Raw genomic sequence first — 72,089 nt, 5'->3', positions numbered from 1 at the left:
ATAAACTGCAATTTGTGTACCTGAATCTTTCAGCTCAGATTTCTTATTCTATAGAAAGCTTGAGTGCAATTCAAGGTTATAGCGGTGATGTACATCACCCCAGCTTCATTTTGATGTATGGATCGTGCCTTTTGGTTACCTCTTTTTGCTCGACAATTTTTGAACATGGTCGGAGTTTGGCCAGAGAAGACGGTGGCGCTGGCCACCGTTTGGTCTCCAAATTCAATCTGGATCATTCATCCAATTTCCTAGATGCAATCACGTGCATCCATTGTTATGACTTTTCATTTGGCACGGTGTAATGAGTTTGACCCACGTGTATGGTGAACACGCGCTTCCTACTCGTGTGATGATTCACGTCAATTAATGAATCATCATCAGACGGCTCACGCTTTTTCTATTTTCTTAATTTCTGATTTTATTTCTTTTATTTCCATTATTTTCAAAAATTCATATCTTCTTCATTTTAAATCCAAAAAATATGGGACCAATTGCATTCTTCTCCAAATAATTTCTAGTTTCTAATTTTGATTTTTAATATTTTTTATTTTGTCATTTGATATTTTTTGTGAATTTTCTCTTTTCTGGTTATTTTTAATTCATTTTAAATAGTTTTTGATATTCAAAAAATACAAAAATATTTTCCTAACCTATTGAATGATGATGGATCTATGAAAAATATTATCATCAATTTTTTAATTGATTTGAGATTTATTTGAGATTTTAGTTCAATTAGGTCAGTTTTATTCATTTTTAATTGATTAAAAATAGTTTCAAACATTTAAAAATCCTAAAAAAAATTGTCAAACTTTGTTTGACCTTGTTGAACTTGGGATAAATCACTTGGACCTTTCAAGGTTGATTTGAAGTGATTTTGAAGTTTGACCTTTCTTTTATTCTTAATTCAAGTTTATTTTAACATTAAAAATGCCAAAAATACTTTGCTTATTGTTTGACCTCCAATCTTCATCTCATTTCTGGTTTCTCATTATTTGACTTTGACTCTCAATGTCATTTGGGTCAACACACATGGATTGGTACATTTTACTTCACCTTATGCACTTTATTCTTTCCATTTCCTTTTCCATTATTCATCTTCTTCTCCTTCTTCTTCTTCTTCTTTTTTTATCAATGAGTTGAAGGTTGATAAGTTAGCAATTAGGGAGACTTAATCTTCCTTGATTCAAATCTAATTCATCTTGATCAATTGATCAAGTGAATGGCTTTGCATTAAGGATAGGTTGTTTCCTAAATCATGCAAAGGACTTAAACCAATACAAGATCAATTCTCTTTTTCTTTTGGCATGGCAAGTTGTTGGAACTTGGTTCACTAATCAAGACTTCTAACTTGTGTTGTTTCCTACATTATTATTGATCGACCTCAGATAGTTGTGACTTCTACATAAGTCCAATTACGATTGCTTAACATAGCGCTAAATTTGCCTTATGGAACACTAACTACTAACACTAACTATTAACCATTAACATTTACCTTTGCTCTTTACTTTTATGCAATTTACTATCCTTGCACATATTATCCATTTATTTTTTCCTTTGCTCACTTGAGCACATGTTTATGTTAATGCAATTTGCCTTTTGCTCACTTGAGCACATACTTGTGTATATACTAATGTGTTTGTGTTTTGTATGATTGTTGTGGACCAAAAATGCAAAAAATGGACAAAAGGACTTAGACTTTAGGACCTTCCCTATGCAACATGGAGTCAAAGAGCAACTAGGCCTCATGCCTTTAGAGTACTATAAATGTCAAAGAGCAACTAGGCCTCATGCCTTTAGAATGCTTAAAGCTTGAAGATGAACATTGAAAGGACCATATTCTAAACTCCCTCTTATCCATTCTTTGATTGTTAATAGAACCTTTTGATGTGTGTGTTTCTTGGTGCTAGGGATTTCCACTTGAGCCAAATTGAGGAACCATTACCATGAGCTCCTGAGAGAGAGAGATTCAAGATACATTGAGGAACCTTCCAAGAGTTCATTTGATTGTTGATTGCTTGAGTTTATGCTTATGTGATTGCTTATTCCAAAGGATGGGAGCTACTTAGATCATCCATATGATCTCAAGAGAGGAACTCTTTTTTTGTGGTTTTGTTTCTTATCCCTCACCCTTTTGCATTGCTTAGGATCTTAGCCATTCTTCTTCTTCCCTCCACTCTAACCCAAGCCAAAGCTTTTGTGCAAACATTTAATACTTGCTTTCAACATTAGAAACCTAAGCCTTATGCTTTTGATTTTCAAACTCTCTTTTCTTAATACTCATTTTAAATTGAATCTCTAAGTCAACTTTGACCATATTTTGTATATACTTTTCATTGGTAAATATAACCCATTCAAATGTCTTTTGTGGTTTCAATGGCCACCCTCTTAATCAAAACTTTTTCATAACCTTTAGCTATTAGGTTTGAGTTATCCTTGTGGTAGATGTAATACTCACCTATATCCTTAGTGATGGACAATGAGTCTTCCATGCTTATTATAGGGTTAACGCCTCACTAGCATGTTGAAGTTATCCTCACATGGTGGATTTGTGGTTTTAGGTTGAGTTTTCTCCCTTGGATAACAAAAGACCTTAAGGCTTTTAGACCAATCAATTCACTAACTCATTTTGAGATTTTTACCCCGAACTATGAGGTTTTGATCCTAATCTTTTTAAGTTGGTACGTATGCAATGAGTTTATCCATCCAAACACAAAATGTAAATAAACTTGTATGTTCCCTTCTCATCTCTTCAAGCATGTTTGCACAAACAAATTTTCACAAAAACAACAACCTTACAACAAGTATGAAAAGGGCTCCCTAGGAGTACCTAGGATGTTTTGGGTGCCTAACACCTTCCCATTACATAACCAACCCCCTTACACAGATCTCTGACTCTCTTTTACTAGTTTTTGACTTGATAAAACTTTTAGGTTTTTGTTCGCTTTCTAACCATTCCTTTGGATAAATAGAAGTGCGGTCGCGACTCGACTTGTATGATTTACCTTGGATTTAGTCAATATTTCTAATGGTAACGAATACCCCGCTACAGAAAAGTGGCGACTCTGTTGGGGACTATTTGCCTAGTGGGTTTTGCCTACTTTTCATTTTTGCTGTATTGTTGTGTATATTGTTTTGTGACATATTTTTGTGCAATTTGGGATTATTGTATTGTATGTAATGATTGAATTGCTTGAATATTAATTCCTTGTATGCTTGGTGATCTTTGTGAGATGAGTTCTATACCCGAACTCGAGTGCACTTAGGATAGGAGAATGACATAGTCTTGTTGACTTGTGTGGAGTTATTCCTTAGCAAGTTGACTTGCAAACCCATTCACTTGGTGGAGGTCATGTTGGGATCAATAATGTCACACAAGTAGTTGTGGTTAGACATTACTCTTTCCAATATAGACCTTAGAAGTCAAGGACCTTAGTTTACCAAACCCATCTTCGCATATTCTTAGGATGTAGTGCGAAAGTCATTCAAATGTAAGATTTGATATGATTGTTACGCGATACTACACTCATAAGAGTCTCTCTTGAGAATATTTTTGGAATACGAGTAGTCGTTTCTCTGACAATATCCGAAAGATGGGATGATGACTATGGGAACCTCTTGTAGAACATGTTTGGCAGGTTTAAACCCTAGTACACTCCCTTTGGGTGGTTCTTAACCGAAACTCCATGCTCGTGACTCGCAACAAACCCTTGATTCGTGGTTGATCTGTTCATGTATCCTTAATATCAATGGAACTTGGGTGTTGATAAGGTGTAAACCATAATCCACCAAAATGGATGATTGATATTAAGGATAACATGATCCATCCCATGACCTTTGTTTGGTGTGCTTTGCTTGATCCTTGAGTGTGATTGTTGCATTCATGCATTCATGCACCCATTTGCATCCATATCATTAAAATAATGAAGAAAATTTTCAAGGAATTTAAGAGGTCTATTTGCAAATTTTCAGACATGGAAAGACAAAGAAGGAATACAAAGAAGTACAGTTTTAGACAACCCGACTTGAAAGAGTTAAGGAATTTGACATCCTATGTATTAGATCCGTTGGGTTTCAAGGCTCATTTTGGGAAGCTTCTTCCTCTTCTGACTACTCAGGTGGATGAAGGATTGATGAGTGTATTGGTGCAGTTTTATGATCCTCTGTACCGTTGCTTCACATTTCTGGATTTTCAGCTTTTACCCACGCTTTAGGAGTATGCCTATCTTGTGGGTATACCTATTCTAGACCAGTTGTCGTTCAGTGGCTTGGAGAGTATTCCTACTTCTCAAGAGATAGCAGACATGTTACATATAGATGAATCTCTGGTTGGTGCTCATATGACTACCAAAGGTGGAATTCAAGGTCTCCCTTTTGAGTTCCTCGTTGCTCAAGCTATTATGTATGGGAAGGCCATGAGTGAGGACGCCTTTGAGGCCATATTTGTACTTCTCATCTATGGGTTAGTGTTGTTCCCCAACATCGACAAGTTTGTGGATGTGAACGCTATTAGGATTTTCTCTACTCTTAATCCCGTTCCAACTCTGTTGGGTGACACTTATTTTTCTTTGCATATGAGGAATGCAAAGGGTGGTGGTGCCATTGTGTGCTGTTTGCCTCAGTTGTATAAGTGGTTTATTTCTCACTTACCACAGACGGTCGCCTTCAAAGAGAATAAGGGATGTCTATGGTGGTCCACGAGACTTATGTCTCTCACTAATGATGATATCTCTTGGTACAACTGTGTGTATGATGGTGTGCAGATTATTGACTCTTGTGGTGAATTCTCCAATGTACCTCTTCTCGGTACATGTGGTGGGATTAACTACAACCCTGTTTTGGCACGGCGTCAGCTTGGGTTCCCCCTAAAGGATAAACCCAATAACATTCTGTTAGAAGGTGTGTTCTTTCAGGAGGGTAAAGATCCCCAAGGCTTGAAAGCTAGGATGGTCCGCGCTTGGCGCAAGATTCATAAGAAAGGAAGGAATGAGTTGGGTCTTAAGAACTGTGTCGCTTTGGAGCCTTACACTGCTTGGGTTAGGAAGAGAGCGTCTGAGTATCTCATGCCTTACGAGTATCCGAGACCTACACCTTTGGTTATGGTTGGGCCTTCAACCCTCCCTGACCAAGGAGTAGAGGAGTCGAGAGACGAAGACTGTTCACGTGCCTGGATCCGCGAACGAGAAGAGTTGCTTCAGCAGATCAAGGAAAAGGATGCTTTGATCGAGTTCCTCGAGCATCAGGTTATTGATGATCCTAATGATGCGTGGACTTCTCTACTTCCTCAGTCTTCCAAGTTCTGGAAAAGGAAGTACGATCGACTCGCCAAGGAGAAAGCAGATATGGAGGCAGCCTATGAGGAAGAGGTGAAGAGGCTTCGTGCATCTTATCTTAGGGATCCATAGGATGATTATTTTCCTTTTCTCTTGTATATGGTTACCAATGCTATATTTCTTTGATGTAAAACTATTTTCCAGATATTAGTGACAAGATACTTTCATATATGATAAGTGTTTAATAGTTCCAAATACTTGCAAGTAGAACTCTAAAATTCCTCTGAAATAAAAACAAATCATATGCACGAGCATTGCATGCATCATGTGCATAAGCAGGTTTTGTTCCCAGCTCCTTGTCCTTTGGTCTAACTCTGTGTTCTTCATTTTAAAGACAAGCTGACTCACCGGTACTACACCAGAGCCAATTCTTCGAGACTGATGGTTCATCTAGAACAAGAAAACCGCGAGCTGAAGGAAGAAGTAACTAGGTTGACTGCCCTGATGGAGTCATTCTTGGCCGCTCAGAGCCATTTCTGAAATCGTGACTTCTACTGTGCCTGCTGCAACGGCTCATTTTGCGCCATCTATGCCAGCCGGGTTCCCTTTGAGAATTCCCCCTAACCTTGTACCAGAGGGTTTCGCCCCTACTCTTGCTTCTCTGCCAGCATCTAGCCCGGTCCTTTCAGTGCCACCGCCCGTTGTGCACACGCTACCAAGGGTCGAAGATACCATCTACCACTCTGAGCCATCTTAGGGCCCAGACGTTTATGAAAAGATGGATGATATGAAGTACCAATTCCTTGAGCTGCGCAAGGAACTGAAAACTTTGAGGGGGAAAGACCTCTTTGGTAAAAGTGTTGCTGAGTTGTGCCTTGTGCCCAACATAAAGATTCCTATTAAATTCAAAGTGCCTGACTTTGAGAAGTATAAGGGAAACACATGCCATCTCAGCCATCTTGTGATGTATGCTTGCAAGATGTCAACGTAAACTGACAACGACCAACTGCTCATCCATTATTTCCAGGACAGTCTGTCCGGTGCCGCTCTCCGGTGGTACATGGGTTTGGAGAGTTCGAACATTCGATCTTTCAACGATCTTGGCGAGGCCTTCGTCAAGAAATACAAATATAATGTGGATATGGCTCCTGATAGGGACCAACTGAGAGCAATGTACCAGAAAGAGAAAGAGACCTTCAAAGAGTACGCCCAGAGATGGCGCAAATTGGCAACTCAGATAGTGCCTCCCCTAGAGGAAAAATAGATGACCAAGATCTTCTTGAAGACCTTGAGCTCGTTTTATTACGAGAGAATGATAGCCAGTGCTCCCTCAGACTTCACCGAGATGGTGAATATGGGGATGAGATTGGAAGAAGGAGTCCGTAAAGGACGCTTAACTCGAGACGAAGGCTCTTCGGCAAAGAGATATGGGAGCTTTGCGAAGAAGAAGGAGGGAGAGGCACATGTCGTGTCTTCCCATGTCAAAAGAAGACCCTATGTGAAGAGGAAGATTGCTCGTCCAGGCAACAGTCAGCATCAGGTGGCTCACATAGCACCTGTTTTCAAGGAAGCTCAACACTATCAACAACCGCAAACTCAGGAATATCAACAACAACAGCGTCCACAACAGCATGCCTATCAGCCTAGAAATAACAACAACAATGCCAACACCAGCTATGAGAGGAAGAGGGTCACCTTTGATCCAATTCCGATGACTTATGCTGAACTCTACCCGTCGCTGATTGATAGAAAGTTGATCACTCCGTTAGACCCTCCAGCTGTACCTGCTAACCCTCAGTGGTGGTACAAGCCTGAACTTCATTGTGTGTATCATTCTGGTGCTCCCGGACACGACGTAGAGAACTGTTATCCCTTGAAGACCAAGGTGCAAGACCTTGTGAGAAGTGAGATTTTGTTTTTCGAGGACGTAGGTCCGAACGTAAAGAAGAACCCATTTCCCGAGCATGGGAAGTCTGTCAATATGGTCCAGGGCTGCCCTGGCAAGTACAAAGTCAAATATGTCAGTCATATCCGACAATCGCTGGTTGAGATGCATCGCTTGCTGTGTGACTATAGCCATTATGAGCATGACCATGATAGATGCAGAGTCTGTTCCGACAATCAGAGAGGATATCGCCAGGTGCGCAAAGATGTGCAAGAGATGTTGGACGAAGGAGTCATTGAGATCCTTCAAAATAGAAATGTTGACGAAGATGAGCTCGAAGTCAATGTGATTTCCCCGGTGTTCCGGATACCTGAGCCTGTTGTCATCAAGTATGATGGTAGCAAGCAGAAGGTTTCTCCTGCTCTCGTCATCAAACCAGTCGGACCTGTACCGTATTCCTCTTAGAAAGCGGCTCCCTATCGCTACAACGTTGTGGCAGTGGAAAATGGGAAAGAGGTGTCCTTGCCCTCCTCATCTATTGTTAACATTCCCGATGTCAGTGGGTTGACCCGCAGTGGTCGTGTATTTTCAGCACCGTCAAAGCCTCAAGTTGATGCCCGAGGAAGTGTTGATGCGGATTTTGTTGAACGCCCGATTGGGAATGCTGTGAGCACCCCGAATCCGACATTTGTTGTTAAGCCCTCCTTTACGTTAAGAACTCCTGCTTCTGCTAGCCCGAGTGGCAATGCAAAAGAAGACTGTGATGAGATGCTAAGGCTCATTAAAAGGAGCGAGTACAACGTTGTAGACCAGCTTCTACAAACGCCATCCAAAATATTTGTGTTATCATTGCTTTTGAATTCAGAACCACACCGAGAGGCTCTGCAAAAGGTTTTGGATGTGGCGTACGTGGATCACGATGTCACGATAGAACAATTTGATAGCATCGTTGCAAACATTACCGCTTGTAACAACTTGAGTTTTTGTGACTCTGATCTCCCCGAGGAGGGAAGAGACCACAACTTGGCATTACATATATCTATGGGTTGCAAAGACAACGCCATGTCCAATGTTCTGGTGGACACTGGGTCATCATTAAACGTATTGCCGAAATCCACTCTTGCGAAGCTGTCATATCAAGTGCCTCCCATGAGGCAGAGTGGAGTAGTTGTGAGGCTTTCGATGGGTCTCGCAAAACTGTGATTGGCGAAGTTGATCTCCTAGTCAAAATCGGACCAAGTGATTTCCAGATTACCTTCCAGGTTATGGATATTCGCCCATCGTATAGCTGTCTTTTGGGCAGACCATGGATTCACGAGGCGGGCACCGTGACATCCACCCTACACCAGAAATTGAAATTTATAAAGAATAAGAAGCTGGTGGTGGTAGGGGGAGAAAAGGCTCTCCTGGTTTGTCATTTGTCTTCCTTCTCTTATATAGATGCCGAGGATGAAGTTGGAACTCCGTTCCAAGCTTTATCTATTGCAGAGCCTATTAAGAAGGGAACTTCTTCATTTGCTTCCTACAAAGATGCAAAGTTGGCCATTGAGCATGACGCAACTGCTGGTTTGGGGCAAATGATTGAGTTAAAAGACAACAAGTCCCGGGCTGGCATAGGTTATTCTTCTGGGGTTTCCAATATGCAAGGGTTGTTGAAGAGTGGAGGTTTCATCCACACCAGTCAAGACGAAGAGACTGCTGCTATCTTGGAAGAGGACGGAGAGGATTCTGGAAACTTCGTCATCCCTGGGGGGATCTGCAATAATTGGGTCGCTGTGGATATTCCAACAGTTATCCATAAGTCAAAGTAATGTTCATTGTGTTTAAAAACCTTTCTCCCATTCCAAAGGGAGGAGTGATGACATTGTTGACGCATGAATACAATGATATTTTCATTCAATAGATTCATGTTAAATGTTTGTTTTTCCCATTGTTTTCCCTTTTCGCTTTTGCATGAAATTGGTGATCACATAAAACCCTAAAAATAGAATAAAATCAATCTTTTCATCTGCATAATGATTTGCCTTGTTTGAATTCTAAAGCTCTTTATATCCAAAATCATTATGCAGGTTAATCAAACCCATTGAACATAATGATCCAACACCATCTCCCAACTTTGAATTCCCTGTATTTGAGGCGGAAGAAGATAATGATGAAGAGATTCCTGACGAGATTACCCGTCTACTTGAGCATGAAGAGAAAATCATTCAGCCGCATCTTGAGAATCTGGAAACAGTCAACTTGGGGTCTGAGGATTGTGTGCGAGAAGTGAAGATTGGGGCACTCCTGGAAGAGTCTGTTAAGAAGGGTTTGATTGAGTTGCTACGAGAATATGCCGATGTCTTTGCCTGGTCATATGAAGACATGCCTGGTCTAGATACTGATATTGTGCAACATTTCCTACCTTTGAAACCTGAGTGCGTGCCTGTGAAGCAGAAGCTCAGAAGAACTCATCCTGATATGGCAGTAAAGATCAAAGAGGAAGTTCATAAGCAAATTGATGTGGGGTTTCTGGTGACTTCTACGTATCCTCAGTGGGTGGCCAATATTGTGCCCGTGCCTAAGAAAGATGGAAAAGTCCGGATGTGTGTGGACTATAGAAACTTGAATAAAGCTAGTCCGAAAGATGATTTTCCTCTACCACAAATTGATATGTTGGTAGATAATACAGCTAAATTCAATGTCTTCTCATTTATGGATGGATTTTCCGGATATGATCAGATTAAGATGGCACCCGAGGATATGGAGAGGACAACATTCATCACACCTTGGGGAACATTCTATTATCGAGTGATGCCCTTCGATTTGAAGAACGCCGGAGCCACGTATCAACGAGCTATGACTACCTTGTTTCATGATATGATGCACAAGGAGATTGAGGTATATGTTGATGATATGATTGCTAAGTCGAGAACGGAAGTTGAACATGTAGGGCACCTGTTGAAGCTTTTTCAGCGTTTGAGAAAGTATCAACTTCGTCTGAATCCCAACAAGTGTACATTTGGAGTTTGTTCCGGTAAGTTATTGGGCTTTATTGTCAGTGAAAGAGGTATTGAAGTTAATCATGCAAAGGTCAAAGCAATACAAGAGATGCCTGCGCCCAAAACTGAGAAGCAAATCCGAGGTTTTCTTGGCCGCTTGAATTACATTTCTAGATTCATATCCCACATAACTGCCACATGTGCACCGATATTCAAGCTCCTCCGGAAAAATCAGTTTCATGATTGGATCGAGGATTGCCAGAAAGCTTTTGACAGTATTAAAGAGTATCTATCTGAGCCTCCGATCCTGTCTCCGCCCGTGGAAGGAAGACCATTGATTATGTATCTGACTATTCTTGAAGACTCAATGGGTTTTGTCCTTGGTCAGCAAGACGAATCAGGAAAGAAAGAATATGCTATCTACTACTTGAGCAAGAAGTTCACTGATTGTGAGTCTCGATACTCAATGCTTGAGAAGACATGTTGTGCTTTGGCTTGGGCCGCTAAGCGCTTACGCCAGTATATGTTAAATCATACGACTTGGTTGATATCCAGAATGGATCCAATCAAGTACATTTTCGAGAAGCCTACTTTAACAGGGAGGATTGCCCGTTGGCAGATGTTTTTATCTGAGTATGATATTGAGTATCGAGCTCAAAAAGATATTAAAGGTAGTATCTTGGTTGACCACTTGGCACATCAGCCGATTGAGGATTATCAGTCAGTTCAGTATGACTTCCCAGATGAGGAGATTCTGTATTTGAAAATGAAAGATTGTGATGAGCCTACGCTCGATGAAGGGACAGAGCTTGGTTCCCGTTGGAGCATGGTATTTGATGGCGATGTAAATCAATATGGAAATGGTATTGGAGCAGTGATTATTACTCCTCAGGGCACACATTTTCCTCTTACAACAAGGCTAACTTTCAAATGCACGAATAATATGGCTGAGTATGAGGCCTGTATTATGGGGTTGGAGGAGTGCATCGATGTAAGGATCAAGCATCTTGATGTTTATGGTGATTCGGCCCTCGTTGTTAATCAAATTAATGGTGAATGGGAAACGAATCAACCCGGCCTCATTCCGTATAGAGATTATGCAAGGAGGATTTCAACGTTCTTTACTGAGGTTGACTTCCATCATATTCCTCGAGATGAGAATCGGATGGCAGATGCTCTTGCTACGCTTGCTTCGATGATTGTGGTAAGACTTTGGAATGAAGTTCCCAATATCACTGTGATGCGCTTGGACAGACCAACTCATGTATTTGCACTAGAAGAAGTAAAAGATGAAAATCCATGGTACTATGACATCAAGCGTTTCCTTCAGAGCCAGATTTACCCGCCTGGGGCATCTGTGAAAGATAGGAAGACTCTGAGGAGATTATCAGGAAGTTTTTACCTCAATGGTGATGTACTCTACAAGAGAAACTTTGACATGGTTTTGCTCAGATGCGTGGATAGACACGAAGCAAACCTGTTGATGACTGAGGTCCATGAGGGTTCATTTGGTACTCATTCCAATGGACACGCCATGGGCAGAAAGATGTTGAGAGCAGGCTACTATTGGCTGACAATGGAGTCTGACTGCTGCAAATATGTGAAGAAATACCATAAGTGTCAGATTTATGCGGATAAGATTCATATTCCCCCGACACTTCTGAATGTGATTTCATCACCATGGCCTTTCTCCATGTGGGGAATTGACATTATTGGCATGATAGAACCGAAAGCGTCCAATGCACACATATTTATTCTCGTAGCAATTGATTACTTCACTAAGTGGGTTGAAGCAGCATCATATGCTAATGTGACCAGGCAGGTGGTCGTGAAGTTTATCAAGAACCAACTCATATTCCGTTATGGCGTGCCAGATAAGATCATTACTGATAATGGGTCTAACCTGAACAACAAGATGATGAAGGAGCTGTGTAGCGAGTTCAAGATCGCGCATCATAATTCCTCTCCTTACAGACCCAAGATGAATGGGGCTGTTGAAGCTGCTAATTAGAATATCAAGAAGATTATCTAGAAGATGGTTGTTACGTATAAAGATTGGCATGAGATAATGTCGTTTGCTTTACATGGATATCGTACCTCTGTTCGCACTTCAACAGGGGCAACCCCTTTCTCTCTCGTTTATGGCATGGAGGCTGTGCTCCCAGTAGAGGTGGAGATCCCATCAATGAGAGTCTTGATGGAAGCCAAGTTGACTGATGCTGAATGGGTTCAGAGTCGTTATGACCAGTTGAATCTGATAGAAGAAAAGAGATTGAATGCCATGTGTCATGGTCAATTATATCAACAAAGGATGAAGAAAGCCTTTGATAAGAAGGTCAAGCCTCGTGTGTTTCGAGAAGGTGACCTTGTGCTCAAGAAAGTCTTGTCTTTCGCGCCCGATTCCAGGGGCAAGTGGACTCCAAACTATGAAGGTCCATATGTTGTTAAGAGAGCCTTTTCAGGCGGTGCTTTGATACTTACAACTATGGATGGGGAGGATTTCACTCGTCCTGTGAATTCAGATGCAGTCAAGAAATACTTCTCCTAAAAATAAAAACAGAAGAGCTCGCTAAGTTGAAAACCCGAAAGGGCGGCTTACGCAAAAAATGAGCGTCTCGGTGGATTGAAAACCCGAAAGGGCGATCCAGGCAAAAGTTAGAGACATAAAAAAAAATGAATGTATGTATCCCACTAGATTGAGTACCTCACCATGGGGCAATCTAGGCAAAAAAATAGGGATTTGGCAAGTAACTGCATCCTGACAAGACTTTGCTCTACAACTGTTATCCGTCAGAGATTCTCGCCCATTCATCATCAACCAAGGTTCAAATACATTGGATTCAGAATTGGTGGAGAAATGATCATTATGTTCAATGTAGCCCTTTTCCAATATATATCACCAATTTCAAATTTGTAAAGATCTATGAAGTCTTGCCATTTGCAGACTACCCATTCCATCAAATAAACTTGAGCCTTTATCCAATTATTTGCACTCTTATTTGTTTCTATTCAACAAATGTTTTGCATGTTTTAATTGAAAAAAAATGTCATTGTTTTAAATAATCAAATTTTTCATAATTTGTTTTTAAACAAAGTGAACATTCACAATGACATAAGGATACTGGGAATTCCTTCAGTGCTCTCCCAAGGATGGTAAGATTCTTGACAGAGTAAGGCAGTTGTTCATATTCCTGGCATATTGGTGTCCTCTCCCTCCTGAGCCTTTTTTGGTTTCTCCCCCTAGCCGAGTGTTGGGAAGATTTATTCCTCATTCCTTCTTTCAGCAGAATAGTGATTCTTCCTCCTCGAAAGATATGATTTCATTATTTGGGACAGTGTTTGATGACCTTTGGAAATTTCTGATTTGGTGGTTGTTCCCCACAGAGTTCCATGATCCCCTCTGATGATTTCCCCAGTAGAGTGTTTCCATGGAGAATTTTTGATGATCTTTGCCCCAGTTGGAATGACTGACGCTCATCCCCTGTGGAGATCTTTGTTATCCTGGCTTTCTCTCTTGAGATGTAGTACCGGATGTTTGTACTTGTTCGATGGACTTGTTGGTGTTAGAGATGCCTGTTTGTCAGCATTCATCATACATAAATTACGCATGTGTGCATATAGTTTTCAAACATTCGGATATTCATGTTGCATTCTTTGCCATATATATTTGTTTGCGATCCCCTGCTAGTTGGTAATACATTTCTCCAAGCAGATGTCGGTGTCTGAACTCCCCATATAGAGTCAGCCCCTTAAGCAGAAAGTGTTTATCTTTCCTTCCATATTCCCCACCGAGCTATATCCTCGTGGATGATGGTTGTTTCTGTTTCCTCCCAACACATATATTGGGATGGGAGTTCCCTATTGAGTTATATCCTCACTAGGACGAGTCTTGATTCAGCTTACCTCTTTAGTTTGATCCTAGATTGGCCTCTTGTGACTGTTTCCTGCGCTTCCCTGTGGTATAAATGAATAATTGCTCAGTAGTCAGTAATCATTCATCTTATCCCCGACGGAGTCTGTGGTTTTCTATCCTCATACAGGTAGTTATAAACCCTATTTTATCCCCTTGCAGAGTTAACCTCTTTTTCATCCTAATCGATGACGGTTACCTTTCCGTGGTTTTCTACCCAGTATCCGGTAGATGTAATCCCCTCCTTGACGGTTATCATTATCCAATATTCGGTATTGATAAATCCTTCACCACCGGTGATATATCTCTTGGATGATTGCTCTGATCAGGCAGTTTATCCCCAGCAAGTCATCTTTCATATACCGATTGCCGGTAATGGTTGTTGCTCCCCTTGAATGGTCATCATTATATACCTAGTTTCGGTATCCCGATGCCTTTCTTTGTCGATCGATCTATCCTTTATTAACCCAGTAACCAGTTGTGGATAATCTTCCATGCGAGTATATTATCTACGTTCTAACGGTAATCTACTTTTAATATATAAAAGTTAATTACCACCATAATTACTTAATTACCCTAATTACAATCCATAATACAGCTAATTTCATGTTCCTATAAGTAATTTCGTACTAAACTCTATTTAATACTCTAACTAACTACCATTTTACAATTTAATAAATTTTCCTCGACAACATAAAAATTGATTCAACTATATATTATATAAAATATAATTAAAAAATTAATTCAAATATATCAAAATACATTAATATTGTTATTTATTAATATTTATTATCACAATTATTATCATTATTAATCCCATTTACCCACTTAATCCCATTTACCCACTTAATATCAAATTGATTCAAATATTAATAATAATAATAATAATAATAATAATAATATATGTCATCGATTTTGAATGCAAATGAGTGTAAGAAAAGCAAAACAATTTGAATTTAAAAATTTAAAATAAAAGAAATTATTTTTGTGAGAGGTTTAAAATAAATAAGCTATAAGTATAATTAAGTTTTTTAAATTTATAATAATAAATTATTTATAGAATTAAGTATAGAGAAAAATATTCATTTGATTCAAAGATAAAATTACTCATGATTTAATTTAATTTTAAGTTTAAATAATTTTTTGATCATTTTGTCTCTGTAACTTTACTTAATAAAGTCATTAAATATTGAATGTCTTTTTGAAATTGTTTTGGAATTTCGCATCTGGATACCGGATCACATCCTTTCCGCATGTGAACAATATCTAAAATATATTTACTTTCATAGATTGCACAAGTCGCGCAATATTATTATAAATAGTAAATAAATATCGTATAGTGATGGTTAAGAAATGTATATAAAAGATATATAAATTAAATAGTCTTTCCCCGTCAGAAATGTATATTTTAATTTAAAAAACTAATAAAATAATTAAATAGTCATCTACATGTGGATTCCCATGGATCACGAAAATATCTTTATAAATAGTAAATAAATATAATATAGTAATGGATAAGAAAATTCATAAAAGATATACAAATTAAGTAATCTCGGTCCATAGGGCATGTCTATTTTAATAGAAAAATAAATAAAATAATAAAAAATCAAGTAGTCTCGGCCCGGAGGGCATTTATATTTTAAGTTGTCTTGATTCATAGAAAATGTATAAAATAATTTTTTTATTGTCATATGAGTTTATAACTTTTATGCTAGAAAACATACATGTCAAACATATAAATTAATATTAGATAATGAGGTTGTTTGATTATGTTATATTTTTTAGATTTTGAAAATAAAAATAAAAATTAATATTTAAGACGTATTTTTCACACAATAACTAATGATTTTAAAAAGTATGTATCACAAAACTTATTTGATAGATTATTTTAAGAATATGGTTTATAAACTAAATATAAAAAATATGAAAAACAAAAATTAAATTCTATTTAATTGATGGATATGTGATAGTGGAAATGATGTAGGCTTAGGCATTTATTATATATTTATGTTATAAAGCATAAAATGATAAATTCATTTGACAATAATACTAATATGATTTTATAATTGGTATTAAATAAAAAAATATATCGATTAATGGAATCGAAATTGAAATTAAAGTTATTTATAATATCTAAAAATTGATATGATATTATAGTTGTTATTTTTCTAAAATTTAAACAATTAAGGGAATCACAACAACCTGTGTTCACACGGGTCAAGTAATATGAAGAATAATATTAATATATAATTTTTTTTTGACAAAAAAACAATATGTAAGACAGACAAAATACTAAAAAGTATTATTATTTTAAATAAATTATGCAATGAACTACAAATAAATAATTAATAAAGTTGAATAAAATTTTGAACATTAATTCACATTCTTTTGGTGATATTTTTAATTCATCAATGAGAAATTTTTGTTCTTCAGAAGAAATTTGTGTATTTATCAATCATAATCGTCTTATATTTTTTATTTATAAAATAGATATTTGTAGTATTTTTTCGTGATTGTCTTATATATTTTTTCGTGATTGTCTCATGTTTTTTAGCTTGATTTTTTTATGTATTTATAATCATAATTTTTATTTTTCATTAAAAAAAAGTTTATGTACTTATCTATGATAATTGTCTCATTTATACCAAATATTTCATATATGTATAGTAAATAAGATTTTTTAATATCATAATTATTAAAATTGTGATTTTGTAACATTAATAAATCTAAAAAAATTAAGTTGTCTCGACCCGTAGGGCATGTCTATTTTAGTAGAAAAAATAAATTAAATAATAGAAATTAAATAGTCTCGGCCCAATAAACATATATATATATATATATATATATATATATATATATATATATATATATATATATATATATATATATATATATATATATATATTAATTTGTCTTGGACTATAGTAAATATATAAAATTAGACCTTGAAAACTAAGTTTAAATATAATATTATTGTATATTATTGAGTTTGTCAATATCCCTAATATGAAGTAACTATATTGTAGTATAAATATAAAGAATGCTAAAATAAAATAAAATAAAATAAAAATGTAAAAATTATTAAATAAGATACTTGAAGATTATAAATATATATAAAATAGTATAAATAAATAATTTTATATCATAATTGTATAAAATAGTACTAACGTGAATTTAAAAAATTAAGTTTAAATATAGCATTAATTTGATAGTTAAATATAGCATTAAGTTGAATGATATGAAAGTTATATAAAAATAATAAAATAAAATTAAGAATTAAATACAATTAGTATAATTATTTTAGTATGCATTAATTAGAATTGACCATCCTATAATTAAGAAATATTAATTGAAAAAGAAATTAGAGAAATATAAGAAGAAATCTTGATTTGTTTAAACTTTCAAATTTTAATGAATTTTTATGAATAAATAAAAATATTAGTAGGCAAAAATAAGAATAAAAATTAAATAAAAATGTAAGTGCAATCAATTATAATGAGTTAATATTTTGTATTAAAAAAAATTGTTCTAATTTTAAGTATAATAATTATAATTTAGATTTGTTTGCGTTTACCACAATTGTGTTGGAATGTTGAATAATAGAAAAGCATATAAAAATAATAAAATAAAATCAATAATTAAATACAATTAGTATAATTATTTTAGTATGAATTAATTAGAATTGATCCCCTAATATTAAGAAGTTAAATAAATAATTTTAAATGATAATTGTAATTTCCAAATAAATTATTTAAAATCATTAATTATGGGCCATTTTTCTTTAAAATGTGTATATTATGATATTGGTCATTAATTATAATGATGTTATTAAACTTCCAACCTAAAACTAATAGGATAATAATTAAATAAAATGAAAATTAATTAAAGATAGAATTAGGTTGAATTGATCATCGAGGACATGAAATATTGTATTAGATTAGTTTTTCATTTGGGAAATTCATAATTTTGATGGGTATTGATTTATAGATTTTTTTTTAAAATAAGAATACTTAATTATATTTGAAACAAATGAAATATTAAAAGTAAATAGATAGACTAACCTAATAATTAATCTTAAAACAAACTAATAATAAATTAATATATTATATTGTATTATATTAATAAAAAATAAATAAGTATATTATATTATATTATATTAATAAAAAATAAATAAGTATGGTTCGGATTGAACTACTTTTGAAAATTAATTCAAGATTTAATTCGATGCAAGCCATTTTCATAAAAAAAAAGTAGAATTTTAATACATTTAAAATTATTTGATCCCATTTACTATCGTCATTATTATCATCATTATTAATCCCATTTAAAAGTAGATATTGTTATTTATTAATATTTATTATCATCATTATTAATCTCATTTACCCACTTAATATTATTATTATTATTGTTAATATTGTTATTTATTAATATTTATTATCATCATTATTAATCCCATTTACCCTTTTCAGCATTTTACCACACACCTCTATCAAATTTATATACTCTTTTTTTTCCAGGTTATTAGGTTTGTAATTTTATAGTCATCTAAATTTGCAGTTACATTAATTTTTGAATTTTTTCAGTGAAAATGAGTAGAAAGGTTGATTCTGTGAAAGACATCAATGACTCAAAAGAAACTTGGCGTCTTGCTGTTCGAATAATGGATGTTTGGAGTGTTGTGAATAATAAGGGTATTGAACATTTGGAGATGATTGTTATGGATTCCTTGGTAAATTGCTTTTCTTTTTTTAAGTATAGATTTTTGTATGATAGTTAGTAATTACAACAAAATGTTTTTTTGTATAACATATAAAAAGAAGATTATTTTTATTTTGTTAGGGTGATCGGATTCAGGTCCTTATTCGTCATGACCATTTACTGAAATGGAAAGAGGTCATTAAGAGATCATTCAAAAAAAATTGTGTTTCTTGGTGGTACCACAATGAAGGCAATCGAACTTCAAAATATTCCACCTAAAGGATATTTCTTTAAAGATTTTGGTGAGATACTTCAAGGCAAATGCAAAACCGATAGACCGGAAGGTAATTTAAATAAATATAATTCAAATGGAGAAACGCACGGGTCAAACACAGGTAAGAGGGTTGTGTTACCTTCTTCATACGTTGGTAGTCATAGATATATTGATCAACTATACTTTGACGGAATGGTAATATGCAGCTATGTTGGATTTCCAGATCTTTTCATTACATTCACATGTAACCCCAACTGGCCTGAAATTCAGCGTTTGCTTGGTTCTGTTCATCTAAAAGCATCAGATCGTCCTGACATCATTTCAAGGACCAAAGAATTGTATGAATCATCACTTCCTAAAGGGTTGCGGGCAAGTTTTGTATAAACCCAGTTTTTTAAGGACCAAAGAATTGTACGAAGTTAAATCATTTTTGTTGCTGGACTTATTTCTCACAATTTTAACTAAAACTGTGACCCTTTTGTTTCAATATCTTTTGTTGCATTAAACCTTACTGTATCAATTGTAATTAATTTCAACATTTGGTAGTATTCATTACTATATTTTAAAACAAACGAGATTCTGGTATTTCTTTTACATGGTTTATGTATTTTGGTTAAATAATTATTTATTATGAAGGTTAATATTTGCGCTTTTATACCTCAAATTAGTAACAGATTGGAAAATTTCATCCATTACTAAATAAATATATTTTTATTTCTTATGTCCAAAATCTCAATGATAAATGGAATGTTTATTCATAACATTAACAATGGAATGTTTATTATATATCAATATACCAATAAATTGTAAAAATATTTTTGTATTATATTTTTTGATTATTTCCTTAATATAGTATACAAAAAAATTAAGCAAATTATATTACTATAAATTAATTATGTTTTACTTTATTATGTCCCAAACTGGAAAAAGTTATTTGTGGAAATTTTTTGAACTCATTTATTGATCATTTAACATCCATTACATTAAAAAAACTCTTATGCAATAAATTATTGCACTTGCGCGACCCGTTTATATATATATATATATATATATATATATATATATATATATATATATATATATATATATATATATATATATATATATATATATATATATATATATATATATAAACAAAAAAATATAGTATATTTTAATTTTTTTAAAATAAATTATTGCACTTGCGCGACCCGTGCGAACGCACGGGTCCTTTACTAGTAGATAATATATCTCATTAACTTTTTGGTCGAAGCCTTTTGTTCTTCCCCAATTGAGTAAGATTCGTATCCCTTTTTGGAATTGAATGTCCATCCTATAATCGAGTTTGCTTTTAGCCCTCTTTTGGATGATGAGTGTCTTGGGAATATTCCCCGATTCACGTTTTGGTTAGTCACCTATTATATGCCCAGTAACCGACATCCCTGGTGTTCCTTCCTTCTGCTCCCTATTTTTGACTGGTTGTCCCTTAGCGGAGTCAGATTTTCCTTAGCTGAAGCGTACCTTTTTTAGGTCTTCCTCAGATGATCTCGGATGTTTGATATCTCTCACCCTTGTACCGGTCTTAGATATTCATTCTCCCGGAGCATGTTTTCTCTCACCCTTATACCGGTGTTCAGATCGCATGTCTCTTTGAGCTTATTACCCAGTAACCGGTAATACCTCATTTGTTATTTCCCCACCTGAGTTCGGATTTTCATCCGGAGTATCCGTTATGGATAATTTTCGTTGTATTGGCATTACTCCCCCAATACATGCGCTTTTGAGTCAGCTCGGGTCTTTCCATGGATTTACTCCGTTTGAAATTTTGCTCCCCAAGCTTTGAATTCGTGACCTACTCACGCATTTTATTCCCTTCTTATCCCCATGAGAGTCCCAGAGTCTCTGTCTCATGGAGTAAATTACACATATGGATTATCAGTTTCTCCTGATTTCTTTTCCTTCTTTGTGGACACATATCTCCACAGAGTGTTACCTTTTGCATACATACATTTGCATCATGAGGTCTCTTAGGGACCAAAATTCGTCTCTCTGTTATTATTTAAGCCCATTCTACCTCGTCGAGACGAAGATTTTAACCTTCACTTCTCCGGCTAGAATGACCTTAAATAGGGGCATCTGTAAGACCCCAATTTTGTCCCTAAGATCCCTCATGGCATCATAACATTGCATTTGCATTGCCTCAAGGATCATAAGCATCTTGGTTCCCTTTACCTTTGGGTGGGACCTCTTGTGAGTGGTTTGAGATCACCAAGTATGCTTGAATTGTATATTAATTCTTTTCTTATTTTGTTTACTAACCAAAAGCACAAAAATATGTCACTAACATTTCTTGTTTGTAGCTTCAGCAATCACAAAGTCAAGAGCTTCAAGGAGATCCTTTGTGCAGAGATATGGCCAAGTGAAGATGATAGCAAACATGGCAATGGTTCCCAAAGCTCTCATCCATAAAATATGCCTCCCTAGCATCTCAATTCATCATTTTGATCAAAGCAAGTCAAGGGGTTTGAGTTTTGTTTCCCAAGGAAATCCTAATTCATCTGTGTACCACAATGCCTTGCTCTTGAAGCAACCTCAGCCCATGATCAAATACAATCAAGGGAAGTTATTTAAATCATCATTTCATGCATATTTGAACTTATTTGAGTGTCCTCAATCATCAATTCATCAAGATATGAGTCATGGACTTGAGAGGTTGATCAGTCAATTCATCTAACTATTTTGAAATGCACTGAGACTTAACTTTTTATGTGTTGGTCAAATGGAGATGATCCCAAAAGCAAATATGTTCTTAACGACAATATGATCAACTTTCATGTTCATCAAAAATTTATTTGAAGCTTGGAAGGTCATCTCCCATTACAATACATTATAGGTCATTTTGACTGAAACCCTAATTTTGGGTCAACTTCCTAAGAACATAACTCATTTATTTTTATGATTTTGAGGTGGGATCAAATGCATTGGAAATCTCAAGATGTATACTTCAAATGTTATGTTTATCAAAATTTAAAAATATCAAAGTAAATACATGTGATAATGCAAAACATTATAGGTCACTTTGGACCAAATGCATTGAAAGGCAAAAAAGTCCAACTTCAAGTGCCGATAACCTCTTCATAAAAAATCTAAATGATGCAAAATTTAAGTTCATTTTGATTGTCTTAAAAAGATCTACAACTTTTATGTTGGAGGCTTTTCCATTTGGTGCTTGCATCATCAAAACAGAGGGGCTTGAACATTGGCCAAATTTGGAAACCTCACCTTTGCATGTTTTGCACCTTATACTTTAAACTCAAAATTCACTAATTTCCACACTTCAAATGGATTTTGGCCCAACATAACATTTGTTCCTTACACCAAGACCTTTCCAACCATTACTCACATGCTCATGTTTGGATTTGGCAAATGGCATTTTCGAAGAGGAGAAGTTTTAGGCATGATTATGCATAACATGTTGAAATTCATCACACAAGCCAATTCACTCCAAACTACACGTCCAAACCATCTCACATTCATTTCAGCATGCATTTGCACCAAGTTTTGGGCCTCACATGCGCCTGTACAGGCCCATGCATGGAGGATCCAATTCACATGCACACGAGTTTGATCATGCATTGCATCAGCTCTTGCTATAAATACACTTGCTTGCTTCACTTGAAATCCAACCTAATGGCGCCTAAGATGCTGCACAACGGAATCCATAACCATTACCAAAGGAACTATTTCACTTTTCTTCAAAAAAATTTCAGATTTGAAATTCAACTAAATCTGGTTGAATCTTTGGATCTAAAGTTCCTAGACCTCTCTCTCATAGTCCATTGTACTTCTGTTTTGCAAAAGGAAGCAAAGAAATCAGCTCAAATCTTCTCAATTCAAAGGTATGGTCCAATTGATTTTTGCTTCGAATCTCCTTGTTCCATGATCTATTTGCCTGGCTATTGTGTTTTCTGAAGTCCTCACTTGAGAGGCAAGCCAGTGGTGGCTTTGATTTTGTGTTTTGATGAACTGCAATTTGTGTCCCTGAATCTTCCAGCTCAGATTTCTTATTCTATAGAAAGCTTGAGTACAATTCAAGGTTACAGGGGTGATGTACATCACCCCAGCTTCATTTTGATGTATGGATCGTGCCATTTGGTTACCTCTTTTTGCTCTGCAATTTTTGAACGTGGCCGGAGTTTGGCCAGAGAAGACGGTGGCGCTGGCCACCGTCTAGTCTCCAGATTCAATCTGGATCGTTCATCCATTTTCCCAGATGCAATCACGTGCATCCATTGTTATGACTTCATTTGGCACGGTGTAATGCGTTTGACCCGCATGTATGGTGAACACGCGCTTCCTAGCCGTGTGATGATCCATGTCAATTAATGAATCATCATCACACGGCTCACGCTTTTTCTATTTTCTTAATTTCTGATTTTATTTCCATTATTTTCAAAAATTCATATCTTATTCATTTTAAATCCAAAAAATATGGGACCAATTGCATTCTTCTCCAAATAATTTCTAGTTTCTAATTTTGAACTTTAATATTTTTTATTTTGTAATTTGATATTTTTTGTGAATTTTCTCTTTTCTGGTTATTTTTAATTCATTTTAAATAGTTTTGATATTCAAAAAATACAAAAACATTTTCCTAAGCTATTTGAATGATGATGGATCTATGAAAAATATTCTCATCAATTTTTTAATTGATTTGAGATTTATTTGAGATTTTAGTTCAATTAGGTCATTTTTATTCATTTTTAATTGAATAAAAATAGTTTCTGACATTTAAAAATGCTAAAAAAAATTGTCAAACTTTGTTTGACCTTGTTGAACTTGGGATAAATCACTTGGACCTTTCAAGGTTGATTTGAAGTGATATTGAAGTTTGACCTTTCTTTTATTTTTAATTCAAGTTTATTTTAACATTAAAAATGCCAAAAATACTTTGCTTATTGTTTGACCTCCAATCTTCATCTCATTTCTGGTTTCTCATTATTTGACTTTGACTCTCAATGTCATTTGGGTCAACACACATGGATTGGTACATTTTACTTCACCTTATGCACTTTATTCTTTCCATTTTCTTTTCCATTATTCATCTTCTTCTCCTTCTTCTTCTTCTTCTTCTTCTTCTTTTTTGATCAATGAGTTGAAGGTTGATAATTTAACATTGATTAAGGAGACTTAATCTTCCTTGATTCAAATCTAATTCATCTTGATCAATTGATCAAGTGAATGGCTTTGCATTAAGGATAGGTTGTTTCCTAAATCATGCAAAGGACTTAAACCAATACAAGATCAATTCTCTTTTTCTTTTGGCATGGCAAGTTGTTGGAACTTGGTTCACTAATCAAGACTTCTAACTTGTGTTGTTGCCTACATTATTGTTGACAGGCCTCAGATAGTTGTGACTTCTACATAAGTCCAATTACGATTGCTTAACATTGCGCTAAATTTCCCTTATGGCACACTAACTACTAACACTAACTATTAACCATTAACATTTACCTTTGCTCTTTACTTTTATGCAATTTACTATCCTTGCACATATTATCCATTTGTTTTTTCCTTTGCTCACTTGAGCACATGTTTATGTTAATGCAATTTTCGTTTTGCTCACTTGAGCACATACTTGTGTATATACTATTGTGTCTGTGTTTTGTTTGATTGTTGTGGACCAAAAATGCAAAAAATGGACAAAAGGACTTAGACTTTAAGACCTTCCCTATGCAATATGGAGTCAAAGAGCAACTAGGTCTCATGCCTTTAGAGTGCTATAAATGTCAAAGTGCAACTAGGCCTCATGCCTTTAGAATGCTTAAAGCTTGAAGATGAACATTGAAAGAACCATATTCTAAACTCCCTCTTATACATTCTTTGATTGTTAATAGAACCTTTTGATGTGTGTGTTTCTTTGTGCTAGGGATTTCCACTTGAGCCAAATTGAGGAACCATTACCATGAGCTCCTGAGAGAGAGAGATTCAAGATACATTGAGGAACCTTCCAAGAGTTCATTTGATTGTTGATTGCTTGAGTTTATGCTTATGTGATTGCTTATTCCAAAGGATGGGGGCTACTTGGATCATCCATATGATCTCAAGAGAGGGTCTCCTTTTTTGTGGTTTTGTTTCTTATCCCTCACCCTTTTGCATTGCTTAGGCTCTTAGCCATTCTTCTTCTTCCCTCCACTCTAACCCAAGCCAAAGCTTTTGTGCAAACATTTAATACTTGCTTTCAACATTAGAAACCTAAGCCTTATGCTTTTGATTTTCAAACTCACTTTTCTTAATACTCATTTTGAATTGAATCTCTAAGTCAACTTTGACCATATTTTGTATATACTTTTCATTGGTAAATATAACCCATTCAAATGTCTTTTGTGGTTTCAATGGCCACCCTCTTAATCAAAACTTTTTCATAACCTTTAGCTATTAGGTTTGAGTTATCCTTGTGGTAGACGTAATACTCACCTATATCCTTAGTGATGGACAATGAGTCTTCCATGCTTATTATAGGGTTAACCCCTCACTAGCATGTTGAAGCTATCCTCACATGGTGGATTTGTGGTTTTAGGTTGAGTTTTCTCCCTTGGATAACAAAAGACCTTAAGGCTTTTGGCCCAATCAATTCACCAACTCATTTTGAGGTTTTTACCCCGAACTACGAGGTTTTGATCCTAATCTTTTTAAGATGGTACGTAGGCAATGGGTTTATCCATCCAAATACAAAATATAAATAAACTTGTATATTCCCTTCTCATCTCTTCAATCATGTTTGCACAAACAAATTTTCAAAAAAACAACAACCTTACAACAAGTATGAAAAGGGCTCCCTAGGAGTACTTAGGATGTTTTAGGTGCCTAACACCTTCCCATTGCATAACCAACCCCCTTACCTAGATCTCTGACTCTCTTTTACTAGTTTTTGACTTGATAAAACTTTTAGGTTTTTGTTCGCTTTCTAACCATTCCTTTGGATAAATAGAAGTGCGGTGGCGACTCGACTTGTATGATTTACCTTGGATTTAGTCAATATTTCTAATGGTAACGAATACCCCGCTACAGGCGGGCAATCTTCCTCTTCACAGAGGGTCTTCTCTTGATATGGGAAGAGACGGCATATGCCTCTCCCTCCTTCTTCTTTGCAAAACTTCCATATCTCTTTGCTGAAGAGCCTTCATCTCGAGTTAAACGTCCTTCACGTACCCCCTCTTCCAGTCTCATTCCCATATTCACCATCTCGGTGAAGTCTGAGGGGGCACTGACTATCATTTTCTCATAGTAGAATGAACTCAAGGGCTTCAAAAAGATCTTGGTCATCTCTTTCTCCTCAAGGGGTGGCACTATCTGAGCTACCAACTCGCGCCACCTCTGGGCGTATTCTTTGAAGGTCTCTTTCTCTTTCTGGGACATTGCCCTCAGCTGGTCCCTATCAGGAACCATATCCACATTGTATTTATATTGCTTGACGAAGGCCTCACCAAGATCGTTGAAAGAGCGGATGTTCGAACTTTCCAGACCCATGTACCACCGGAGAGCGGCACCGGACAGACTGTCCTGGAAATAGTGGATGAGCAATTGGTCATTATCAGTTTGTGTCGACATCTTGCGAGCATACATCACAAGATGGCTGAGAGGGCATGTGTTTCCTTTATACTTCTCGAAGTCAGGTACTTTGAATTTAATAGGGATTTTCAAGTTGGGCACAAGGCACAACTCAACAGCGCTTTTACCAAAAAGGTCTTTCCCCCTCAGAGTTTTCAGTTCCTTGCGAAGCTCAAGGAATTGGTCTTTCATGTCATCCATCTTCTCATAAACATCTAGACCTTCAGATGGTTCAGAATGGTAGATGGTATCTTCAACTGTTGGTAATGTGTGCACAATGGGAGGTGGCACTGAAAGGACGGGGCTAGATGCTGGAAAAGAAGGAAGAGTAGGAGCGAAACCCTCTGGCATGAAATTGGCAGGCATTCCCCACGGGAACCCGGCCGGCATAGATGGTGCAAAGTGGGTTGTTGCAGCAGGCACACTAGAAGTTACGATCTCAGAAATGACCGTCCTCTAGGGAGGAGTCAAGGGTGTTGGGGAAGACTGGCTCTGGGAAGCCATGAATGACTCCATCAGGGCAATCAATCTGGCTACTTCTTCCTTCAGCTTGCGGTTCTCTTGTTCCAAATGATCCATCAGTCTCGAAGAGTTGGCTCTGGTGTAGTACCGGTGAGTCAGCTTGTCTTCAAAATAAATGAAGAACACAGAGTTAGACCATAGGACAAAAAGCCTCTTCACTTCCTCCTCGTAGGCTGCCTCCATATCTGCCTTCTCTTTGGCCAGTCGATCGTACTTCCTCTTCCAAAACCTGGAAGACTGAGGAAGTAGAGAAGTCCACGCATCATTAGGATCATCAATAACCCGATGCTCGAGGAATTCTATTAAAGCATCCTTCTTTTTAATCTGCTGAAGCAACTCCTCTCGTTCACGGATCCAAGCACGTGAACGGTCTTCGTCTCTCAACTCCTCTACTCCTTGGTCAGGGAGGGTTGAAAGCCCAACCACAACCAAAGGTGTATGTCTTGGATACTCGTAAGGCATGAGGTATTCGACAACTCTCTTCCTAACCCAAGAAGTATAAGGTTCCAAAGCAATACAATTCTTCGGACCCAGCTCCCTTCTTCCTTTCTTATGGATCTTGTGCCAAGCGCGGACAATCCTGCCGTTCAAGCCTTAGGGATCTTTACCCTCCTGAAAGAATACACCCTCTAACATAATGTTATTAGGTTTATCCTTTAGGGGGAACCCAAGCTGACGACGTGCCAAAATAGGGTTGTAGTTAATCCCACCACATGTACCAAGAAGAGGCACATTGGAGAATTCACCACAAGAGTCAATAATCTGCACACCATCATACACACGGTTCTACCAAAAGATATCATCATCAGTGAGAGACATAAGTCTCGTGGACCACCGTAGACAACCTTTATTCTCCTTGAAGGCGACCGTCTGCGGCAAGTGAGAAATAAACCACTTGTACAACAGAGGCAAACATCACACAATGGCACCACCACCCTTTGCATTCCTCATATGCAAAGAAAAGTAAGTGTCACCCAATAGAGTCGGAAAGGGATTAAGAGTAGAGAAAATCCTGATAGCGTTCACGTCTACAAACTTGTCGATGTTGGGGAATAACACTAGCCCATAGATGAGAAGTACAAATATGGCTTCAAAGGCATCCTCACTCATGGCCTTCCCATACATAGTAGCTTGAGTAATGAGGAACTCATAAGGGAGACCTTGAATTCCACCTTTGGTAGTCATATGTGCACCAACCAGAGATTCATCTATATGCAACATGTCAGCTATCTCCTGAGAAGTAGGAATACTCTCTAAGCCACTGAATGGCAACTTGTCTAGAATAGGTATACCCACAAGGTAGGCATACTCCTCAAGCGTAGGCAAAAGCTGGAAATCCGGAAAAGTGAAGCAACGGTACAAGGGATCATAAAACTGCACCAATACACTCATCAATCCTTCGTCCACTTGAGTAGTCAGAAGAGAAAGAAGCTTCCCAAAACGAGCCTTGAAACCCAAAGGATCTAGTACATAGGATCTCAAATTCCTTAACTCTTTCAAGTCGGGCTTTCTGAAACTGTACTTCTTTGTATTCCTTCTTTGTCTTTCCATGTCTGAAAATTTACAAATAGACCTCTTAAGTTCCTTGAAAATTTCCTTATTATTGATGATATGGATGCAAATGAATGCATGAATGAATGGATGCAACAATCACACTCAAGGATCAAGCAAAGCACACCAAACAAAGGTCACGGGATGGATCATGTCATCCTTAATATCAATCATCCATTTTGGTGGATTATGGTTTATACCTTATCAACACCCAAGTTCAATTGATATTAAGGATACATGAACGGATCAACCATGAATCAAGGGTTTGTTGCAAGTCACGAGCATGGAGTCTCGTTTAAGAACCACCCAAAGGGAGTGTACTAGAGTTTAAACCTGCCAAGCATGTTCTACAAGAGGTTCCCATAGTCATCATCCCATCTTTCGGATATTATCGGATAAACAACTACTCGTATTCCAAAAATATCCTCAAGAGAGACTCTTATGAGTGTAGTATCACGTAACAATCGTATCAAATCTTACACTTGATCGACTTTCGCACTACATCCTAAGAGTAGGCCAAGACGGGTTTGGTAAACTAAGGTCCTTGGCTTCTAAGGTCTATATTGGAACGAGTAATGTCTAACCACAACTACTTGTGTGACATTATTGATCCCAACATGACCTCCACCAAGTGAATGGACTTGTAAGTCAACTTGCTAAGGAATAACTCCATACAAGTCAACAAGACTATGCCATTCTCCTATCCTAACTGCACTCGAGTTCGAGTATAAAACTCATCTCACAAAGATCACCAAGCATACAAGGAATTAATATTCAAGCAAATCAATCATTACATACAATACAGTAATCCCAAATTGCACAAAAATATGACACAAAACAATATACAATACAATACAACAAATATGAAAAGTAGGCAAAACCCACTAGGCAAATGGTCCCCAGCAGAGTCACCACTTTTCTGTAGCGGGGTATTCGTTATCATTAGAGATATTAACCAAATCCAAGGTAAACCATACAAGTCGAGTCGCCACCGCACTTCTATTTATCCAAAGGAATGGTTAGAAAGCGAACAAAAACCTAAAAGTTTTATCAAATCAAAAACTAGTAAAAATGTCAGAGATCTGGGTAAGGGGGTTGGTTATGCAATGGGAAGGTTTTAAGCACCCAAAACATCCTAGTTACTCCTAGGGAGCCCTTTTCATACTTGTTGTAAGGTTGGTATTTTGTAAAAATTTGTTTGTGCAAACATGATTGAAGAGATGAGAAGAGAATATACAAGTTTATTTACATTTTGTGTTTGGATGGATAAACCCATTGCCTACGTACCATCTTAAAAAAGATTAGGATCAAAACCTAATAGTTCGGGGTAAAAATCTCAAAAAATGAGTTGGTGAATTGATTGGTCCAAAAGCCTTAAGGTCTTTTGTTATCCAAGGGAGAAAACTCAACCTAAAACCACAAATCCATCATGTGAGGATAGCTTCAACATGCTAGTGAGGGGTTAACCCTATAATAAGCATGGAAGGCTCATTGTCCATCACTAAGGATATAGGTGAGTATTACATCTACCTCAAGGATAACTCAAACCTAATAGCTAAAGGTTATGAAAAATTTGCTTAAGAAAGTGGCCATTGAAACCACAAAAATACATTTGAGTGGGTTATATTTACCAATGAAAAGTATGTATAAAATATGGTCCAAGTTGTCTTAGAAGTTCAATTCAAAATATGTGTTATGAAAGGTAAGTTTGAAAATCAAAAGCATAAGGCTTAGGTTTCTAATGTTTGAAAAAGAAGTGTTAAATGTTTGCACAAAAGTTTTGGCTTGGGTTAGAGTGGAGGGAAGAAGAAGAATGGCTAAGGTTCTAATCATATAAGAGATAAGGGATAAGAAAAATAATAGTAAGCTCAAGCAAAAATCAAACAAGTCTCTTAAGAGATCCTCAATGCATCTTGTATCTCTCACTTTGGATGAACATGGCAATGGTTCTTCAATTTAAGCTCTCCTAGGATTCCCTAGCACAAGAGCAGACACATCAAAAGTTTTATGAAACAAATCAAGAATGGACAAGAGTGAGTTTAGAGGTTTGGTCCTTTTAATCCATCTTCACATTAAGATCCTTTTACTCCACTTTGCACAGGGAAAGTCCTAGAAACTAAGTCCATTTGTCCATTCCTTTGCATTTTGGTCCACAATAATCAAAGCAAAAGCACAAGCACAATAATATATACACAATTATGTGCTCAAGTGAGAAAAAGGCAAATTGCATTAACATAAACATGTGCTCAAATGAGCAAAGGAAAAAGCAAATGAATAATATGTACAAGAATAGTAAATTGCATAAAAGTAAAAAGCAAAAATTAAATGTTAATTGTTAATGGTTAATGTTAGTAGTTAGTGTGCCATAAGGAAAATTTAGCGCTATGTTAAGCAATCGTAATTGGACTTATGTAGAAGTCACAACTATCTGAGGCCGGTCAATAATAATGTAGGCAACAACACAAGTTAAAAGTCTTGATTAGTGAACCAAGTTCCAACAACTCGCCATGCCAAAAAGAGGAAGAGAAATGATCTTATGTTGGTTTAAGTCATTTGCATGATTTAAGAAGCAACCTATCCTAAATTCAAAGCCATTCACTTGATCATTTGATCAAGATGAATTAGATTTGAATCAAGGAAGATTAAACCTCCCTAATCAATGCTAACTTATCAACCTTTAACTCATTGATCAAATAGAAAAGAAGGAGAAGAAAAAGAAGAAGAAGACGGATAATGGAAATGAAGAAAATAAAATGCATCAAATGAAAAGGAATGTACCAATCCATAAATGTTGAACAAAGATAGGGAAGATCAAGATCAAACCATAAAAACAGAAATGGGATGAAGATTGGAAGTCAAGAAATAAACAAAATATTTTTTGGCATTTTAATATTTCATAATAAACTTGAATTAAAATATTAAAGAAAGGTCAAACTTCAAATTCACTTCAAATCAACTTTAAAAAGTCCAAGTGAATTATCCCAAGTTCAACATGGTCAAACAAAGTTTGACAAAAAATTTCAGCATTTTTAAACGTCAGAAACTATTTTTAATCAATTAAAAATGAATAAAAATAACCTAATTGAACTAAAATCTCAAATAAATCTCAAATCAATTAATAAATTGATGAGAATATTTTTCATAGATCCATCATTATTCAAAGAGGTTAGAAAAATATTTTTGTATTATTTGAATATCAAAAACTATTTAAAATGAATTAAAAATAACCAGAAAAGAGAAAATTATTAAAAAATAGCAAATGATAAAATAAAAAATATTAAAAATCATTTTTAGAAACTAGAAATTAAAAGAGAAATAATGCAATTTGTCCCATATTTTTTGGACCAATAATAAAAGAGATATGGATTTTAGAAATAAAATGGAATTAAAAAATGAAATAGAAAATAAAATCAGAATTAAAAAAATGGCAAAAAGCGTGAGCCCTTGGATCTGAGCTCATTAATTGAGTTGGCAGATCCAAGCATCCAGAGGCGCACGTCCAACATGTTCCACGGTCAATGCAACTACACATGGTATTTAAAAAAGTCATAAGAATGGAGGGTGGAGATTAGATCTGGAGATTGAGATCAATGGCTCACAATCAATCTGGCAATGAGACGGTGGCCAGCGCCACCGTCTTCTCCGGTGAGCTCCGGCAAAGGTCAAAAAACACAGAGGTTCAAATGCTTACTAAAATGGACGATCCAGGCATCATTCGAAAGGTGAAGTTATGTACATCACTCCTATATCACTCACTTCCACTCTAGATTCCTATTAAGAGAGAAATCAGAGATGGAAGTTTGGTGATGTTCAACTGAACTTGCTCGATTTCAACAAATAAGCACTCAATAATAATGCCTCTATAGAGAAGACTTCAGACAACACAATATCAAGGCCAATGGATCAAAGTATAAGGAGATTCGAAGCAAAAAACAGTTGATCAAAACCTTTGGGTTATGAAGATTTGAGTACCTTTCCTTGGTTCCTTTGGCAAAACAGAACTTCAATAGATCAATGCATTTGGTCCAAAGTGACATATAATGTTTTGCATTATCACATGTATTTCTTTTGAGATTTTGAAATTTTTCTTAACATAACATTTGAAGTATACACAATAAGATTTCCAATGCATTTGGTTTCACCTTAAAATCATAAAAAATGAATGCGTTATGTTCTTGGGAATTTGACCCAAAATTAGGGTTTCAGTCAAAATAACCTATAATGTCTTAGAATGGATGATGATCTTCCAAGCTTCAAATCAATTTTTGATGAACATGAAAGTTGTTCATATTGTCCTTAAGAACATTTTTTATTTTGGGATCATCTTCATTTGACCAACACATAAAAAGTTATGGCTCAGTGCATTTCAAAATAGACTGATGAATTGACTGATCAACTTCTCAAGTTCACCACTCATATCTTGATGAATTGATGATTGAGGGTACTCAAATAAGTCGAAATATGCATGGAATGATGAATTAAAGAACTTCCCTTGATGGTATTTGACCATGGGCTGAGGTTGCTTCATGAGCAAGGCACAATTGATGAACAGATGAATTAGGGTTTCCTTGGGAAACAAACCTCAAACCCCTTGACTTTCTTTGATCAAAAATGATGAATTGAAATGCTAGGGAGGAATATTTGATGGATGAGAGCTTTGGGAACCATTGGAATGCTTGCTTTCATCTTCTCTTGACCTTTTCATTACACAAAGGATCTTCTAGAAGCCTTTAGACCTTGTGATTGCTCAAGCTACAAACAAGAAATGTTAATGAAATATTTTTGTGCTTTTGGTTAGTAAATAAAATGAGAAAGCAATGATATACAATTCAAGCATGCTTAGTAATCTCAAACTACTTACAAGAGGTCCCCACCCAAAAGCAAAGAGAACCAAGATGCTCATGATCCTTGAGGCTTTGCAAATGCAATGTTATGATGCCATTAGGGATCTTAAGGTCAAAATTGGGGTCTTACAGTTGGTCACCTATTATATGCCCAGTAACCGGTATCCTTGGTGTTCCTTCCCTTCTGCTCCCTATTATGACCTTTGTCCCCTGTGGAGTCAGATTTTCCTGAGTTGAAATATACCTTTTTAGGTTTCCCTCAGATGATTTTAGATGTTTGATATCTCTCACCTGTATACTGGTCTTAGATATTCATTCTCCCTGAGCATGTTGTTCTTTCAGCCTTATACCGGTGTTTGGATTACATGTCTCATTGAGCTTATTACCCAGTAACCGGTAATACCTCGCCCTGGTGTTTCCCCGAAGGAGTCCTGTTTGGATGTTCCCCAGCGAGGTCCCTTAGTGGATTCTCCCCGTCTGAATCCGGATTTTCATCCGAAGTATCCTTGGTGGATAATTCCGCTGTATTGGCATATTCCCTAATACATGCGCCTTTGAGTCAGCTCGGATCCTTCCATCGATTTATTCTTTTGGAATTCTGCTCCCCAAGCTTTGAGTCGTGCCCTGCTCACGCAATTTATCCCCTTTTTCTATCCCCATAAGAGTCCCAGAGTCTCTAACCCATGGAGTGAATTACTCATATGGATTGTCATTTTCTCTGGATTTCTTTTCTCTTTGTGGACACATATCCCCACGAAGTATTACCCTTTTTGCGTACATACATCGGCATTATGAGGTCTCTTAGGGACCAAAATTCGTCTCTTTGTTATTATTTAAGCCCATTCTACCTCGTCGAGACGAAGATTTTAACCTTCACTTCTCCGGCTAGAATGACCTTAAATAGGGGCATATGTAAGACCCCAATTTTGGCCCTAAGATCCCTCATGGAATCATAACATTGCATTTGCAAAGCCTCAAGGATCATGAGCATCTTGGTTCCCTTTGCCTTGGGGTGGGACCTCTTGTGAGTAGTTTGAGATCACCAAGCATGCTTGAATTGTATATCATTGCTTTTCTCATTTTACTTACTAACCAAAAGCATAAAAATATATCACTAACATTTCTTGTTTGTAGCTTGAGCAATCACAAGGTCTAAAAGCTTCTAGGAGATCCTTTGTGCAATGATATGGTCAAGAGAAGATGAAAGCAAGCATGGTAATGGATCCCAAAGCTCTCATCCATCAAATATGCCTCCCAAGTATCTCAATTCATCATTTTTGATCAAAGCAAGTCAAGGGGTTTGAGGCTTGTTTCCCAAGGAAACCCTAATTCATCTGTTCATCAACTATGCCTTGCTCTTGAAGCAACCTTAACCCATGGTCAAATACAATCAAGGGAAGTTATTTAATTCATAATTTCATGCATATTAGAACTTATTTGAGTTCCCTAAATCATCAATTCATCAAGGTATGAGTTGTGGACTTGAAAAGTTGATCAGTCAAATCATCTGGCTATCTTGAAATACACTGAGACCTAACTATTTATGTGTTAGTCAAATGGAGATGATCCCAAGAAAAAAAATGTTCTTAAGGACAATATGAACAACTTTCATGTTCATCAAAATTTGATTTAAAGCTTGGAAGATCATCATCCATTCCAAGACATTATAGGTCATTTTGACTGAAACCCTAATTTTAGGTCAACTTCCCAAGCACATAACGCATTCATTTCTCATGATTTTTAGTTTGTACCAAATGAATTGGAAAGCTTATTGTGTCTACTTAAAATGTTATGTTGAGTAAAAGTTTAAAATCTCAAAAGAAATACATGTGATAATGCAAAACATTATAGGTCACTTTGGACCAAATGCATTGAAATGTGAAAAAGTCCAACTTAAAGTTCCCATAACGTCTTCATTAAAAATCCAAATAATTCAAAATTTAAGTCCAAATTGATTGTCTCGAAAAGATCTACAACTTTCATGTTGAACATTTTATCACTTAGAGCTTGCATCATTGAGACAGAAGGGATTGAATATTGGCCAAATTTGGAAACTTCACATATGCATGTTTTGCACCCTACACTTCAAGCTCAAATTTCACTAATTTCCAAGGCCCAATTGGAATTTTGATCAACATAGCATTTGTTCCTTATGCAACAAACTTTCGAACCATTACTCATAAGGTAGCATTTGGAGTTTGGAAGCACCATTTTCGAAGACATGAAGAATTAAGTGCATTTTGTGAAAGCTATCTCAATTGCCATGAATGAGCTGATTACACTTAATGTACACGTCCATTTTCCTTTCACATGAACTCAGCAAGTTATTTCAGCCTTCATTGGGCCTTCCACATGCTCACAAAGGTCCATGCAATGCAAAATCCATTTTCCATGCACACGAGTTAGCTCATGCATTCAGCTCTCTCCATCTATAAATACCATGCCTTACCTTCACAATTCTCCAACCTGAAGGCGCCTGAAATGCTGCAAGATTGAATCCCTAGCCATACCTAAAGGAACAAACTCCATTTTTCTCCAAATTTTCAGATCTGAAATTCAATTGCATTTGGTTGAATTTTAAAATCTAAAGTTCCTAGACCTTCATCATTTGATCCATTGAAGTTTCTGTTTGCAAAAGGAACCAAAGAGAGTGACTCAATTCTTCACAATCCAAAGGTTTTGCTCGACTGAAATTTGCTTCGAATCTCATCATACTTTGCTCCATATGCCTTGATCTTGTGTTGTCTAAAGTCCTCTCTATAGAGGCATCATTATTGTGTGTTTAATTATTGGAATCGAGCAAGTTCAATTGAATACCACTAAACTTCCATCTCTGATTTCTCTCTTAATAGGAATCTAGAGTGGAAGTGAGTGGCATAGGAGTGATGTACATCACTTCACCTTTCGAATGGTGCCTGGATCGTTCATTTTAGTTAGCATTTGAAACTCTGCATTTTTTGGTCTCCACCAGAGCTCACCGGAGAAGACGGTGGCGCTGGCCACCGGCTGTTTGCTAGATTCAATCTGAGCCACACAATGCATTTTCCAGATCTAATCCCAGCAGTCCATTGTTATGACTTTTGATAATGCGCCATGTGATTCATTTGACTAAGATCCTTGGTGGAAGCGCGCTCAGAGGCCGTGTGATGTGTCAGCTCAATTAATGAGCCATCATCCAACGCCTCTCCTTTTTTCATATTTTCTTATTTCTGATTTTATTTTCTTTTATTTCTTTTAATTCCATTTTATTTCTAAAATCCATATCTCTTTTATTATTGGTCCAAAACATATGGGACCAATTGCATTATTTCTCTTTTAATTTCTAGTTTCTAAAAATGATTTTTAATATTTTTTATTGTATCATTTTCTATTTTTTAAGAATTTTCTCTTTTCTGGTTATTTTTAATTCATTTTAAATAGTTTTTGATATGTAAAAAATATAAAAATATTTTTCTAACTTCTTTGAATGATGATGGATCTATGAAAAATATTCTCATCAATTTATTAATTGATTTGAGATTTATTTGAGATTTTAGTTCAATTAGGTTATTTTTCTTCATTTTAAATTGATTAAAAATAGTTTTTGACTTTTAAAAATGCTGAAATTTTTTGTCAAACTTTGTTTGACCTTGTTGAACTTGGGATAATTCACTTGGACTTTTCAAAGTTGATTTGAAGTAAATTTGAAGTTTGACCTCTCTTTAATATTTTAATTCAAGTTTATTTTCAAATATTAAAAATGCAAAAAATATTTTGTTTATTTCTTGACTTCCAATCTTCATCTCACTTCTGTTTTTTATGGTTTGACCTTGATCTTCCCTATCTTTGGTCAACACTGGTAGATTAGTACATTCCATTTCATCTAATGCACTTTATTTTCTTCATTTCCATTATCTTCTTCTTCTTCTTCTTTTCTTTTTTGATCAATGAGTTAAAGGTTGATAAGTTAGCATTGATTAGGGAGGTTTAATCTTCTTTGATTCAAATTTAATTTATCTTGATCAAATGATCAAGTGAATGGCTTTGCATTAGGGATAGATTGCTTCTTAAATCATGCAAAGGACTTAAACCAATACAAGATCATTTCTCATCTTCTTTTTGGCATGGCAAGTTGTTGGAACTTGGTTCACTAATCAAGACTTCTAACTTGTGTTATTGCCTACATTATTATTGACCGACCTCAGATAGTTGTGACTTCTACATAAGTCCAATTACGATTGCTTAACATAGCGCTAAATTTGCCTTATGGCACACTAACTACTAACACTAACTATTAACCATTAACATTTACTTTTTGCTCTTTACTTTTATGCAATTTACTATTCTTGTACATATTATTCATTTATTTTTCCCTTTGCTCATTTGAGCACATGTTTATGTTAATGCAATTTGCCTTTTGCTCACTTGAGCACATATTTGTGTATATATTATTGTGCTTGTGTTTTGTTTTGATTGTTGTGGACCAAATGCAAAGAAATGGACAAATGGACTTAGTTTCTAGGACTCTCCCTATGCAAATTGGAGTAAAAGGACCTTAATGTGAAGATGGATTAGAAGGACCAAACCTCTAAACTCACTCTTGTCCATTCTTGATTTACTTCATGGAAATATTGATGTGTGTGCTTTTTGTGCTAGGGAATTATATGAGAGCTCAAATTGAAGAACCATTGCCATGTTCACCCAAAGTGAAAGATACAAGATGCATTGAGGATCTCTTAAGAGGCTTGTTTGATTGTTGCTTGAGCTTACTATTATTTTGCTTGCATATTCCAAAGGATGGGAGTTACTTGGATCATCAATATGATCTCAAGAGAGGAACTCCATGTGTGGTCTTGTTTCTTACCCTTCATCTCTTGTATGATTAGGACTTTAGCCATTCTTATTCTTCCCTCCACTCTAACCCAAGCCAAAATTTTGGTGCAAACATTAACACTTGTTTTCAAACATTAGAAACCTAAGCCTTATGCTTTTGACTTTCAAACTTTTTTTTCATGACACTTATCTTGAATTGAACTTCTAAGTCAACTTTGACCATATTTTGTACATACTTTTCATTCGTAAATACCACTCATTCAAATGCTTTTTTTTTGTGGTTTCAATGGCCGCTCTCTTAATCAAAACTTTTTCATAACCTTTAGCTGTTAGGTTTGAGTTATCCTTGAGGTAGATGTAATACTCACCTATATCCTTAGTGATGGACAATGAGTCTTCCCTGCTTATTATAGGGTTAACCCCTCACTAGCATGTTGAAGCTATCCTCACATGGTGGATTTGTGGTTTTTGGTTGAGTTTTCCCCCTTGGATAACAAAAGACCTTAAGGCTTTTGGACCAATCAATTCACCAACTCATTTTGAGATTTTTACCCCGAACTACGAGGTTTTGATCCTAATCTTTTTTAAGATGGTACGTAGGCAATGGGTTTATCCATCCAAACACAAAATGTAAATAATTTGTATATTCTCTTCTCATCTCTTCAATCATGTTTGCACAAATAAATTTTCACAAAATACCAACCTTACAACAAGTATGAAAAGGGCTCCCTAGGAGTACCTAGGATGTTTTGGGTGCTTAAAACCTTCCCATTGCATAACCACCCTCTTTACCCAAATCTCTGACATTTTTACTAGTTTTTGTTTTGATAAAACTTTTAGGTTTTTGTTCGCTTTCTAACCATTCCTTTGGATAAATAGAAGTGCGGTGGCGACTCGACTTGTATGGTTCACCTTAGATTTAGTCAATATCTCTAATGGTAACAAATACTCCGCTACACTAACCGATGACGGATATTCTCATCCTTGGTATTGTACCCAGTAAAAAGGTAGTTGTAATCCCTATCTTGTTCCCTAGAGGGCTAATCCTTGATATGTTCATCCTAACCGATGACAGATTTCCTTCTCTTTGCGGTCTTCTACCCAGTAAGTAGTAATTGTAAATCCTGCTCTTCTCCTCAACAGAGTCTATCCTTGATATGGTCATCCTAACCAGTGACAGATTTTCTCTTTGATGGTCTTCTATCCAGCATTCGATAGATGTAATTCCTAATTTTTGTTCAGTTGGTTTATCCTTGATATGTTCATCTTAACCGATGACGGGTATCCTCCTTAACAGTTTCCAGGCAAGACTATCCTTGATATGTTCATCTTAACTGATGACTGATTTTCTTTCCTTTGAGTCTATCCTTAATATGTTCACCTTAACCAGGTGACGGGGTTTCTCATCTTTGGTATTCTACCCAGTAACTGGTAGTTGTAAATCCTATTTCTGCAGTTTTCCCCAGCACGGCTATTCTTACCCAGTAACAGGTAATGAATATTCCCTCCTGGTGGTTCCCAGCGAGTCATCCTTGATATGTTCATCCTAACCGATGACGGGTGTCCTCTCTGTCAGACTTTTATTATCTCCTTACCCAATAGCAAGTAGTGGACAATAGATTTCTGCTCCTCTTGCGTTGAAGTTTATTTCTTCCCCTGTTGAGTTGAGTGCGCATTTCCTTAGTGAAATCGCTTTTTCTTGCATTGGTTCAAGTACTTCAGTTTTATCCTGATCTATTTGTAATCCCCTGCAGATGTTTTATTTCCCCGGCTAAGTCATTCCATTTTATGGAATTCCTCTAGTCCGCCCAGCAGTTTTAAGTCGTAGCCTGGCCTACGCGTAACCTTTTATCCCCCCAGAGTCTCTGTCTCCCCAGTAAGTTTTCCTTACGGAATGCATTATACTCCTGCGGATCTTCGGTCTCTCTTATTTCTTTTCCTTTGTGGCAATGTTTCCCCACAGAGAATTTTCTTTTTACATTCATGTCATATGCATCATGAGGTCTATTAGGGACCAGAATTTGTTTCTATGTTGTTATTTAAGTCCATTCTACTGAGTCGACATGAAGATTTTAACCATCACCTCCTCAGTTAGAATGTCCTTAAATAAGGACAGCTGTAAGACCCCAATTTTTACCCTAAGATCCCTCATGCAATTTCATCATAAGCATTAGCATTGGGATCATACCTTAGTATCCTCCTTACCCCTCTTTCATTGGGTTTGTTTTGGGAGAGATCACCAAGCACTATGTGATTGTGTCATACTTCTATTTTCTCATTTCACTGACCAAAATACCAAAAATATGTCTTTGTATTTTCCTAACTTTTTGTAGGTAGGGCATGATCCTCATTGATCTATCAAGTCCACACCTAGGGTTTGAGACCCTTATGGATAAGAGCACAACCATAAATGGATCCAAAAATGTTTCAAAGCATCATATATGAGTCCCAATTATACCTACATGTTATATTGGTCGAGTTTTCTTCAAGAGTTTGAAGGTGATTTGCCTTGGAAACCCTAGTTTGGCTGGGTATCTTGAGTAACTTCTCCAACAAGCTATCTCAACAATTGATCAAATTTCTCAAGATATACTTCAAAATTCCTCATCTTATGCATATATAATCTACCATGAGCCTATAAATTCAAGATAATTGAATTTTAGCAAGTTGGTTGATGGTGGTTGGCCAGATGAATTCATCCGATCAAAACTAGGTCTCCCTAGACCCCATCTCCTACAAATTTCACCATATGAAACTTATTCCAAGAGAAAAGTTACTCTAAATGACATTACAAACAACTTTCATGTTGAGACCTAGAGCTAGTTTTGCTTGTAAAATCATTTTCTATGTTGAAATATTATAGGTCATTTTGTGTAAACCCTAATTTGAAAGTCAACTTCCCAAGGACATAAGTTTCTCAATTTTTATAATATGGAAGATTTCCAAGTTCCAAAATCAAATTCAAGATGTATAATTAAATTTTGATGTTTGGAGTAAGAGCTAATTCAACTTTTATGAGTATGTCATATGAGCATACATTATAGGTCATTTTTGACCTATACCACTAAACAAGTGATTTTTCCAAACTTCAAAAATGTGTAACTCTATCATTCTAAATCTAAATGACATGAAATTGGTGACCATTTTAAAGGACTTTTAAAGATGTACAACTTTGATGAAGACATGTTTCTTATTTGAAGCTCACATAAAAAGTTAAGCAAGGTGGAACATTGAGATATATGGCTTGACACTTAGGAGGTCATTTTGTTTGTGCCCTAGTTAGGAAGTCAACTTCCAAGGACTATAACTTATTCAATTTTTATGATATGAAGGCTATCCAAGTTTCATGATCAAACTAAAAATGTTTTATCCAACTTTTATTCTTTGATAAATGTCAAATTCAACTTGCAAGGGCATGTGCCAAGAGGAAATATTATAGGTCATTTTTGGCCATCATCATTGAACAAGCAAGTTTCCTCAACTTCTAAAATGCATAACTCCCTCATGACAAATCCAAATGATTTAAACTTTGTGACCAAATTGAATAGGATTGAAATAGATAAAAAATTTATTAAGGAACCATTTTCATTTGAAGCTCATAGAAAAAGTTATTCAAGATAGAAGAAGTGGTCATTTGATTTGGTACTTAGAAAAATTTCAATTATGTTTGATTTCTCAAACTTCCACCTCAAAATTCATCATGATCCAAGTTTAAAATGGAACAGTGTTCAACATGAAAGTTGTTCTCCCTGATTCCACCTTTCCAAAAAGTCCAAGATCACTTCATTTGGACAAGATTTGAGGGACTTGTGCAGGGTTCCTTTCATAAGTTTTTTTTGGCAAGTTTTGAATTCAAATAATCATTTCCTATTGCATGATTACATGTTAATGTTTCAGTACTCATTGTTCACGAATTGGAGTGAGATCACATCATGAATTGGGTCCAAATCATTGCCCATGCATCCATGCACCAATGTTACTAATTTTGGAAAATTTTCAAAGCGTGCAAAAATGAATCACATTGCCTATATAAACAAGCCCATTGCTTTAGAAATGACACACACATTGCCCAAGCTTTGCCAAGAGATCCCAGAAACCTACACCATAGAATACCTTGAGGATTTCTTTGAAATAGAGTTTGAATTTCACCTTCTGCTTTGAGGTTCAAACTCCAAGGATTCATTGCCTTTTTCATCTCAATTGGTCACTGCAAGCAAGAGGAGGAAGAACCAAGTGAATTCAGATCAAGATCTAGCCAATTTATAGCTACCCGAAGGTGATTTTTTAGAAACATTGAGCCTTCGATTCTCTCTCAATTCTTCACCATTCTCTTTGATTTTTGGTTGGCTGAAGTTCTACCAATGTAGGCAACAAGATTGAGTTGCTTTGAGGTCAAATCGAAGCAACTCAAATCATGAACCTCAAATTTCAAATCCATGTATCTTTCAATATACTTGGAATTTGATGAAATGGAGGTCAGATTCGAGCTCCTGAGTATTTTTCCTTTAAAACAGTATCCTTACTTTTCATTTTAGTGGTGGTTTATGGTGGACCAGCCCGGTGAGGTCCACCGAAGAAGATGACCGGAGCTAGGGCTTTGGTGATGTGTTGGCAATGTTATAGCCATCTGATCTCACATCCAAGTTATAATCTCAACCATGTGATCTGATTACCTTTGTTGTTACGTGTTGACTAGGACCATTGGTGGAACACGTGCGCTTGGCATCAGATCTGCCACCTCAATTAATGAGGGAGATCTGATGGCCCTTGTTTTTTCTATTTTTTTTCTTCTGAATTTTCATTTAATCCCTTTATTTTATTTTATTCATAGAAATTTCATTTTTAATCCAAAAAATATGGGACTTTCACCAAAAATATTTAAATATTTTTATTTTCCATATTTTGAATTAAAATTATTTTTTGGATTAATTTTGGTATTTTTCATGAATTAAATGTTTTTATGCATATTTTTAATTGTTTTAAAATACTTATGACTTTCAAAAAATCATGAGATTTTTTGTCTAAGGTCCTTTGACCTTGTTTGACCAAGGATAAATCCCTTGGCCATGTATTTGGTGTTTTAAAGGTATTTGAGGTTTTGACCAAATAAAAATGCATCTTAATTCACTTTTAAATTGAATAATTGCTTTAAAATTATGTTGATCCATTTTTATGGTCTTGTGATGTTTTGACTTTCTGTTTGGGCCCTGGTCATGGTTGATTTGACTTTTGTTTATTCAAAACCATTGGATTTAGGAGATTGATGAAATGTACATTTCAATCCCAAAATGAATGGATGGTATTGATCATATGAAATTCCTCTCATGATCAATTTGTGTTTCTATTTCCCCTTCCCTCTTCATCTTCATCCCTATTCTCCCCCATTCCCTTATTTGACCAATGAAATCTCTAATGTATAAATGTTAATTTATTCATAAATGACCCCGTGTCAGATGAATCAATACAAGTCTGACTGAGATAGGTCTCTCCCATTTTCTTTTAGTGTGTTGTATGTTTTAGGAGTTTGGTTCTTTGTATTAAATCTCTAACATGCATTAACATATATATTTTTATTGCCCGACCTCAGATAGTTGTGACTTCTACATAAGTCCAATTACGATTTCTTAACATAGAGATAAATTTGATCCTCAAAGCATAACGTTCTAGTAAGTGAGATTGTAAGTCTCCCACTCTTCATTGCATTGTACGGAAACTTGACGTTTTTTCCTTTCATGAGAGCCAGTGGCATGCTTGTTGAATTATCCAAGTTGGAGCCCTTCTCATGGAAGATGTCTTGGTTTAAGGACTCATACTTGTGAATGGATGGTTGAGTATTTTCCAAAGAATGACTTAATCAATTAAAACTCATCACTAATATTTGACTAACCATTGACTAACTATTATTTATTATGCTTTTACTTTCAAGTCATTTAATTTATGCAATTTAAATTTTAGTCATGTATCATTCATTGCCATTTACATTTCATGCAACTTGTTTATGTTCCAAGTCATTTTCTCTTTGCTCACTTGAGCCATATCTTGTGATTGTACATATTTGTTTGTGTGTTTTGATTTTGTTTGTGGTCTTAGGACCCTAAAACACCTAACAATAACAAAAAACCCTAAAAAACATTTGGTGGATTATTGGGACTTGATCTGAACTTTTGGACTTAGAGCTAGGCAACATTCCATGTGCTAAAGAACTTGGTCAATGCCAACATGTGAGACTGATCTACCTTTGACGGTGACTTTCATTTGATGCAAGACCTTGTATCTCTTTGATTCATCTGCTACTTTGTCTCTGGGATTAACTGTTATTTTGTTATTATCCATGTCTGATGTTTTGTTCTAAGTTGATCAAGGAATATTTTATACATTGGAAGACATTGAAGACTGCTAGCTGTTGGAGTGTTTGCTTGGATATGGCTATCTTTATTTGATGCATAGATCTTCATGATGTCTGGATATTTCTCATTGCTTATTGTTTATTGATTGTCAAAGTCCAAAGAAAAATGGGTTTCTATAAGACATTATTGTCTGTTGGATTGCATCCCTTTGGTCAGATCTTTTCAACTCTTAACTTTTAAATTTTTGCTTAGGGTAGTCTCTTCATCTCCTCCCACTTCTTTAATTTCAAATTCTCTCCCTCTTATCAAAAGCTTTCTTTGTTTGTGATTTCAAACTTAGACATATTTTAATGATTAGAAACTTTTTCCTTATGCCATCGAATTTTCAAACTTTTTCTTAAATCAAATTTGTAAATAAACTTAACCATATTGACTGAAATTTCAAAAGACAAAAAGAACTAAAACCCCCATTCAAATATTTGGATTTTTATGCCCTTTTACTTAAACCTATTTTTGTTAAAATAAATTCATCAACTTATTTGATATTTTTACCACGAACTACGAGATTTTGATCCCTCATTTTTATGATGGTACATAGGCATAAGACCGAAGGTATTGTCAAACACAAAAATATAATTAATGAATTATTTTCTCATCCCCACACTCTATGTTTTATCAAACATCATTTATACCAAAAAACATATACACACAAAAAAGGCCTCCCTAGGAGTACCTAAGACACTTTGAGTAACCAACCCCCTTACCTATAATCTCTGGCATTTTATTAGTTTTGATTTTAAAACTTCTTATCTTTGGGTTTTGTTCGTACTTTTCCTTTTTCCTTTGGAAACAATAAAAGCGCGGTGGCGAATCTGGTTTTATTAACGTCAAGTTTATCCATAGCTTGATGGTCATGAATTTACCACTACAGTCTTCATCTTCGATGGCCGAATGTTTTTCTTCTTTCTCTTCTTCATGATTGGAATCGGTAGTTTGGGATTGCTGGGTAGTATCTTTCGGAGGAGAGGTTTCTTGTTGTTCTTCGACAAACTTATTCACATTGCTCATGGATCCTTTGGCTGATTCTTTGTTGGAGATGGGTTGATGTGAAGGCGTGCTGGTACTCCCAGGGATATTGTGCTTAATGATTGATTATTCCGCACCATCCTACAAAGGTAATCGAGTTATGATGAGTCGAAAACAAAGAGAAGAGGAAAAATGGTTAAAATTTTGAAGTGTAGTTTTATTACCTTAAGTCCTTCTACACCTAGGCTAGAGTTGTCACTCTCGATCCGTTCAAGAGTACCCTTGGCCACAGGATCAGGGTTAACATGCTTCTTGGGTTTGATTTTTATAATGGTGGTTTTTTGTTGATAAATGGCGTCAAAAGTCTTCACCTTCTTCTTTTTCTTGGCAACCTTGGAGGTATCTAGAGTAAGGTTATCATCATCCGATTCGACTACTTGAACTTGAGGTTCTTTAGCCTTTCGTTTCTTGGGAGTTGGAGGTGGCTTTCGATTTATCTAAAAATAACATAAGCATTAGCATATGAAAATAGTACATCAAATTAAATAAAGACCCAAAGTGTACCTGTGTTGTTGCTTTAGTGTTTTCTTCTTTGTGACCTTCATCTTTGGCCAGACTAGCTATTTTCTTTGCTGGAGCTTTTGTTGGTTGTTTTCTTTCGACGACTAAAAGGAATAAGTCAAAAATAATTGCCACAAGTAAAAAAGACGTCAAGAAACTGTTAGAAGAGAAAATAAACTAAAAATCCTGATATTCCACACCTTCAAGTATGGGAGAGAGTACTTGAACATGCTATATGCCAATATGAAGATGTCCCTTGAATCCGTCCAGAGTGTGCTTAGTCAGAATAACTTGTTTGGAAAGCTTTTGAGAGTCTTGTCGAAGAATTTTCATGAAGTCTCCACAGACGAACCAATATGAAAATGGAGGGCTAAAGGCCATGCCGAAATCACCAGATGGTAGTAAAGGGAACCTTGTTGGGTGTAAATTAAAATCCAATTCATATCATTGTTCGTGTTTAACATATGAAGGTAGTTTTAAATCCTCGAGTTTCTTTGTAAATTTCTCTCTCAAAGTGACTACTGCCTCACGGATGGTTCGACTAAGATCATCAGGTTTGTAGGCAGTCTCAAAGTACTTTTGGAATGCTTGGATTTCCTTGATATGAGTCGAACTATCTTTCTTGGGTTTGTCCTATACAAAAGCGAAAGTGTTGGTTTAAGTGTCTAATAAACGCAAAAACATCAAACATCTCTATGGAGTAAAAATTTCTCCACCAAGTATCATATTCTTAGGTACAGTAAAATGATGGTTTGAATGAGACATGAGTGAATTGTGTAATGCCAGCATATCGAGATATTTCCCCGTTGCATTCAACTTTATTATGATGCATATTATAGAGAATAAAAGAGCTATTCTTGTTGAAAAGTGGTTTGTGCATGATCTAGTTAAGACCAAATTATCGAGAAACGAGATTTGGTTGATAGTTGAGAAGGATGCTCTGGTTCTTTGGTGGTTTGAGCCTTAGACCAATTTTTTTAGGTGAGAAATGCTTCCCATATGGATAGAGATTCTGCCTCTTGATCTTTCGACGGAGCAGGCAATGTTCTAGTAAACCACTCATGGTCGTGAGTTCTATTGGCGAAGGGATCCATGGGAGGGTTAAAATTATAACGCTTAGCATACATCATCACATACCAAGTGAAAGTTTGTTGGAGGTTCAGTCCTTCATCACTAGGAGTCGGTTGAACAAGACGTGTCCCTTCGACCCGTCTGTTTTTGATCTTGTCGGCTTCCTTATTGATTGTATTGTGGGTTGACAAAGATGATTCGAAATTGGCATTCAGCCATAATTGGAGCAACCAATATGGACCAACTAGTAGAAGATTTGATCATGGTCGAACGTTTTTGAGGATTTTGATATCTTATCCTAAGGACTCATAGAGGCAGCCTAGAATCATTTGGCTAAGGCAAAGTTTGTGTCCAACATGAAGTTGGTTTGCCATAGTTAGATACTTCTTCGCTACTTGTAGGGACTTCGAGCAAAAAACACATCGAGACAGTCAGAGTGCTAGGAAGGTGATGTGTTCTTCATCAGAGACTTCGTCAATATCTTGGTTATGGTGATCTAAGATATAGTTGGTATAGGTGGCTCGATTACCATCGAAGCCAATAGAGTCCTCAGTCATAAAGTTGGGATTGGAGTTTTCTTCAGTTGGTCGAAGACCAGTAATTGCAGCTATGTCGAAGAGAGTTGGAGTTAACATTCCACAAGGAAAGTGGAAGTTGTTATGGGTGTTGTCCCAAAAGTATAGGGAGGTTATTAACATGGTTTGGAAATAGCCAGGGCCAACCTTCGACAATTGGATCATATCGAAGATTTCCATTTCCTTCCAAACTTGGGCGTTTTGTTTTTCTATTTTTGCAAGCTAGGATAAATAGTTTTCATGTTATTTAAATAAAGGATAAGAACGAAACACTCTAAGGTTAGTGCTCAAATAATCTAAAATGATGGTTGTTTCTATAGGCTCATTCGAGAGCTTTGCCTGGGTATCAACTATAGTAGTTGGTTCTGTACCTATAACTTCATTACTAAACTTGGATTTCCTCCTACTAGCTATGGGTTTGTATCGATGGTATGTTGGGAAGTATTCTTTAATTTTTACAAGATTAGTATTAACATCTTGTTAAGGACTAGCGATAGCATATGTTTTTCCAGAAATAAAGATTGGGATTAATACCTGGGATTGATAGATGCGCCTTTCCTCTTCTTTAAGAGGAGGTTCTGGGATGTACTATTGATTTCCAACAACTTTTGGACCTAAGATTTTGTGAATAGAAGGGAGAGATGATTGTTTCTTGGAATCTTTAGGATTTTTAACCTTGGACTCCATTGATGATGAAATGAAGAAACTTTGACTTTTTGGAGCTTGCTTAAGAAGAAATGAAGGGTTTGCTTTTGCACTTTAGAGAGAAGAAAAGAGTTCAGGAGATTAAAAAAAAGTAGAGAAAGAAGTAAAATGATGTATTTATAATGGAGTAAGAAAAACATTTCATTTCAACCATTGTGACAGTTATCAAGATCATGGGACATGTGCTGATCGGATAAAGATTTATGGGACGATTGTAGTTGGTGTAGCCCACTATCTCTTAGGAAATAGGGGTGGGATGATTATGTTTTGGGTTTTCGCACGTCTAGATGAGACGTCTGAAGCAGCATGGTCATGATGATCATGACGTCATAGTAGTAAATATGCTTTAGTGTCTAAACATTTCAAAAAATGTCTTCTTCTCCATACAGTCGAAAATGGCATTTTTGGGGGGAAATTTATTGGCTGGGATTTCGACACACATAAATGATAGGAATTGGTCATAGGATTCAAAGAAGTATTCTGAAGAAGAATATGTTGACTTAGACAACAAATTAATGAGAATATTTCGACGAAGAAAGTTGTGGTCTAGGACTTAGAAATATTTTGGCCTAAGCTGGAGTCCGACGAAGCTTATCTGGAGTAGTGTTAGATGCAGTATAATTCAAATTTGAGGCTGATAACTGTTTTTTGGCCTTATCTGTTTCTTAAAGACGCGTGGACAGCTTTGAGCAGCGGAATGAATGCAAATTGAAGACGTGGCATCTTCTGGAGAAAAGAAAGTTAAATAGACGTTATTTTCTATTTAATATAAATAGGGCACTTAGCCATTAGGAAAGGGGTGTTCAACTGCTGTAAAAACTCTAAATTTACTCAAAGTACCTATGCGTGAGAAACGAGTCTTCCTGAGTGAAAATGTACTTGTGAATACCATATTTTATACTTTTAACCAAGTCATTTAAGATTGTGCCATCTACATTTGCTACAATTTACTTTGAAGCTAATTTCAATTTTAAGATTTCGTCATTTATTTTAAAGTCATTTACTTTGCAAGCCTCTACTTTTGCATTTTTTTAAAGAATTGCAACATTCCCTTTAATAACTTTGAAGAACATTGTCAAAATGTTCATAATTAACAAACCCAGAAACTATATAACAACACATGTTCTAGGATCAATCTAGTTGATCCTGTAAGTAACCAAAGATATTAAAATTTGGAAGACTAGCGCTTGTTTACCTATTTCGACGGTAAATAGTTACCAATTTGTCTCTCTTATGGTTTTGAATATTTATGTTCTTCTTAAGGGTTATTTACCATTATCTCCCTCTGACATTTCTAAATGTTAATGTTCGTTGCTAGGGTGTTGTGTGTATTGACATTGTCATGTGTATTGTTCATGTTGTCATGTTCATGTTGTCATGATCATGTTTTATTCAGATTTTGTGAACATGCTTTAGGTTTTTGTTTTGGATATGTTTATATTTTATTCAGACATTATGATGCTTCTGAATATGTTTATGTTTTGGTGTTGTGATGTTCATGTTTTATTCAGACAATGTCATATGCATATAATCATATTAGGTCCGGTGTTTTAGTTTTTGATGTTCTGTATGTAGCATTAGGTTGCCATTCACAACATTATTTTGATATAAATTTCATAATTTGTTATGGATCATAGTTGGATGAAAGTCGATAGACTAGGTCCATTGTATGAGAAAGGAGTTCTCGAATTCCTTGAATTTGTCGGAAAAATGTTCCTGACAATAACGACATCTTTTATTGTCTTTGTTTTATTTGTGGGAATATTAGAAAATGGTCAAAGAAAGAAATATTTCATCTCCTATGTTGTGATGGAATATGTCAAAATTTTACAACATGGACTTGGCATGTAGAAGTGGATAATAATCAAAATGCAACGTCACAAATGGATGGAGATAATGATTATATGGATGATCGACTAGAACATATAATTCGTGATATTGGAGAATCGTCATATATGAAAGCACATATTTATGATACGTTATATATCGACAAAGATGTGCCTTTATATAATAAGGGGTGCACCAAGTTTACACGATTTTTGAATTATTAAAATTGTTTAATCTGAAGGCAAAAGGTGGGTGGTCGAATAAAGGTTTCATAGATTTGCTTGATTTGTTGAAATAAATGCTACTAGAAGATAACAATTTGTAAGATCGATGTTATGAGGCCAAGAAGATGTTGTGTCCAATGGGTTTGGAGTATGTCAAAATATATGCATGCCCTAATGATTGCATACTATACAGAAAATAGTATGAAAATCTGGATCAATATCCGCAATATGGTGAGTCGCGCTACAAGTTGAATAATAACAATGGTGATGACAATGATAATGTTAGTAAGAAGCGTCCTCCTACAAAAGTGTTATGGTACTTTCCAATAATTTAAAGGTTAAAAATACTTTTTTCTAATCAGAATGACACAAAGAATATTAGATGGCATGCATATGAAAGAAAATGTGATGGAAATATTCACCATGTAGTTGATTCTTTGCAATGGAAGAAAATTGATTAATTGTTTTCGGATTTTGGCCTTGAGCCAAGAAACCTTAGGCTTGGGCTTTCCATAGATGGAATGAATAACTTTGGTAATATGAGCATTAACCATTCTTCTTGGCCCGTTCTTCTCACGATTTACGACTTATTTTCTTGGTTGTGCATGAGGCGCAAGTATATGATGTTAAGTATGGTGATTTCTAGACCAAGACAACCTGGAAACGAGATAGATGTTTATCTAAGTCCATTAATTAAGGATTTAAAAATTTGTGGGATAAAGATGTTGACATTGATGATGCATATTCTGGTGAAAAGTTTAAGATGCGTGCAACGTTATGTTACATAATCAACGACTTTCCTGCATATGGTAATTTGGCTGGATATAGTGTCAAAAGACATAAAGTGTGTCCTATATGTGAATTTGATACCTGTTTTCACCAGCTTGAGTTTGAAAAGAAGACTATTTACCTTGGGCATCGGAAGTTTAAAACCCAATCATCCTTATTGTAGATTATGGAAGGCTTTTCATGGAGAGCAGAAGTTTGAAAACGCTCATAAACCTTTAACTAGAGATGAAGTTTATCAACGACAAGAACACCTTAATGTTGTCTTTGGAAAGAAAAAAGGCGGTCTTGTTGAGAGAAATATTTGGAAAAATAGATCGGCGTTCTTTGGTCTTCCATATTGGTTTATACTTGATGTAAGGAATTGTTTTGATGTGATGCATGTGGAGAAAAATGTGTGTGACAATTTGATAGGAACTCTTTTAAACATTCCAGGAAAAACTAAAGATAATAAGAATTCCCGTTTGGATATGGTGCAGATGGGTATACGTCAACAATTGGCTCTAGAAGATAGAGGAAAAAGATCTTATTTGCCTCTGGCATTCACACTCTATCTAAAAAGGAAAAGAAAAGTTTTTGCGAGTGTTTTCATGATTTCAAAGTTCCCCAATGTTACTCTTCAAACATCAAGAAACTTTTATCAATGAAAGATCATACGTTAGTTGGCTTAAAATCTTATGATTGTCATGTCTTGACATAACAACTTCTACCAGTGGCTATCTGTGACATCCTTCCAAAAAACATAAGAGTAATTATAACCATATTGTGTTTATGCTTCGATGTTATATATAATAAAGTTCTTGATTTCAAAAAATTAGATGAATTAGAAGATGAGGCTGCAATAATATTGTGTCAATTGGAGATGTATTTTCCTCCATCATTTTTTGACATTATGGTTCACTTACTTGTTCATCTAGTCAGAGAAATTAGATGTTGTGTTCTAGTTTATTTATGGTAGATGTATCCTATAGAGAGATACATGAAGATATTTAAAGGATATATGAAGAATCATCATCAAACGAAAGCTTCTATCGTTGAAAGGTACATCACAAAAGAAGTTTTGAGTTTTGTTCAAACTATTTGTCAAAAACAAAGTCTATTGAAATTCCAAAGTCTCGTCATGCTGAACGATTTGAAGGTAGAGGCACTCAAGGTTTAAATGTTAACTCAATGGGTCGAGATCTTGTACTTCAAGCAAATTTTTATATTTTGAATAATCTTAGTGTAGTTGAACCTTACATAGTTGCTCACAAAAAAGTTATAAAGAAAAAGTATCCCCTAATGAAAGACAAGTTGTTGTTGACTCGACATAACAAGGAATTCATAAGTTGGTTTAATATGAGGATTTCTAATGATGATTGTGCATCCGAGACAACTAAATGGTTATCGTACATGCCAAAATTTACTATGATAACTTGGACGGCATACGACATTTTTAATTATTCCTTTATACAAAAGCAAAAGATGATTGTAGTACAATGTAAAATAGTAGGAATATGGTTGAGGTCGAATCCATGTATTTCTCTAGTTCGAAAGATAAGAATCCATGTATTTTTCAAAGTGACTTTATTTAAATGAAAGTGGGTTCCCAATAACAATTTTTTACAAATTATTGAGAAAGGATTCACACAGGTTGACCTTGGTAAGGAAACTTATAACACCAAACTATACATCATGGCTACTCCAGCAATACAAGTTTTTTATGTGACAGTCCCCACAAACTTTTTGAGGAGATGGTTAATTATTCTCAAAGGAAAACACATTTCTTCTACTGATGATGCAAGTTTTGATATTCCTTCCACTCCTTCTTATATAACATAAGTGCCTAATTCATATGAAGTAATTGATATATATGATGTTCATGCTATTCGTAACGATCATCAAGAAGACATATCGAAAAATTAAAAGGTAAGTATTTTATATTCCTCATTCATAATTTATTGTATGTTATAATTACTAATGATGTTATTTTCTAACAACTATTATTATTTGAAATTATAGGTGTTTAAAGTCAAGACACTAAGACAACAACATAGTATTATTTGTTGTAATGATATGTACATTGTAGGTTGTTTTGTTCCATTTTGATTTTGATGTAATATATAATTTTTGGTTCGTAATGGAATTGTGTCATTGATGTAATACAATTTCTGGTCTAATTCAATTCAAATATGGTTGTATTGTTGTTTCTAGTCTGATATGATTCAGGTTTAAAATTGAAATATATATATATATATATATATATATATATATATATATATAGCAAAATATATCACAACAGTTTCTAACTTAATCGTTGTTATAAGTAGATCACGCTATCTAGAATAATAAAAGACATGAATAGCCTTGTTGGGATTAGAACCCAAGACCTATAAATTATTTCACAAAGGTTGATTGAATAAAATGTTGTTATAGGTAGCACGCTACCTAACTTATAACCATGGTTTATCGCCCATTGTCGAAACCATCATACATATACCACATGCTACCTTACAACGGACGTGCAACCATTATTATATGTGTTTCACAACCGTCATTATATGTGTTTTTCGTAGTAGTGACTTTGTGAATAGTCATGAGCGGAGGATAATAAAAATAGTTATTATCATGGATTTAGATTAAGCAATATTCATAAAATTAAAGAAGTTTAAACAAGTGTATGAGATATGGTCAACAAAGATCCATTTAATGATTTTCATCTATAATGTCTGTGTGTGTGTGTGTGTGTGTGTGTGTGTTTGTGTGTATGTGTGTGTGTGTGTGTGTGATTAGACCTGTCGGGACAGATGATGCCAGAATGTAATCTAATGGTGTATTCCTACAACATCAAAATAAATGAAACTAAGTTAACGAACAAAATGCTAAGTCTTACATTAACATTAGTGCATATCTTTCATAAGTTATGCTTTCCCTTATGGTTTAGTTATTTATTCCTAAAATAACTAATTAGAAAATATTCATATTCTACTATTTTCAACAATATTTATCACGAGTTCCATTTACTAAATAGTTTCTCAAAAATAATAATCTTTCCCTATTTCTAAGATGATCAATCAAAGAAATATATACATAATAATATATTACATGATAAAATGCATCACTAAAATCACATCATTTCACACAAAAGATTACTTTGATTAAACTTCATATTCCTTAACATAAAGATTTTAGCTTATGGTGAGCATGACAACTACAACAACACAAGTCTTCAAACTTAACATTTCTAGACAATAATGAAAATAAAATATAAACCTATGTCTAACACTTCTACTTCTTGCAATCTTCAATCTGCAAAACGCGAGTTATGTCACGTCTAAATATACTACGTTCTTCAAGATAGGGAAGGTAAGATATGCCTCAAACTTCTGGTTCAATATTCTTCTTCTCCAAATAGAACATATTTTTCTAAGTTTTTTTCTAATTTCATAACTTTTGAGCCTCCTTTCCTTTCTTAAAGATGATCCTTTTAAAACCTTATTGCTTTTAAGGTTGTTCACTAGACTTTGGATCTTGGATCTCTTGATTTTCCCTTGATCTGGTCCATGGAATTCAGAATATTCTTTTTTCTTGTCCTCTAGTACCAGTACTATGAATAGTACACAATGCATGCAGAAGACAACTTTCCTCTTGGCAAGCCAATGTAGAGAGGAAAAGCAGTGTGCTATTGTAGCGCTAGATAACTTTTGCAAAGTTATGTCATGTAGTGTGTAACACCCTAAATCCCAAATATTTATTCAATAAAATACGGAATAATTTTCTCAATAAATGGTGTTACATTTTCTCAACATAAAACATCATACTCAAAATTTATCATATAGCGTTGGAATTTAAACACATCAATTGACTTCAACTTTAATTGTCTCAATATATAAATCACTTCATTTAAATAAAAGATGTTCAATTAAACAACTATCAGAAAATAAATAGTAAAGGTAACCCCTCTCAATGTTACACTATCCGAGAGACACACGAAATCTAAAATAAACTCAATCGATAAACCATGAAGAAGGTCATTACGCCATCCTCCAATTCAACAACAACTAAGGCTCATCTACCTGGGTATTTGTACCACAAAGGTAAAGAACAACACAACAATTATGATACAAAAATTCGTCCATGGTTTCCACTTCTGTACCAGAAACTTGACTCTGGATCGAAGTTCGTACACCTATCTCCAACATATATGATACATGAAATGCAAAAAATAATACCAATGTAAAAATTATCATCAGTTCCTCTATGAATCCACATCATCGCCAATATAAGACCACCACAGTAGTTCCTCTATGAACTACACACCTCGACATAAACATCGCCAATATAAGGCCACCACAATAACCCCTCTTTAAATTACACATCTCAACATAATTCATCAGGAATGTATAATTACAACTCAAAAATATTTATAATTAAAAAGTTACTCAACAATACTCACCAACAGGGTAGAAATAACATTACACAACCCTAAAGATTCAATAGGGTCAACTTATAACTTAATAGAGTTTACAACTAACTCTTCCACTTTTTATTCAAAATAAAAGAGTCACAAGACATACTCATAACCTTGACTCATTTAATGCATAACAACTCTAAACAAAATCAACTAAACTATAACCATCAGGTAACTCACAATTCAACTCTAAAATTGTTTTCATGCAGATTGGCAAGAGTTGCTCATAGCCTTCTCCATAAACTCTAAAATTGTCTCACCGCCTTATGGCAAAGATATCTCATAATACTTTCCTTAACTCTAACAACCATCAAAGATTTTCAAAAGGAAAATCTCTAAACATATCAAACTCAACTCTAACTCATCAAATTACTCATACCTTAACTCTTTTAACTATACATAACTCAAACTCAACTCTAAAAATATCAAACAACTCAAATCCAACTCTAAACATATCAAATATCTCAAACTTAACTCTAAACATACCAAACTATTCAAATTAAAGTTATTTATAAATATACTAAATTCCTTAAATTGCTATAGGGTTTCCCAAAACTCAAGACTTCAGTCTAAAATTATCTCTCTTCACAATAGTACAAAATATTAGATTTTCATGATAAATTTATGAAACTATCAAGTTTAAAAGTCCTTTAGACCCTTTTTCAAATGCAATTGATTGCATCTCGATCGGAGTTACGAAACTTCAATTCTATTAATTCCAATTCAACCATATCACAATATTTCTTGCATATACTCTAAAGCAGAATGTATGACTTTAAAATAACACAAAAAAATATGTACTTATGATAATATTAGGAAACTCTCCAGTTCAAAATATCGTTAAACCCTATTTTAACGCGGTTGACCGCGCCTTAAATGTTGTTATGAGATTCAAGTTACGTGTGAAACAAGATGACCAACACATGACTAAAACTTGACTACGTCTTTGGTATAAAAACCAGAGAACTACTACTATTATATTTCTCCTAAACCCAATTCCTCCACCTCAATAGGGAGATTATCGCGTTAGTTTTCTAATGCAACTGACGACACCTCAAACGGGCTTACGAAACTCAAGTTACACATTAAACAAGATAGGCAATCCCATTCTATAGCTATACATGATTTTCTGCATTTTTCTCTCTATTGAACAGATCCAAAACTCATTTATTTTGCCTAATTGAGTTCTCACTGTCCCAAAAGCATACAGATAAAAATAACCATTGAAAGGGCATAAAAATTAGGATTAACAACAACATATTTTACCAATCAGATCTCTCCCTAACTTAAGACATCAACACAATTTAAAATGTTAATTTTCACCTTATCACAATGAAACAACAAATTAATTCAATTCTTACCTTATCATAAAGTCTCAATAAAAATCACAATTCAACCTTCGCCTTATCGTAAGGCAACAATATAATTTATCAATCTAACTCTCGCTTTATCATAAGGCCTAACCATCATTCATTCATTCAATCCCATCTTATCGAAAGGCGTCAACATAAATTATCAAATAAAAGTCAACATATTATCACAACAACATCATAAATTCAATCATTTAAGGATGATACATTCTGATTCCGCCTTATCATAATGCATCAACAAGTAAAATATCAAATTCAACCCTCGCCTTATCGCAAGGCTTCAACATAATATCTTATTAATTCAAATGTACAATCAATAGAGTAAATAAAAGTGAATGAAATCATATTAATTATCTTAGAAAGGTTTTTCTCAAACCTTCATCGGCTCAAACATCATCAAACAGGAAAAAGAAAGGGAAAAAGGAAGGAGTGTAAGGAACCATCACTCCTTTCATGAAAAATATTCCCCTTACCTCGAAGTTGAAGCAATGATGAAACATTGACTATGGGGTTTTCTCTTTTCTCCTTCCAAAGCTTCTTTTAGGTTTTTCTCTATTCTTCCTCTTATACACCCAAAACACGTATTGACTCCTATATCTCTCAACCCCTCTATTTAAATAAAATAAATCCTAATTTTATTTTATTAATTCTCTCCATTCCCGTTATTTCTCACTAATCTTATCTTCCTCCTCAATTTTCACTTTATTTCTATTTCCCTCTCAAAAACAAAAAATCTCACATTTTTCTATTATTTCATTTTTTTTAAAATAACTAAATATTCTAATAATTCTACCAAAAATCCAATAATTTCCAAAAATACTAATTAAATCAAATAAAACACTCTACTCAAATAAAACAAAATAAAGCATTTTAAACTAAATTAAAGTAATTAAATCAAAAATTGGGGTGTTACATTATGCTCATCCTTATCCCTTTATCTTTCCAACCCAGGTTTTGTTTCCATTTTCACAAGTCTGTCACGTTTGTTCTAACATTGAGATCAACCGTACCTTTTAGCATGTTCTGACTTAAAAGCCTTGCTGAGAAGAAGTAACAAAATTCTTGATGCGCCAGAACGTATCACCCAAGTAACTCCTACACATGCACAAAACACATAAACCCACAAAAGGGATAACCACAAGTACTTAACCTATCTCTAATATCATCTTAGTTCACTCGATTTGATAGTGCAATTACATAATCACATACAAAACCACTTTACAATTAGTTTGCAAAATTTCTAACAAGTCTATCAAAGTCATATTTAAACACACACTTTTGAGGTCCTTTTAAGGTTGTAGCGTGGCTTAAGTTAGGGTAGGATAATTTGGGATAGTAAACTTAAACCTTTGGAGTTATGTACCTAGCTTTCCATATGTTACGATGTTATTTCAATAATATTCTTTTACTTGATCAATTGGTACTAGAGAAACAAATTTGATGGTCTTTTTCATTCAATTTTTTTCACAAATGTTTTCAAAGAAGTCATTTTACCTTATTTATTTTCTTCCTTTCTCTGTTCTTTCTTCTTTATTTTGACCAATTTCTCTAGTACCCCAACCCTAAACTTAAACGCTGCTAAATTCCAAGAGCAACCTCAAACTTATTCTTTTTGCATCGCACAAGGAAACTAAACTTTCTACCTAACTCCAAAGAAGGAAGAAAGATTTAATCTTTTAAGTCTAATGTCTATATAAAAGGCTATGTTACGAAAAGAAGGGTTAAGGCTCAAAGTGGTTAAACAACAGATATAAACTTTTAAATTAGGTTGGTTTAAAATGGCTCAAAGTTTCATCAAACAAGTTCCTTAGTGTGTGTTCATCAGACCAATAGACTAAGCAGAAACTAAGCAAATTCTAGAAAATAAATAGTTACGGATACTCTCATAATAAGGAAAAGTAAATAATTAATTGTTATGACCCAAACCTTACTAGCTGAGTTATATGGATATTGAGTAAAGTTAGTTTGGCATTCCTTTTTCTTTATCAAATGTCAATCTACAATGTGAACTTCTGTTTTGGTCATTTTTTGTTTATTCTTTTCTGTTTCTTTTTGCTTTTCATATTGTCACTGGTAAGGTAACAAACCATAAACTAAAAGAAACAATAATAACAAATTAGTTTATTAAGTAAAGCATACAAAAGTAGTACAAAAGGGGGAAAGAGTATTTATCACTAGTCATTACTCTTGAGTATATTGAAGTACAAAAAGGGAAATGCTAAAAAAAAGAAATAACACCAATATGTGGATTTTCTCTCATGCAACGCTTATTTAAGGTCCTTAACTTGACCATTTGCTTCTCTAATTATGTTATTTCTTCAGACTTGTATCAGTGTATCTAATTGGTTTCAAATCACACTTGATCTTGTGCATGAAGTTAGTCGTATTTTTCATCTTTAGATCACATCTTTTATAACCACGTGTTCCCCTATTTTTTCTTAACACTCTTTCAGGTCTCTCTTTTTTCAGACTAGGTGAAGGATTACAAGTTCGATAAGGTGGTCTTGGTTAATTTCTAAAGATATTATGACTTATATTTGGATGAGGCTCTTTTTGTTCAAGGAAATTGGACTTTTGTTCTTTTTTTGACACTCCTTGACCCATATCTTCCATTTTTTTACTCTATATCACCGAGGATTGTTTTTAGGATGTTTCATTGCTTCAAACACATTAACATAAGTTTTTCTTTATTGAATCTCAAAGTTATCTCTCAAAATTCCATATTAATTAGACCTTTATTTGTTGCTAATAATGGTCTACCTAAAATTAGTGGTGTTTTAGAGTCTTCTAGCATATCAAGAATAATAAAATATGCTGAAAATAATAAATATTTGACTCTAACAAGTACATATTTAATAACACCATAAGGATAAGTGATCAAACGACTAACAAATTGTCATACCCTAAAATTTTTCCCCACTTAAAAAAAATCATTCATTTGCATCATTTCTTGTGACCATTTCATCTGGTCATAAGACTTCATTTTCATGCATAAGGTCAAAGTCCAATGATTGAGGATTGAAGGTAATTTGGATTGTGTTCGGTTATCTCGACTACTTCATGTATATAATGCATTATTAGAGATAGGGTTTTGTTTAGAAATATTTACTTGTTTTGCTTTTAGAGGTTGATTTTAGTTTGGAAGTTTGGGCTTTGTTTTGATTCATCTACACATCCATTAAGCCCAAGTCATTCATGCATTCTTCCATTTTAAGTTGATTTAGTTTAAATCTCATACCTTTAGGTTTCACTATCCATGATCATGGATATGTTTTTTTCCATTAGAACCAAGAAAGTCATAGAAAGATTTGGTTTTGTCTAACATGTTTATGGAAGTGGACCTAAGTGATAATTTGAAATAAAAAACTTTTAATTGCATCACTGTTGTTTTAGAGATTTACCAAAATTACAAAAAAGAAATGGAAAGTTTACAAGTTTAAACCAAGACTTTTTGTGTGTCTTTCCCTAAATCTTCTCATTCATACTTAAGGTGGCACAAAGACTCTATTTATTTCAAAGAGCTTCATCTTTGAAATTTTTGGAATTACAAGAAATTTTTAGAATTTAAAAAGTTTTTCTTATAATCATAATTGGAACTTGTACAAACAGTTTGAAGCATATTACAAATGTGATACTTAAAGTCCAACATAAACCAAAATAAAATAAGAGACTTAAAGGAAGGTCATAGCCTAAAGCTTGATCTTCAAGTCACCATTATCCCCTTTCTTTCTCCCTTTCCAAGCATGCCTATAATCATGAGAGTTTAGCATACAAAATTGGCGACCATGGAATTTGTTAGCAGCATTTAACAAAGTAAAATTGCATGAGTAATTTTCATGCAATCACACTAGTTGAACACTGCTATGCAAATAGGGCATCCAACAACCCAAAGCATGTTACCCTACTTTCTTCCATAACATGTCCAAAGAAGTGAACCAAGATGAAAAAGAAACTAAACATTTGCTGCAATAAATATAGAAAAGCAAGATTATTGTTTGGAAGAGAATGTTGCAGCAAGATCTCAAAGAAGAAAGAACCATTAGTTTCATATAAAGCAAAACCATACCTAAATATCCACTGCCCTTTTTTTAAAAGGAAATTGCAGGTATATTTTTGAACTGCTTGGGATGTCCATATTGATTGATGCATCTATTTAAGTTCTCACGTGCTGATAAGGTGCAGAACTCTCATCAACATCAGATAAAAGTTGTAGAGCAACCAAGACAACTACGCTCTCTGCAAGTCACAAGCAACCAATCTTATTACTTACACTTCAACTCACCAATACTATTCCCTGTAAATTAGATTACAAGCATGTCAAAGAAATGCAAGAGGCAAGCAATTATGCAAAGTTTTGTTTAACTGTACAGAGAGCCAAAAAGAGAAATTCAAAAGTCATATTTGTTTTGACCAAGTTCAATTGAAGCAAAGGTAAAAAAAACTCATTAACATCAGTAATTTAAAAAGTTATAGGATGAGATCACACATCTCAATTTCTATAACAAATTCGCACATGATCAGAAGGTATATCCTTCTCATCTCACACGTATCTCAAACTTTTAACATACTCTATAAATAGAGTATTTGAGTTCACTCCGTGTACACAAGAAAAAACCCTAAAACCTCTACAATTTTTTTGCGTAAACCCTCTCACTTGAAGCTCTATTCCACTTCTCATTTGATCTTTAAATCGAAGCTCATTTGAGGTTGAGATGAAGACTACAGTCATACAAGCAACTGTAGCAAATTACAAAGGAACCAGTACATGAAAGTAAGTGAAAATCACATAGATTTGGATTGAAGTTGGTTCATTCACATTATTGGTGCTTCTTTCTGTTTTACATTTTGCTTGATATTATATTTGGCTCTACTTGTTATCTTTTGATTATTAGCTTGAACCATGTAACCAGAAATAAATAGTGAAAAAGGGTATTGATTTGCACGGGGTGGGATTTCTGAATTTCTTGCTTTGTTTGTGATATTTGACTTGCCGTTTGCCATGCGTTTCCTCGCCATCATTGAATTTGCAGGAACAATTTCATTTTCAATTTCATGAACACATTGGTTTTGTTTTTAAATGATTTTTGTTTGGAAACGGATTTCAAAAATCAGGGTTCAGACATTTGTAGTCATGGTTGTTTTTGGGTGAATCTCTGTAGAGATAGAAGCGAGGTTGAGGGAGAAGGGGAACTAGGGTTTCCGTAATTGATTTGTTTCATATCCTGTGGTTGATGGATTAGTTCCGGGTTGGCCAAACCCAACCGAGTTTACCTCTAACCCACTGTCGCAATAGGAAAAATACCAGAGCGTAAGGAACACTCGAAATATAAACAAAACAGAGTGAAATTCTAGTTATCAGGCTTTAGATGTCACACGGGTTGTTATGATATCCAATTCTGCACAGACAAGAATTATGCAGAACTTAAAAGTAAGTGCAGTAAATAACACAAGTAATTGTTTACCCAGTTCAGTCCAACATGACCTACATCTGGGGGCTACCAAGCCAGGGAGGAAATCCACTATCAGTAGTATTAATTCAAAGCTAAACTCACCCGTTTACAACTCTTCACTTAATCCCTACCCAATGCTATTTCAATCTTACTCTAAGATCAGAGTTCCTACTCACTCCCCCTCAATCACCTCAGTGATTACTACCTTTAATCAATATTAAAGACAATTTTGAAGTCACACTTCAAACAACTCTTGATTGTGCTTAACAACTTTAATCAAGATACACAGCACTCACGCTTAAAAGCTTTGAGCGACACAACACTTACAACTCAATGAACACCCTATGCCAAAGCAATCATCTACGTGATAATGGCTTGGCTTACAAGATATGTCTAATACAAGACTCACAAAAATACGGCAGTGAAGTATGATAGACACACTAAATCTTCATGCCTCAAAATCCCCAGTTCTGAATGAAGGAACAACTTCTTTTTATATTGCAGTACTTGGGCCTTTGCACTTGTATTCTCCTGAATTTAAGGTCACGCGAGTTCCCCTAAATTCCACATCTAACAAATAGGCTATTTGGTAGGTTCATTAAATGTAGCTTGGTTGTTGATTTCCTGGATTTTCTCTCAGCTGTTGAATCCCTGAAGAATAGCCTGAGAAAAAGCTGAAACAGAAAACTGAACAACCTACAATATAGCATATGCTGTCAGGAATGAATGTCACGACATTCAGCTTGACATCAAGGATCATATGCTAAGTCTGTTTTTCCAGAAAACAGACTGTACAATTTTGCTGACCTGTATATGACCAAAATGACCATACTACACTAACAACTTACATTAATAAATGTCAAAGTATCCAATTTGACATTTACACATTTGGCCTTAAGTCAGTTCTGTTATCCTCTTGAAGAACAGACTAAGAAACATGCTGAAGTATAACAGAACACCACTCTGTCTATTGTTCAGTATATGCTGTCAATGATGAATGTCATAGCATCCAGTTTGACATTCAGTCAGTAGGCCTTATGCCAGGTCTGGTATTTCCTTGATAACCAGGCTGGAAATAAATACTAAGTTCTAACAGAACACCAACTGTTTTATTCCTTAGTATCTGCTGACAGGGATGAATGTCACAACATCCAGTTTGACATTCAATAAATCATGTATTAGCTAATCCTGCAGTAACTACTCAAGTGTGTCATGACATCAGTCAAGACATCAGAGTACAGTTAGATATTCTAACCTACAGTGCAGTCACACATGCACACCATGTCATGACATCAGTCAAGACATTAGAATCCAGCTAGTGTTTTACCATCTAATGCAGCCAATTAAACACCTACACAGAGTCACCATCGAACTTTATTTATCCCCAAAGACGAAAAGGGAAAATATCGATAGAACCCACACACAAAAAAAAAGGTCCTAGTAACCAAATCGGGTTCCAGACTCTGTTATGCAATGGGAATGTGTTAGCACCCCTCACATTCGTTGTACTCAACGGGGCCCATTTAGTTAGTTTCGTGTAAAAAATTTAACGTGATATTAGTTTGTGGTCTTCTACTTATCGATTGGCAAAAGAGAAAATAAGAACATTTTTTTATTAAATGGGTGTTTTTTATTAAATTGTGCTTGACAAGATTTCAAAATCCTACTCCTACGTATCTCCAGGTGCTATGGAAAACTCAAGGCTACATAATTCTACTTAAAAATAACTACTGGGTTGATTGCTTTTAAGGAGTGATCATTTAGACATATCGAGTGACTAAACCTTTACTTGTTGCTCGCTCTTGGAGGCGGAAGTCTTTGTTTGTTTCAAATCGGATATGGATAAAACATACTCGTTTATAAAAATGTTTTTGAAGTTACGCAAGGGCGGAAAACAAGTTTGATTAGTTGAGTTACTTTTATCATGAAAAATTGATCTTTGTAGAAGGTGAGTAAACATTTGAGCAGAGGAGTGCACTAAGCGCGCGTTTACTCGGTGTTTGCATGAATTTGTTTCAATCGTCCCCTTATTCCAAGTTTGTTTAACATGTTTTTTATTTGAGAGATTAATAATCATTTTAAATTCGGTGTGCTCCGAACGCCCGACCATTACGGGGTTTTAAGAGATGTGCATCTCTTAGTCCTTTGTCTTTCAACTTTTATTACAAAAAATGTTTTGCATCAACGACTTGATGTTGGATCAAGCATTGCAAGTTGATTTATGAAAGGGTTTAAATCAATAGAGAGAGATACTCGACTTAGCATTTAATTTGGATTTTATTTGGAAAAAAGACTCGACGTTGAATCAAGTGTTTATTTTTGTTCTTTTCTAAAAATGATTGATTTTAAGCTTTGAGTTAGCAATCAAATAACATAATGAAATAAATGAAAGCGGTAAACTTATAACATTTTAAGAGAACTAGGGTACAATTTGTCGAATTGGGATATACTACAACAATTAACAATACAAGCTCACTAAACAATTGTAAATAAAAATCTCGTTGTTAGAAGGCCCAAGAGAAAGTCAAGGGACCTGAAATGAATCAAAATTTTAAACTAGTGAATTTAGCACTATATTAAGAAATCGTAAATTGATTCATGTAGGAATCACCCTATCTGAGGTCGGTTAATAAACTTTATGCGTTCTAAGCAATTTCTGAAGTTAATTGAAATTTTAACTCCAAAATTGCAATGGATATTTGAAAAACTGATGTAACAAATAAATCACATTTTCTTTTTAATAATTTAATAATAATCAATTTAATTAATGGTTAATAATACAACAACAACAATAATAATAATAATAATAATAATTAGCAATAATAATAATAATAATCAATAAAAATATTTAATCAATCAGAAAAAATAATAATAATGATAACAATAATAAGAATTAATCAATAAATATTAACAATTTTAAATAATAATAGTATTCAACAAAAAATAATAATAATAAATGATAATTAGTAATAATAACACAATGATGAATAATAATAATCAATAATAACAATAATAATTATAATGATAATGATAATAATAATCAATAATAATAATAGTAATAATTAGTAATTTAAGGATAATAATTAATAATAATAATGGTAGAAATGAGTAGACAATACACTACGCCAAATACTGGAATAGACAGCGCACCTTAGAGGGCGCTTTATTACAAAAGCGCTCTCTAAAGTGAAGCGAAAAAATAAGGAGCAATAGACAGCGCACTTTAGAGGGCGCTTTTGTAATAAAGCGCCCTCTAAGGTGAGGCAAAAAAATAAGGACGAGATAGAAGGACAACAATACATGGCGCTTTTTAGAAAGCGCCCTCTAAGGTTACCCTTAGAGGGCGCTTTTAATAAAGCGCTGTTATAAGTCCATGTGCATTTCCAGCTTATAAAGCGCTTCTGGAAAGCCTTAGAGAGCGCTTCCATAAGCGCCCTCTTAGGCCCCCTTTAGAGGGCGCTTTTTTTCCACAAGCGCCCTCTAAGGTCCCCTTTAGTAAACATTAAAATTATAACATACTGCACGTTTTGTTATTTCACTCTCTGTTATTTTCGTTCTTTTTCACGTTAGGGTTCTAAGGCGTTCTCCTTCCACCTCTGTTAGATCTACGACGTTTCCTCCTTCTACCAATCAAAGGTACGTTTGTTTCGTTTTAGCTTTGCCCTATTTCTTGCACTATTGCTTTGTTTTAGCTTTGCTCCATTTCAGTTTTATGTTATTGTTGTCTATGCTACGTTTGTTTCGACCTGTAAAGTTTCAATATTCATAGTCATTTAAATAGTTTGGGTTTATTAGGCAATTGACGGTTGGTTTTTAGTGACCATGATAGCGCATGCAATGGGACTACATTACCCAGTAGTTAGGGTTATACGACCTATGAACATCTGATTTTGTGTCAACACCAGTATCATTAGAAACCTAGGTCCGAATGTGTTTGAATTCTTCATTAACAGCCAACCAGTACATAGCGTAGCTAGTAACTTAAGAAGTTTAGGTATGGATGTTATTTGATAGAGTAAATGGAGACATGAATGCCCTGCACAGAGTATCTTCTGAAATTGGTTTCTCTTCTGAAATTGTTTTTTGTTTATTCTAATTAGTAATGGACAATACATGGATGTCTTCCAATCGATTGTCGAGAGAGTACGAGAATGGGGTATCAGAATTCGTTAAGTTTTCCGTTGCGCACGCCGAAGACCCCAGTAGAATGATATGTCCTTGCTTGGGTTGTTGTTATGGGAAACGGGTTGACGCAGTTCAGTTGACATCGCATCTAATGAGGCATGGAATTGATCGAAGTTATACATGTTGGAATTTGCATGGTGAGAAAAGTAACGAGAATGTTGAACCGGGGGATAGTACGACCTATGCCTCAAACTATAGTGGCGCAGATACATACGATTGTGATCGAGTTGAAGAGATTGCAGAAGCACTTGAAGGAGATCTTAAGGATTGTCCCGAAATGTTTGAGAGGTTGGTAAGTGATGCAGAGAAACCTTTGTATGATGGTTGCACTAAATTCACAAGATTGTCTGCGGTATTAAAGTTGTACAACTTAAAGGCGGGCAATGGATGGTCGGATAAAAGTTTCACAGAGTTATTAGCCCTTTTGAAAGATATGCTTCCTGAGGATAATGTTCTTCCCAATCGAACATATGAGACCAAAAAGATGTTGTGCTCTATTGGCATGAGCTATGATAAGATACATGCATGTCCAAACGATTGCGTTTTGTTTCGAAATGAGTATGCATCGTTAAATGAGTGTCCTAAATGCGGTGTCTCGCGATATAAGAACAAGTTGTCTCCAGCAAAAGTCTTGTGGTATTTTCCTGTTATTCCGAGATTTAGACGCATGATTCATAGTGAAACCGATTCAAGACACTTGACCTGGCATGCAGATGAAAGAATTATAGATGGAAAGTATCGACATCCGGCAGATTCACCACAGTGGTTGAAAATTGATAATGATTATCCTGAATTTGGAGAAGAATCAAGAAACCTTCGCTTGGCATTATCTACTGATGGAATGAACCCACACGGTATCCAGAGTATCTCATACAGTACATGGCCTGTGATTATTATGATTTATAACCTACCTCCATGGCTATGTATGAAGCGTAAGTACATGATGTTGTCTATGTTGATTTCTGGACCTAAACAACCAGGGAATGACATAGACGTGTACTTGAAGCCCTTAATCGAAGATTTAAAGATTTTGTGGGAGACCGGTGTGGAGGTTTATGATGGATATAGGAAAGAAAGTTTCAACTTGAGGGCGATGTTGTTTGGCACAATTAATGATTTTCCAGCATACGGAAATCTATCAGGGTATAGCATAAAAGGTCAATGTGCGTGTCCTATTTGTGAAGATAAAACAGATTGGAAGCGCTTGGAGTTTGGTCAGAAGAATGTCTTTCTCGGTCATCGGAGATTCTTAAATTCAAATCATCACTACTGTGGATGGAGAAAGGCGTTCAATGGAGAGACAGAACAAGGCAGAGCTCCACCTATATTGACGGGTGATCAAATTTTTGAAAAGGTGAAAGATTTGGATACTCAGTTTGGCAAGCCTTTTGCCCACACACTTGTCAAAAGTGGGTGGAAGAAGAGGTCAGTTTTTTTTGAATTGCCGTATTGGAAGTCCTTGTATGTGAGACATTTTCTTGATGTTATGCATATTGAAAAAAATGTATTTGAAAGTGTTATTGGCACGTTACTCAATATACAAGGAAAGTCTAAGGATGGCCTTAAGGCAAGAAAGGACTTGATAGCGATGGGAATAAGAACTGAATTAGGACCCTTGAAGAACGGAAAACGAACATATCTACCGCCTGCTGCTTATACTCTATCTAGAAAGGAGAAAAAAACATTGTGTAAGTTTCTAAGTGAAGTTAAAGTTCCAGAAGGGTACTCTTCAGATATTAGAAGACTTGTGTCTATGAAAGACCTCAAGTTAAAGAGTTTAAAGACCCATGATTGCCATGTTATAATGGAACATTTTCTCCCAATAGGTATACGTTCTATTCTTCCAGAAAAAGTAAGAAGCTCTATAACTAAGTTGTGTTCTTTCTTCAAGTCAATTTGCAGTAAGATGATCAATCCTGCGATCTTACCAATGTTGCAAAAAGAAATCGTTATTACTTTGTGTGAGCTTGAAATGTTTTTTCCTCCATCATTTTTTGACATAATGGTACATCTAGTTGTTCATCTTGTGAAAGAGACACAATTGTGTGGACCAGCTTATATGAGATGGATGTACCCTGTTGAATGTTATATGAAAATATTAAAAGGGTACGTGAAGAACCGAAGTCGACCAGAAGGTTGTATGGTTGAAAGATACATTGTTGAAGAAGCGATTGAGTTTTGTACTGAATATTTGTCTAATGTTCAGTCAATCGGACTCCCCAAGTCTCAGCTTGTCGAAAAGAAAGAAGGAAAAAATCTAATTGGAAATAAAATCGTGGCAGTATCAAGGGTCGAACGGGATCAAGTGCATTTGTATGTTCTGCACAATGAGAATGAGGTTGAGCCGTATGTTGAAATTCACAAGGATGTTCTCCGAGGTTTAAATCCCAATAGAAATGAAAATTGGATAGTACGAGAGCACAATCGATGTTTTATACCTTGGTTTAAGGATCATATTTATTCAAAGTATTATTCAGACCCTGCTTCAATAACAGAAAGGTTGAGATGCTTAGCATATGGTCCAAGTTTCCATGTTTTTTCTTATAGCGCATACGCGATTAATGGATACACATTTTATACCAAAGAACAAGATGATAAAAGTATTATGCAGAATAGTGGTGTCACCGTGGTATGTAACACCCTTCTACCCAAACGACATATTTAAATAGATTATCAGAGTACAACATGTAGAAGAGTTTACATTTCTTACAACATAACAATTATCGCATCACAACATAAAACATATTATTTAATTTATTTAAAACTTCGCAGCGGACAACAACACAAATTTTATCATTCATCATATAACAATTCATAATAATGTTTCAACATTATCTCAACAAAACATCTCAACATATTAGTCATCATAAACAACGTAAATAATAACCAATTATCTATCGAATCCCATAACCCCGGTGTCACATGACCAGAGCATTTGACTCGACTCTGTAGAATAACTCTACACTTATTCTTCAAACTTCAACAATAGCTACTCCTCTTTATCTGCACATTGCTCATCATAGATGAACATAAACACATGCAGAAGGGGTGAGAATTACATTATTAAATAATAATATAACGACAGAAATATAAACATAAATATATTTCACATATGCCAACACAGCTCATCATAATCATCATAATCAACAAATTCATGAACATCAACAAAACAACATATCAAATGCAATGTACACACCCATGCATGACTCAACACGACTCGGTATACCCATTTTGTGACCAACTACAGGATCACCACTCCCAGATTCATCACCATAGAATCCGAGTTCCCCGTAAGGAACCAAGCCTCTCAACAAGCCCGGAGTCAACAACATCATTGGAACTCAGTCCGTTCATCACTAGGCATCGGCCTTTCATGAATGCATGCACACCAAACATGCATCATAATCAACATATCAACAACATCATCATATAGTCATGTTATCATCATCATTAATAGCATGACATACAACTCAACAAAACAACAACAACATTACAACGATATCACATCGTTACATAACACATTTATAACTAAACACGTAAATTCAACATCTCATCATCATAAACACCTCATACACAATCATATAATCACTATTAATTGTTTATAATACAATTACAGCGACTTACTAAGAGTCTCGCAACTCAACGTACTCAAAAACTCACCAACATTAGCTTCTGCATTTTCCCAGTTCGCGCCGCCAACATAGGGACGCCCCGCGAACTCCTCCATTTCTCCAGGACGCGCCGCGAACGAAGGATCGCGTCGCGAACAATTAAATTCGCTTCAGTACGCGCCGCGAAGCAGGGTTCGCGCCGCGAACGATGCGTTACAGAACTCCTCTGAATCCTGCCCAGTTCGCGCCGCGAACTGGGCTTCGCGCCGCGAATCGCGCGCGAACAGAAGCCATCTGCTACGGAACCAGCGCAGCTTTGCTTCTCTACTCGCCATAACTCATACCCCACAGCTAACAACCCAATATCAACACTTAACAGTCATATATACACAACATACTTCGATTACAATGCATATAACTCAACAAAACTCACAGATCAGAGAATTTCCATCAAAACCCCAACTTTCCCAATCTCCCTAAAATCCCCAAAATTCATCAACAATCCAACATATATCATGAAATTGCTCGCATATTATCGTTTAATAAGGTTCAGACCCCTTACCTCTTTGGATTGAAGGAAGTTCTGAGCAATCTTTGGCCTTTTCCTCTTCCTTCTCTTTCTCTTCAGCGTTTTTCCCCTTTCTCTGACGCTGAGGCAAAAACACGTGAAAAAACTCTGAGTTCTCACTTTGGCCTCTTTTATCCAATTCCACTTTTACCCTTCCACTCTTCATATTCCATTTATTTTATTTATTTAATTATTATTAAAATAAATAACATCTATAATAATAATAATAATTCCCAATATTATTTAATAATTCTTTTTTTTTTTTACCTTCAAATAATCATATTAAAATAATATTTAAATTACTCTAACAATATTCGGGGTGTTACAACTCTCCCCCACTTTAGAAGTTTTCGTCCTCGAAAACATACCTCAAGCAAATAGAGCCGGATACGACTCCTTCATCTGATCTTCACGCTCCCAAGTCAAGCTCTCACCAGCTGGACCTCCCCAAACAACTTTCACTAGAGCAATCTTCTTACCTCTCAGGGTCTTCTCTTCTCGGTCATCTATCCGAATTGGCAACACCTCAACGGTCAAATTATCCCTCACCTGGATATCATCCAACTGAACAACATGCGAAGGGTCCGCAATATATTTTCTCAACTGAGATACGTGAAACACATCATGCAGATTAGAAAGCGACGGCGGTAAAGCTATCCGATACGCCACTTCCCCAACCCTCTTCAAAATCTGATACGGACCCACAAACCTCGGAGTAAGCTTTTTAGACTTTAAAGCTCTACCCACACCTGTCGTCGGAGTAACTCTCAAGAACACATGATCTCCCTCTTGGAACTCAAGTGCCTTTCTCCTCTTATCATGATAACTCTTATGACGACTCTGAGAAATCTTCATTTTCTCCTGAATCATCTTAACCCTTTCAGTCGTTTGCTGTACAATCTCAGGTCCGAGTACAACACTCTCACCTGATTCATACCAACACAATGGAGTTCTACACCTCCTACCATACAATGCTTCATATGGAGCCATACCGAT

The sequence above is a fragment of the Lathyrus oleraceus genome, chromosome 1 (assembly GCF_024323335.1).
Source record: "Lathyrus oleraceus cultivar Zhongwan6 chromosome 1, CAAS_Psat_ZW6_1.0, whole genome shotgun sequence".
NCBI lineage: Eukaryota > Viridiplantae > Streptophyta > Magnoliopsida > Fabales > Fabaceae > Lathyrus > Lathyrus oleraceus.
Note: the sequence above shows the minus strand (reverse complement) of the source record.